This window comes from Rattus norvegicus, chromosome 2, assembly GCF_021556685.1.
Source record: "Rattus norvegicus strain SHRSP/BbbUtx chromosome 2, alternate assembly SHRSP_T2T, whole genome shotgun sequence".
Lineage (NCBI taxonomy): Eukaryota > Metazoa > Chordata > Mammalia > Rodentia > Muridae > Rattus > Rattus norvegicus.
In genome coordinates this window covers 32,829,886-32,901,974 of record NC_141535.1, presented here as the reverse complement: position 1 = coordinate 32,901,974, position 72,089 = coordinate 32,829,886, and the positions used below count along the sequence as shown (strand labels likewise).

At 44.8% G+C, this 72,089-nt stretch overlaps 3 long non-coding RNA genes across 3 annotated transcripts; 2 read left to right on the top strand and 1 right to left on the bottom strand.

Moving 5' to 3' along the window:
• Nucleotides 1-18,358: 18,358 nt before the first annotated feature.
• LOC134485585 (uncharacterized) lies at nucleotides 18,359-36,445 on the top strand. Its single transcript, XR_015670582.1, has 2 exons — nucleotides 18,359-18,840; nucleotides 31,122-36,445. It is a non-coding gene; the product is annotated as an uncharacterized LOC134485585 (long non-coding RNA).
• A 20,418-nt stretch (nucleotides 36,446-56,863) lies between these two features.
• On the bottom strand, nucleotides 56,864-64,214 carry LOC120100686 (uncharacterized). The gene is made up of 2 exons (XR_015670578.1): nucleotides 63,971-64,214; nucleotides 56,864-59,226 (listed from the first exon to the last, which is right to left on the bottom strand). It is a non-coding gene; the product is annotated as an uncharacterized LOC120100686 (long non-coding RNA).
• LOC147996023 (uncharacterized) lies at nucleotides 59,946-63,664 on the top strand. The gene is made up of 2 exons (XR_015670581.1): nucleotides 59,946-60,153; nucleotides 61,398-63,664. It is a non-coding gene; the product is annotated as an uncharacterized LOC147996023 (long non-coding RNA).
• Nucleotides 64,215-72,089: the final 7,875 nt, after the last annotated feature.

The window sequence follows — 72,089 nt, the reverse complement described above, 5'->3', positions numbered from 1 at the left end:
CAAGCTGGACTATCTCAAGAAGTGTTTTTTAATTGTCAAGCTGTGCATGATATTTCTAAGTAGAATTGCTTCGCTATGCCTTCGGGTCCCCTCCCAAAGCAATTCCAACCTCACACTCAGAAACTTTCTCTCCCCGAGACAAATCCAGATGAATACACGTGGAACATAATTTACTTCTTCAAGAACTGAAACTTTCTTCCTCTCCTAATGAGACCACTTGGGTTAAGTCTTGGAAATATGAGGTGATTTTGCAGAGTTAGGATTTCCTGAGGTTTCCATCGGTCTGCAGCACATGGTATGAATTTTGGTCATGGAGTTCTGGAGAGTCTTTCTTTCTTTTACTTTCTTTCTTTCTTTCTTTCTTTCTTTCTTTCTCTCTTCCTTCCTTCCTTCCTTCCTTCCTTTCTTCCTTCCTTCCTTCCTTCCTTCCTTCCTTCCTTTCTTCCTTCCTTCCTTTCTTTCTTTCTTCCTTCCTTTCTTTCTTTCTTTCTTTCTTTCTTTCTTGCTTTCTTCCTTCCTTCCTTCCTTCCTTCCTTCCTTTCTTTCTTTCTTCCTTCCTTCCTTCCTTTCTTTCTTTCTTCCTTTCTTTTCCTCCTCCTCCTCCTCCTCTCTCCTCTTCTTCCTCATCCTTCTTCTCCTTCAGGAAGTTGCTTGGCACTGGTACATTTAACTCACATGGAAATGGGAGATGTTCCAAATCTTAATCACATCTGTACACTTTGGTAGAGTTTTATCAAATCACAGTGGTGAGTCACATTTGGATTGCAGAAGCATAGGACGGAAATAATCATGAATGTTTAGACTTGAAAAGTGACTGATTTATAATTGGACCGAATAAAAAATTACCAGGCTTTCCCTCTCCACGTGCTAGAAAACAGGCTCCCTCCAGGGCAGCATGACGTGGGTCCCCACTTGTTTGGTTCTTTGCTGGAATTCTGGAAGTTGCTCTTTAGAGTTGGTGAACTGATGAAGATGGGAAGCCAGGGAATGCTCTGCAGATCGGGTCTAAATCAGGAGCTCTTAACACTTTCTGGGTAGAAGGGCATTGGGCTGCCAATCTTGTTCAAAAGGGGAGTAGTTAAAGGACTAACTCTGCAGCCGAGCTTGCATAAAAAAACTTAAGAGCTTTATTTTGTACTAGGCATGAGTCATTCGTTCCCCAGAAAAACCCTGTAGTTGTTAGCGATTCTGTAGTCCTCACTAATCTGAATTTCAGCGGAGACACTCTGACTTTGCCCAGGCCATGCAGAAGTAGCGTTGGAACAAACATAGTCTGACTCATAATATGTGTGCTTGACTACTGGGTGTCTCTGCCTTTCAGCTGTAAGCAGACTGTGACTTATATTTGGGGACTCTCTGGGGGAAACTGGTATAGATGTGGGCAGTAAAGTTACTTGTGCTGGCTCGGTTTTTTTAAAATGTCAGTTTGACACAAGCTAGAATTGTTTTGGAAGAGGGAACCTCAAATGAGAAAATGCCTACACTAGATTGCCCTGTGGGCAAGCATATGGTACATTGTCTTGGTTAATGATTGGTGTGGGAGGTCCCAACTCACTGCGGGCAGTGCCACAGGCTTGTGGTCCTGTTTCTATAAAAAAGCAGGCTGAGCAACCCATAACGAGCCAGCTTGTAAACAGCACTCCTCCATGGCCTCTGCATCAGTTCACGCATCCAGGTTCCTTCCTTGTGTTCCTGCCCTGTCTCCCTTGGATGTTGGATTGAAAGGAATAAGCTGAAACAAACTTTTTCCTTCCTAGGTTAACTTGGTTGTGGTGTTTTATCATAGCAATAGAAACTATAATGAAGGTGCTTGGGTAAAGGTTTTAGCCTCCAGTAATATCTGCAGAGAGTTTTGTGTGTAGCTGGAGATGGAATGACTCTAAACAAATCTGCCAAGGCACTGAGAATCTGCTGGAACTGCTGCTGCTGCTAAAGGCATGAAGAAGAGCGAAGTGCCTATGCTCTGGTGTCTAGTGTTTGAACAATAGAACAGACCAGGTTAACCGAAAAAGCGGAAGCTAGCTGCAAGGGAGCCCGTGGTGGAGACAAATACAGCCTGTATAGTCAGACCTATATGGAATTCAGAGGACACAAGAGTTCCTTGCTTAGAAATATTAGAAAGGCCAATTAAGACTATTCCTCCTTGTGCCTCACAGTTTAAGTAGACAAAAGAGACTGTTTGTCTACTGGAAATAGATAATCAGTGGCTGAAAGAAAACCAGCTAATGAGACTTAAGTGTCAGGAAAGCCAGTGGGCATAGCGTTGCAGGTCAACTTTGAGCATGAATGCTGAGTTAGGAGTTACAGGGATTTAGTCCTACTCAAGTTCAAGGAAAGAATTCTTGTCAGATTAACTAGGCTCTCAAAAGAGTTGACTAAAGAGAAAAATGCTCAATCATTTGGAAAAAAAATGTTCTTAACTATTAAAATAATGCATGCTAGTTATGTAAAAACAAATTTACAAGTAAATTCCTTCATTATACCCTGAATCCAATTTAAGTGCTTATTGTGCATGAGATATGGGTAAGGCGGTTAGGATTCAACAAGGACAATGCAGATAATCAGATGCCCTTCAGATGCTTAAGTTTTGGCAGCAAGGGAGTGGTGATATAATGGCTGCAAGAAAGTAGACAACTAGTATGTGAGAATGTAGTAAGGTCTGTAGGGGGGAAAGTGGCACAAGGTAAGGAGAAAAGAAAGCTGAAGCAATATGGAAGGGCTGAGGTCTAACTGGAAAGAGTGGTTGGGTAGATCTCTTCAGAAAGATGGTGCAGAGAGAGGCTTTGGATACAGTTGAGTAGGACGTGTTAGACAGAGTCGGACGGACCAGCACACCAGCTGTGGGTGAGAAAACTCGTCCATATCCAAGGATCAGGTAAGCCAGGGAGACAGCGCACAATGGTGAGGTCAGAGAAGTGATGACTACAAGAGCTTGCAGGAAACAAGGGCCCCCTGCTGGAGGGTTTCAAGCAGGGATACAAGAGAACCTAGCTTTACATTCAAAAAGTCTTATTCTAGCAGCTTAGATTAGATTGTTAGGGGAAAGGGGAAAAGTAGTGAAACCAGACAGGAGGCTCACACAATAAGCCAAGTGAGAAAAGATGGTGGCTTCTGACACTTGGGCCAAGTTGGAAGCAGTGGAGAGAGAAAGTGAGAGGTACTATCATCTCGGTCAGAGATGGCAGGTTCACTGGTAGACTTGTAGGATATAAGGAGGAGAGAAAAAGCTGGACCAAGTCGTCAAGACAGAGCAACTGGGAAAATGGCTTTACCATCAATTGTGATGGGCACGACAGAGCATCACCGAGGGAGGTATCAGTGGTTCAGCTGTGGGCATGTTGAGATCAAGACCTTGAAATGTAGATGTTGAGTAGGCAGTTGGATGTGTGGAGCTGGAGTGTGGGAATGAGGCTGGATCGGGTTGTTGGATTTGGATAGGGGTTATCCAAAAAATAATAAACATCACTAAGTCCTATCACCCAGAGATAGCCAAAGTTAACATTCTAGTAATTTTAACTTCTTCAGATTTCACTCCGTAGTATAGAATTAAGTAACACATGCCTCAGTTTCTGGCACAGTCATGCTTCACAATAAGCCTGCCAATGTTCAGTGGCATAGAACACACAGTTGCCTTTCCTTCTCGTGAGTCTGTGACTTGGCCAAAGTGTCTTTTCTTAGACTGTGGTTTGACCGGCTTGGTTGAAAGTCTCACTGAGTGTCCTTCCATTCCACTTGTCTTACATTCCTCCTGGGTTGGCAGCTTCCAAGGACATATTTTTCTTGTGGTGTTGGCAGGAATGCAAGTGTGGAAGCAGACCCACATAATGCCTCTTAAGGACTTGGTTTGGACCGACAGATTGTCACTTTTGCCTATGCTCCCTTAGCCAAACAGGTCAGATGGCCAAACCCACAGTTGGTGGAGATGGAAAAGATACTCTTCCTACCCGAGGGCACTGCAAGGTCACATGGCAAGGGGACGTGGAAAACTACAGTAGGATCCAATGTAAACAGTGTATCATAAAATTCAAAGCACACATTTTTATCTAGAGTTGGATAATCGTACGATACCATGCTCACCATTTTATACACAAATTTATTCAAAACAAACTGTACATTTTTCTCTCTATATATGTGCATATTCTAATGCCTGCAACAGATTCTATTATTATATGGACATACGATAACTTATTTAATAAATCTCCTACTTACGGACGTTTTGATTATTCATAATTTTGCATCAGTACAAGTGAGGCTGAAATGAACCTTTTTCTATTTATATCTCTGGAAGAGTTTGTGAATTTTGGTTCAGGATCAGTCTCTAAAAGAAGAGTAAAAAGGCACACGCAGTGAACCATTTTAAGTAGATGTTATCCACAGACCTTTGTAAGCATCTGTTTGTACCCACAGAGCACACTTGGACCCACTTCCCACCACACTTTTGCAAATGAGGTGTGTTGGCATCCATTTTTCTCTGTGTCAATCGACAAATGATTGGTTAGGAAAGACAGAGCCTTCTTTGCATGTATAGGGGCTGACTGATATTTCTTTGGCAAATTAGTAGCTATGCTTGTATTCTGCGGTTTACTGTGACCCTACCAAGGCTATTAACATATTTCCACTTTGTTGAAATAGTTAGGTTGTTTTAGAATTGCAGGATGCACTATTTTCCCATTATTATCATAACCAAAGATCATAAACTTGGTGACTTTAAGCAGCACAGATTCATTTTGTATCTGTTCTCAAGACCTGGAGTGCAGAAGTGTATCTACTGGGCTAATGGGAAGGTCTGTTGAGCCAGCTAGTTGTCCTGGGAACTCGAGGTAAGACTCTTCCTCCCTCCTCTTTTGAATTTTACAGGTTGTTTCTGCATTCTCTGGTGTGTCACCCCTTCCTCAGGTGGCACCAAACACCTATCTCTTACTTTGTTCATTGACCTGCTGGCCTCCGTTCTCACCCTTGTGATCAAGGAAAACACAGACCCCTTCAAAGATCATTTTCTATAAAATTAATTTTCATAGAGTATGGCTGATTAGGTAATATTATTTTTGTTACACAATTATTTAGCTTTCTAAAACTATTTTACTGTTTTAAAGTGTGTGTGTGTGTGTGTGTGTGTGTGTGTGTGTGTATGTGTGTGTTCACACACGTGTCTGTTTGTCACAAGCTGATGCCTGAAGAAGTCAGAAGAGTCCCTGGAACTGAAGATATGGGTGCCAGGAATTGAAGTTGGGTCCTCTGGAAGAGCAGCATGCACTCTTAACTGCTAACCCATCTCTCCAGTCCTTCCTCAACAATTCTTTGTTTTTGATACTATAACCAATTAGTTGATATTTTTCTTTATAATCTCGTTTGCCTCCCCACCACAGCTTTCCTACTCCCTTTCTTTATCTAAACTTTATTCTACAATGTTTATAGGTTTTTTAAAATGCATCCATTTGATTATAGCTAAGTCGGTGATTCATTTAGAATTTACTTTGGCCCATTTATTTGTTTTCCAGCCGGTTTTCTTAACACATCATGAATAATCTGATTCTCCCCAGAGATAAATGTTATCTTTATTATGTCTAATTACACTTTGGAGTTCAGTTTTGAGTTTTTATCTGAGTTTTATGTTTGATTGTCTATCTCTTTATTTGTATACAATTAGCAAAACATTTTTACAAGTCATAGATCGTATCTAGGAAGTCAGGTGACTGCTCATTACTCCTTGTCTGACTTCTTTGGCTCCTTTTACATTTTAAAAAGTTGTGAAATGGTACACACACACACACACACACACACACACACACACACACACACATGTATGTATGCACGCACGCACCCACGCAGCATTATTTTTAATATATTTTACTAGCTCAATGTCTATCCTTTAAGCCTGATCTTTCTGTTTCCCTATCATGGCAATTTTGTCTTTTTCCCTCTCATTTCTTGCCTGGGAGTCCTAAAAGTCCCACCTCTTTTACCCTGCTCAACCATTGGCCACTGGCTCTTTATTCTTCAACCCAAACCCAACTGGACACAGATTCCCATGTGATTTTGGGAGCCAAATTAAGACCAAGCATCAGAGCCAGTCCCCAACAAGAACATCCTTCAAAACACAACGAAAATAAACCCAAATCCAAATGTCCCAAATGTTCCAAGCTGTGCCCCCGATAGGTTTTAAAGGTAATACTCTCTCTGGACAAATCTGGGAGAGCGGGCATCCTGATTCCATTAATTCTGTCTAATGCAGCCTTGGTCTCTCCTCTGATTGGTCCTTTTATATGCTTGTATTGACTTTTGTAGCAGGCACAGAACTCATAGATTATTAGAGTACCCCTGCCTTGTGAGACCAGAGTCTGAAGCATTCAGGGGCACTTCACCCCAACACTCCTGTCTCAATTTTCTTCAGTATGGTCCTCCCTCGTCCCTGCCAAGTTGCTGACTGGCATTAAGAACAGCTTAGGAGTCATTGTTGGTTTTTGCCCAAGGACAACTATTTTTGGGAAGTATAAGCAGGAGAGACACTATTTAAAGTTTGGTATATAAGCTCTTTTTAATTAATATATTTATTTTTTATTTTATTTAAAAGCATTTTAATTCCGGCTGGCCCAAATGCAGTCAATGTCTGTAACATTTAAGATATAGGAGTCTCAAGTCCAACCCTGGTCAGTACTTTCCCTGCCTCTCATCAGCATTGATGGATGATATTGTTTTGATGACATCATCTTGACCCAGGCTTGTTTCCACATCTACTAAAAGCAAATGGTTCATCTTGTAAATACATCCAGCAGAAACACTTGTGCAGAGGCAGAGAGTTCTGTACATGCTCATGCCTTGCAGAACCGTCTGTAATCGGGAAAGATTTGAGTAACACAAGTGTTAGTACAGAGATGGCTAAACAGTCGGTCCGATGTATTATACAAATATGAGTTCAAAGGTAATTGATATCCTTCTGGTGGAGATAGGAGGGACTCTGTCTTGTTACCATTGATAGGCTCAAGGAGAAGATGTCTTGAATGAGCCTGTTAGCCATTGTCTGGAATGGCTTCCACCTTCAAGGATACCACAAGCTGAGGAAGAACCACATTTGGCAACAGTCATGGTGGCTTGCTTAACCAGAAGGTATAATGCTGACTCCCGACGCGTTGAATTATTGGCTGCATTTGTTTTGCTGCATTTTGTTTTGCACCCTTTCAGCCCAGGGGTATATTAGGGTGATAAAAATGAAAAACCCCACTTTGAAGTTGAATAGCGTGAACTGATACACGCCAGTGTGTAGGTTGATGCCTATCTGTAGGTGAGGGCTGGCACAAGTTAGGTCAAGGCCATGATTGGACAGTAAAAAAACAAGGTGGGGGACAAAGTTTTTGTAAGGTGGGAGAGAAGGAGAATGAAGAAATCAAGATGGAGGCAGAGAAAGATGATCCCAGATCCAGGCGGTCTTGACTTGTCAAGGTAGTTAGGATGGATTTCTGTAGGCAAATGTATCTTATCTAGGTGGGCAGTTTATATCCTTACCAACTAATTGGTTGTGAGTTTGTTGTGTGGATGTACTGTGGATTGAGAATTTAACATATAAATCTGATTGTTGGGTTACAGTTTGTTGAGTCTTGATTTTACAGGTTGTTGGGAGTTTGTACTGTAACTATTAGGGGGCAGGTGTTGGGAATGTAAACAGAGCAGTGGAAGAGAGAGAGTTAGGAGAGGGCAGCCGCCGCTGGGAGCAGGGGGTGGATGCTGGAAATGTGAACAGAGTCCACAGTAAGAGAGCCTCCAGATAGGCGGTCTCTGTCTGAAACTGGCGCGGCAGCGACCGGCCTTGGTCAGAGAGTACTTTGGGGGCACCGTGGAGCCAACTGAGATAAATAGTTCTAATGGCCCGGAACTAGCGAGAGCGCGACCACAAGGGTAAACTCTCGGGAACTGGTCACGCCCTTTTTTACTTTTTACTGCAACACCAGTGTCAGGGGGTTACTGAGGACACAGAGTTTGTTGGTCCCTTTCCTTAGGTTTTGGCTGGGTCTTCTCAGGATATCTACAGCTATAAAAAGACACGTGGGAACTGCAGAAATAAAACAATGATGTAATTCTAGCCTCTTGGGTCCTTGGCTGTGCCACACGAAGCTCTCCCTGGGAAATGAAGTTGTCCAATGAGTAGGAAGATGAATGTGTGCACGTGTGTGTGCACGTGTGTGTGCACGTGCATGTGTACGTGCATGTGTGTGTGTGCATGTGTGCGGGTGCATGTGTGGTGTGTGTGCATGTGTGTGTGTACATGTGTGTGTGTACATGTGTGTGCATGTGTGTGTATGTGTGTATGGTGTGTGTGTGCATGTATACGTGTGTGTATATGTGTGTGTGATGTGTGTGTATGTGTGTGTGTGGTGTGTGTGTGTGTGGTATTGTTGTAGAGGCTTAATGTCAAGTGTCTTCCTCAATCATCGTTCATCTTATATTTTGAGTCAGGATCTCTCACTGACTCTGGAGCTTGTAAATTATCTAGGCCGCCTAGTCATCAAGCCCCGGGGATCTGCCTGTCCCTTCCTCCCCAGTGCTAAGGACCAGACACATACTGCCACACCGGGGTTTTACATGGGTGCCGGAGATATGAATGCGGGTTTTTATGTCTGTGCAGCAAGCACTTTACCCACTGAGCCATTTCCACAGCCCTAGTTCTAATCTGGGGGTATGTTACATCTCAAAGTGAGTGCCTCATGTCCTACCATTTTAAAATCGCTCTTTGAGAGTGATTCTGCTGTTGATTAAAATACCCATGGGCATTAAGACAGAGAGTGTGCCTTGCTTGGTGGCCATGGGTGGGACCTAGATTGGAGGGTAAGATGAGCCAGGGAGGAAGAGGCTCCCTCACCCCTCATCTGGCGTGGAGCCGGATAAATAACATGATACGGAAAACAGTTTCAGGGCTGGGGAGATCATTCAGGACTTAAGAGCACTTGTTCTTGAAGAGAACCCAGATTCAGTCCCCAGCACCCACACTGCGGCTCACAACCATCTGTAACTCCAACTGCAAAGATTCTGACACTCAAGGTGCCAGCACATATATGATACATACACACAGGGCCAATGGTCATACACATAAAAACAATAAAATAAATACACCTAATGAATAAGAAAGAAAGAAAGGACACATTCTCTGGAAAGGATGGGAGAGAGTTTAAGGCGATTTCACGTGCTTTTTCTCACTTGCTCAGAATTTGTGTAGAAAATTCTGCGTCAAGGGGGAACACGAGAGGTTAATACATGGATTTGTATTTCAGCTTTCATTGCGAACTCTCCCTGGGGCTTTCCTCCTTGTTTACCTGGCTGACACGTATTGTCACCAGTGATCTTTGGATTAGTTAAAAACGTCAGTGTAGGGCCATGTTTATATCTGCAAGGTAGCACCCAGGCTCAGAGATGCTCACTTATTTGAAATGTAACATGGGGAACCTGTCACATCTTGGCAGAGCTCGGGCTGCTCTGTCTCTAGAGATTGTGATGCAGATAGTGCTGGGGAATTGGAAATGTAGCCAATTAACTTTTATGATTTGATATTGCAGTGGTACTCTGCGTGGATAAACACCATGTGTTCGTGTTTGGATCAAAAGCGATCCTTTCCCTCTAACAAAAGGTTCTCTCGCGGCCGTGGTGACAGAGCAGTCACTAGGTGTTGCTAAGGGAGGCGATCTCGGCGTTTGTTCATTGTTTTTACATTCACATCAAGATCAGACAACTGTGCCGAAATGTTTTTGATTAGTATCATAGTAGTGGTCTTCCATGCAACACTGTGGGCTTCACAGAGAAACAGTCCACCATCCATTCATTCAACAGATATTCATGGAGCCTTAAGACGCAGGCGCACTGGCATGCTGGGACTTTAGGATACAGCGATGAACGCGAACAGACCCAATCCCAGCCGGGTCACAGCTCACAGCCCATGGAAGAGACAAATGTTCATCAAACACCACAACAATAAACAAATTGCTTTAAAGCTCAGCCAACGCTCGGAACACAGGCTTGCAATTGTGTGAAAGCCTACAACAGAGGAGAGGACGCATAAACTGTGATCAGAGCGGTACTTGGGGCCAGCGGGCGGCGAGCGGCCTCCAGAGATTAAGAGGGATGGTATGTGGAACGTTTCAAATGTAAAAGACCTGAAGAAACTGAAAAGACCCTCTTCTGCCACAGAATCTTTCTTTCTAACTCAACTTTGCCCATGTCCTTGAACTCAAATATAACTTAAGCTTTTTTATTTGGAAAAAAGGGACCGTTTGGTACTAGCCTCTTATTGTGATGAATAGCAACGTCCCTAATTGATCAAAAGCTGAGCAAACCTTTGAATTGAGAACGAAAGGTCGGTAATGACATAAGCTTTGCCAAAAGCTACTTCTTAAAAAAAAAAATCCTAGCTCAGTCCTGAGCTGAACCTTATCACGTAATAAATGCCTAATTTCCTTTAATCGTGTTTTGTTCTGTGGTGGAATTGTATTTGGACCAGCGCTTAGCTCCTCTGAGGGAGAATTGCACACTTCATTAGCTGCCTCTGGTCCGCCTGGCTCTGATGAGTCATCAGAGCAGCTAAGCTGGGTAAACGCATTGTATTTTAGGGTACAGACAGAGATTTTGCTCTTTAAAAGGTAATTGCTCAGCAAACCAAAACAACCCACCTCCCACTTCCTTTTTCAGGCTGAGGTTTACCTGAATAGCTGTGTCTAGCCATGGGCTAATTTGATTTTGTGAGGAGTCCATTTGAAAAGTAACTGGGAGGTGGACCTGCTTGGGAGTTCTCCTACCCTGGTTTCTGGATCCTTACAGATTTTCCTATACAGTTTAGAGCCTGGTTGTTTTTGGATGCTTTGGATGTCGATGAACAGGAGTCCTTATGTAGACACACATTTTAGTAAAGAAACAAGGCCATCTTTCACCAAGAGGCCTCTGCAGCAGGGAGAGGTTCAGTTCAGGGATTAGAAGCCTTTGTTTGCAACAGGGGCTGGCAAGAGGTCAGGCAGGGCTACCATTCCCTCAGCTGGAAGCAAGCTGTAGCTTCTTAAGTGATTTTATTTGTCCTTGAGAAAGGGAACTCTGAGATGGCCTTTCCTGCTCACTGGAGGGACAGATCCATCCATCACCATTGATCGAGGGCTTGTCACTGTGGGAGAGATGTGGGCGACAGCTACCTCAATCTCCAGCCTCTCAGCCTCCAGACAATTAGCTCCGGAAGTGAAGGGGTGAGAAAATCAGAAGGGCAGGAAATGGGCAAAAATTAGCTGCGGAGGGGGATGAAGCCCAAGCTTCTTTTCCGGTGGTGTTTTGATTGACTTCCTATCAGATAATGCTGATTATGAAGATTTGGAACTTTGGAAGTAATTACCCTTGACTTCTAGGTTGGGAAATGAGAAGCCACCCTTCTGAGGGTTACCAGCTCAGGCTGCTCTTGAAAGGTAAAAGTTTAAAGGTTGCCCCCCCCCCCCCCCCAGACAAAAGTTTAGAGCAGAAGAAAAAACTGGTTAGGCCCTGGAATTGTATGTTCCAGGAAGCTTCTCCTAGGACCATAGAATGGGTAATTACATCAGCCGATTTGGCAACTCTCTCCCAGGAACTAGCTGACCATAAAGTTAGATTAAAATCTTAGAGAACAATCTTGAGAAGCAGGAAGCTTCTCCCAGGAACTAGCGAACCATAAAGTTAAACAATCTTGAGAAACAGGAAGCTTCTTCTTGTGATTTTTCACTGGTATTCTTGACATTTTCCAATGACACTCTCCCTACTCCCTTGGGTTGTGGTTTCTTCCTTTAAATACCTCTTCTCCCAGCCACTCGTGGTCGAACTCCACTGCCCCTGTGTGGGATATGAGTCTCGACCCCAGTGCACTGGTTCCTATCAATAAACCTCATGTTTTTACAGCAAGGACGGTCTTATGTGAGTTCTTGGGGGGTCGAGTCATCCCGAGACTTGAGTGAGAGTCTCCCTGCTCCAGGGCTCTTTCAGTCTGAGTACTAAAATAGGCTTCTGCCACAAATGGAGCCCAATGGTTGTTGTATCAACCATCACTCAGCATGCTTCTTCTCACGCCTGTGTTTATCTCCTCATGACGTATGGGACCGACAAGGACCTCTCATGGAACCACAATCTAATGGATTCTCAGCTTTCAGGGAAAAATAGAACATTTAAATAATATGTTGGGGAGACCTTCTTTTCTTCCAACCGTCCAACGAAAAGCGGCTAGAACTGCAAACTCAAGTCCCCCAGGTGTGCCTTAACTCTTAGCCTCTCCCTGATGAGATTCCTATGTGATCCCCAGTTTCCTTACTTTTAAAATGGGGGCAATCATACCAACCCCATTGTGGGGATGAAGTTGTAGAATAAGTGTACGTTTTCTTGTAATAAACAATACAGGTGAGCATTGGTAGTACTAGCCAGTTCACATGTTTCAAATGTCCATCATACCCCCCCCCCAAATACAAATGTAGTGTGAGAGAAAACTGGAAACATGACATGTGAGTGCATCTCACTCATGCCAGAGGTCACAGACAAAGTATAATTAGAACTCAAAAGAGAGAGCCGATGACAAAGAGTTCAAAGGTCATGAGACGCCTTTAGTCACAAAAAGCTTCCTTGAAAGAAGTGCACATTAGCTGGGATGGGATGATGCAGAACTTAGGATTCCCCTCTTGCCACCGTATCCCCAACCAAACACCCTGGTCACGGAGGCTAGATGGGAGGGGCCCTGGAGAATCATAAGTACAGTCCGTGAGGATAATCTTCTTAGGATGTAATTCTTGGGTTACATTTCTCTTGGCTCAGCTATCTGCTGCCTGTAGGGTGACTCACCTACCTACAAGTGATGCAGCCTTTCTTCATGGCAGCTTTCTTGGCTGAGAGACAACTAACTCTTTGAGACTTAATTCATTCCATTGCGTTACCGATGACCTCATATCCATCCTACTCACCAAGTGCTAGAGACAAAGGGATGAAAAGCTTGAAAACCAGGCTTCATCTTTTTCTGGGTAGCTCAGTGTGGAGTCTTTGGATTGCAGATGAAGACACCAGTGTAAATCTCTGCAGGGCCAGACTTTCATGACCATATCTGCTATACTGATGGCAATGGAGCACTGAGGAGCCTTGGTCTACAGCAGTGAGGACTGGGACCCTGCTACAGTTTAAATAAGAGAAACTATCAAGTGCAATCTAGCTCATTCTCTCCCCGCCCCTTCTCTGCCTTTGTGCTGACCTTTCCCCATGGAATGGTCCATTTTGGCCACTTTCCTTACAGAAGTCATGTGGAGAGTACTTCTGGACTCATCCTCCTTTTATTTAGTCCTCCTGAGCTATTGACCTGACTGGTCAGCACCTGGGACTTTCCTCTAAGCTGTATTTACCAATGGGCAGGGTCAGAGTGCCTTAAGGCATGGTCCCATCCCACACTGGCTTGCTGCCCTCTATACTCAGTGAAGGTCGATCCCCTCCATTCCTGCCCTGTGACATCTCCTGCTGTAGAAGTTGGCCTTCTTCCCAGTTCTTTCTGACGGGCCCTTATCCAAGTGGGTGAGTCAGGCCTGCTGTTCTGTCCATGATGCTGCTTGGGTTGGACCCTTCTGTCTCTCCCAAGATCTAGGATAAAGAAAGAAGGGTCAGGAAGATGGGAGATCATTTCAGCCTGAGGTGTTTTTTCTCTCCAAATCTTATGGAGTCTCATGGCTTGCCTTTTTGCTTGTCTAGTGGCTTTTGTGTAAACCATCCGTCTGTTACATTGCTAGCAGGAGCAGGGTGAACCACACCCTATCTTAGTAAGCACACACTGAAGAAGGATTCCACTTGAGATTCAATTTTAGGGTCGATAGTTGGGAATGTTTCTTTTCATCTGGTACCATTCACTGGCAGAGCAAAGGTGATGTTTCCATAAATGCCATTCCCCTGCAGTCTCCTCTGGGCACATGGGAATCTACATTTCTCAACCCCAATGAAATCTGGTGGCCCATGGCTACTCTTGGGCAGGTAGACTGGAGCATCTTAGCTTGCCTGAAGTGGCGAGGATACCCACTCTGATTCTCTTTGTTTTAGTGACGTGAGGACATCTTCCAGATGATGGACCTCTAGTTGGTCTTGGAAGGGAGTTTCATGGAAAGCTGATTGGCTACAGAGGAGTCTGGGAGTGAAAATCAAACTGTGGCTGGGGTTGTGATTTGAGTGGGACTCATGTGTTTGAACACTTGGTCTTCTATTGATGTCACTGCTTTGGGATATGGAGCCTTGAGGAAGTAGGGCCTTGATGGAGAGAATGGCTCAACGGTGGTGGGTCTTGCAGTTTCATTGCATGGCCCCACTTCCTGTCTGCTATCTGCCTCCTGTCTGCAGGTACAGAATGGCCAGTTTACGGTCTCAAAGTTATGCCTGTCCACCGTGGTGGACTTAATCTCTTTTAAAACAGTACCACCCTCCCTTCCCAATCCCTTCTTTCTGGAAATTGCTTTTGTCATTTATTTGGCCGTAGCAACACGTAAAGTAGCTAGTACAGCCGAGATACTTCATTGGGATTTTTGTTAACGTGCCATCATCTTACATATTCTGACAAATACAGAAATCTTATGTGTAAATATTACCTCCTTCTTTCCAGGGTCATGGCTCTTTTACAACAAAGACTTCTTTTATGTTGTGTGCGTGCATGCATGTGTGTGTGTGCCTACGTGCACTGTGACCTGAATATCATCCATTCTTTCCCTTTTCATGTGGGTCTGGGGATTGCTCAAACTCAAGTCATCAGGCTTGAAAGAACAGGCCTTTACCTGCTGAGCCACCTCACTGGCCCACAGCCAAGATTTCTGCAGCTAAGAGTTAGGATGCCTCAGCCTCTTTCCTCACTGCTTATTGCTCTTTCCTTTCATCCCCAGACTTTTAGAAACCAGTGAAAGGAAGCAAATATTCTGTTGCTGTGCTAGTTAAGGTTTTGCAAACTTGACAAAAGCCAAGTTCATCTGCAAAGACAGAACCTTAATTCAGAAGACGCCTTCATTATACTGGCCTGTAGGCAAGTTTCTGGAGGATATTTTCTTCATGAATGACTGATGTGGGAGGACTAAGCCCACTGTGGGAGGCGCTAATCCTTAGCAGACCGTCCTGTATTGTGAAATTCAAAAAGCAAGCCATGTAGAGCACAGCCTTAAGTAGCATTTTCCATGGTCGATATTTCAGTGTCTGCCTGAGTTCCTGCCCTGACTTTCCTTCATGTTGAACTGGGAGTTGCAAGATGAAATAAACCCTTTCCTTCCTGAGTTGCCTTGGTCATAGTTTTTAATCTCAGAAATAGAAAGCAAACTAAGACAACTGCCTAAAACAACAAAAGTAAATGGTAAATAAAAGGGGACACATTTGTTCCAGACACACCTGTCTAATTCCATGAAAATGGCTGAAGTTTCTCAACTCAGACTCAATATAACAATGTAAGGAGTTCTCCAACAGAGGGGGAATTCAGCTTCTGTGGATTGTGGATAATCTCATGAGAGATTTAAACGACAGAAATCACTATGGCAATCAGTTGATGTCCATACTCCATTCAGATGAAATTCTTAATTCCAGAGGCTAAGCATGTAGCTCTGTGGATGATTTTCCCAGCATGTGGGAAACCCTGGGTTCAATCTTCAACACTGATCATGGTTAGTGCGTGCCTAAAATCCCAACATTCTGGAGGCAGGTGGATCAGGAATTCAAGGTCATCTTCTGCTACAGAGTGAGTTTGAGCCTGGTTTAGTGTATAGGAGACCCTATTTCAAAAGTCGAATAAGGTCAGACCTAAGAAATCGGACTGAAATACTTTCATGTTCCCTCCTACCCTGGAAGTCTTTAAAACATCTTATCTACCACAAGGGATTTATCACTGTAGCTTAACAACACCAACCACCAAGCATCTGCCCATGCCATCTCAAATGAATGATCAGGGAAGTGATTGGACTGAGACCAGTGGTCAGTGTAGACACCGTGAAATGTGCATACCGGTTGACTCATACTGTAAGAAAATGTGAAAGCTTCAAGCACTCTGAGTCTGAGATTAGCAGCTAGCTAATTGACAGTCTGTGGGTAGGTTCACCTACCTCCTGTGGGGAGGCTCTGGCTCTATCCTAAAACACAGTTGGGTGACCACACATTGCAAAGGCCTGTCAAGTTACCGTTAATGGGTCTCCATTCAGGTAAGATTTCTAGGCTTCAGTGGAGGTTTATGTCCACATCTATTGAGTCTTTTCTTGGCCATAAAATATTATTAGCTGAGGTTCTACTGTTCACCTAGTGAAAAGGCAGGTGGTGGTGGCATACACTTCCAATCTCTGTGAGTTCGAGGCCAGCCTGGTCTACAGAGTGAGAAAGAAAGAGAGAGAGAGAGAGAGAGAGAGAGAGAGAGAGAGAGAGAGAGAGAGAGGGGGGAAGGAAGGAAGGGAGGGAATCTCTCAATTATAAGCCTACTGATTCAAAGAATTCAAAGAATTAGCCCTCTTTTAAGTAATACAGATGCCACTGTCTTATGCAACACCAATGGTGTTCCCTTCCATGTTTTTTCATAATGAGAAACAGAAAGGCTTTAAAATAAGGTTTTATACTAAAAGAAAGCATTGATGTGAGAAGGCACATCTCCGAGATTTGCCTTTTGAGATTGACAAGAGGGGAACAAGACCCCTTTCCCCCCATACAGTCTAGTAGCATCTGCTCTATATTCTTCCATCCACATGCCTTCCTTTGGGTTCCAGGGAGGAGGGGTGACAGGAAGATGAAGCCTGCCTGACATTGGTGTCACATGAGCCTCCTTTCAGCGTTCTCTCTGGCTTCAAGAGGATCAGGAAACTGAAAACAGAGTTAAGTTTTCTTAACCACCCACAACTGGACACATCCTACTGCCTCTGAGCTGAGCTGAAGGTGCTCCTCAGGCAGCTTCACATACTGAAGCAAGGCTTGAGGTTGTTGCCTGTGAACACCAGGGTTGTAGCCCTGAACTCCCCAGGGTGCTTTCTTCCTCAGGTTAGCTCAGAATGAGGCTTTGAAGTTAGTTTTCCCCCTGTAGGCTGCTCCTGCAATCCTGGCTCTGCCTGCCTGGGTGTGATCCAAAATAAGGAGCTCAGGCTGGGGTTTGAGATGAGCTCTCTCATGTTAGCACTCACTAAAGCTGGGTGGGAGAAGGATCCATGGGTAAAGTTGCCTGCTTTGCAAATATGAGGGCCTGAGTTGGGATTACCAGCACCCACATAAAGAGTTGGGTGCAGTAAGGGTCAGATTCAGTGAGAGACCGTATCTCATCTGACCTCCACATGCAAGCACACAGAAGTGAGCACTCACACGACATTAACACGCACACACAGAGAATTAAATAAATCATTCCATAGAATTTTTATTGTTGATTATGACATGTTCTCATTGCATTTGTTTGCATGCTTGAGTATGTGTGTGTGTGTGTGTGTGTGTGTGTGTGCGCGCGAGCACACACGCACACGTGCGTGCCCATGCTATGTCACACATATGGAAATGAGAGGGCTACTTTGAAGAAATTTTGTCTCTCCATCATGATGTGAGCCAGAAAACTGAGCTCAAGCCTTTACTGGAGGAGCCATCTTGCTTGCCCAATCATGACGTGTTTGCAAGACATAGTCCCAGACAATATAAAGGGAGGACTCACTGTTAGATATCTGGGAGACCCAAATGTTTCATATTCACATGTGTGCTACACATGATTTGCCTGTCAGGCTCTTTGATCTGAGCCCCTTTTAGGGTGCAGTGCACACTGGTTATGTGCTTGAACCCTTTAACCGGTGTTACAATTAGTGTTCAAACCCACACTGGAGGCTAGGCAGTGCTCCAAGCTCAGCTTGGCTGAGAAATCCCTTGGGCTTTCCAAGACTCGCTCCTTGTTTGTTTTCTTGAGAGGACTAACTTCTCAAATCTCAGCTTTGAAAGACCCCACCCCCACCCCTGTAGCTGCAGGAGACAGCTAATTAGGGGTAGGACGGCTTGGTAGTTCATTAGTGCTTTCTGGATTACAAACTGCAAAGGTCAGAGCAGACTGCCACCGTCCTAGGGTCACAGTGTGAATGGCAGCTGGTCAGGGAAGATACATATGGCAAGAGGGGCCATGCAGTGAGGTTATTATTACAAGAAGTGTCACCCAAATAGATCATAATGGAATTTAACCCCCGAAAAATCACTTAAATCATGACCCAGCTCCAAAGCTTCCTTTGCTCATCCTCCTTTGAAGATCACCCCTGGCCTCCCGGGATTTATTGTGGCACGGTGATTGTTTGGCTATTAAAATGTCACTTGCAGAATGAAATAGTTCGTGATGCTGACTATAAAAGGAAATCATTTTTAAATTCTTCTCAAAGTATTCCAAGCATTATTGAACGGCCAGTTTATTAGGTCTCTGGAGAAATAATTGTGGCTTAAGGCCTCTTTAAGATCTCTCTCTCCTCCTCCTCTTCCTCCCTTTCACCTCTCTATCCTCTTCCCTTCCCTTGATCCGCCCCTGCTCTCCCTTTCCCAGGACTCTTTGGAGCGACTGTATTGATGAGAACTTTCAGCAGTGGAACTCATTACGCCTGCCAGTCACCTCCACTGTGGCTCTCCATGGAGAGACTGCCTCATCCCCAGAAGAGGGCCCCCAGGAACCCCAGCTTCCACTGCTCAAGATGAAATTACTGCAGAGTGCAGATCAAAGCGTCATAAGACTCACAGCCTCCTCCAGACAGCTTCATTCAGCCGTCATTAAAGTAACTCCAGTGACAAGAAAGACACAGACAGAGTCAATGTGGAAGTTTATGATGACACGTGGGAGGAAGACTAACGGATAACAAGTGTGAGAATCCTGGAGGACCCCCTGCTCAAACAGTAAGACACTGATAGAAGGACGGCTTCATGGCTCGCCCAGCTTTAGATGATGAAAGAGTTGTGTGATAATACACCTTCTGATCTTTGCTTTATAGGCAGAGATCAGGGCTTGTACCTGTTGTGACAGAATTGAGGCTTGCGTCTGGACAGACCACACCAGGCCAATGCAGTTCTACATGAGAGAGGTTTATTGTGGAGGAAGGGAACAAAAGCGGGCAACAGAAACAAAGGGAGAAAAGAGAGAGAGGAAGAAGAAGGGACGAAGGTCAGGAAGGGTCTGCCTTTTATTTAGGCTGTGACGTAACCGCTCACAGGTAAAGGTGAAAGGTGAACCAAATGGACGCTGGGACGGTATGGTGATTGCCATGGCAACAGAAGGGCGGGAGTCCCTGTCGCCTATGGGTGACGTCATTGCTGGGTTCGGAGGGCAATCTGCAACCAACCATAAAGCCGGTTGCCTGATAGCAGCAGTACTCACAGAATATAGCACAGTTGCCTTCTTGAAGGGGTTGATCTATAAATAAAGAGGCCAAAGTAATTTGCATGATAGTTTTCCCAGCCCACAGACCCATTTTCCGCAGAAGGGATCAATCCTGGGAAATAGCGGGGAGGAGTTAGGAGGGTTTTGTTAAAGATACACTGCCTATATTTTGATAGGTAGTTTGGGGAAGAAGAGACTGAGAGAAGGAAGAAAACCATTTGTTTAAGGGTCGCAGAAAAAGCGGTGGGGGCATACATGACGCGAAAGGAACGGGCAGAGAGTAAAAGCTCTTCTCAGGGATGTGTCCACTGTAGGTAACCAGGGTTCAGTCTCCTGGGGACTCCATGTAGCAGGCTAGAACACGGGCCTCAGAATTAGCCCAAGCTGGAGGTGGGGAAGTTGGAATGTTTAAATATACCAGTTCCTGTCAGTGGGAAGTCACGGCCGGCTGCTGGGAGCTTGGAGATGTTTTCCTGGTAATGTAAACTGCTGGGCACATTCAAGTTGTTCTGTGGGCCAGAAGGCCAATGCCCGTGCCTTTGCAAATTAATTTAATTGCTGGAAGACAGAGGCTCCAAAGTATTCGGGGTCGGGGTGACTGTGGTGGCAGACATAGGGCCTGCACAGGTTCAAGCCAGGCAGAGTCCCAGAACTAAGAAGGGAAGTGGACATGGTTCTCCATCCCTAACCAAGAAGATATTTGCAATTGATACCCACTAGCAAAGGGGAAATTTGTTTTCTCTAATGAAGTGTCACGGGCATATCAAACCACAATCCAGGGAGACCCCATGCCCAGGAGGAGTTGGCCAACATAAATTCCATGCTTTTTGTTTCATTTGGCAATTTTTTTGTATTATTGGTCATATTAGTCAGGGTTCTCTAGGGGAACAAAATTGATACAATGGATCTATCTATCTATCTATCTATCTATCTATCTATCTATCTATCTATCTACCTATCAAAGGAGGTATAAGAATCCATGAGGCTGGATGTCTTAGTTGGTTTTCAGTACACACCAGAATCCAGCAGAAGACTCTAATGTCAGTAAACCAATACACTTGCCAGTCAGAGCAATCAGGCAGAGCAAGCTCCCATCTCCACATCCTTTATGTAGGCTGCCAGGAGAAGATCTGGCCCAGATTAAAGGTGGATCTTCCCACCTCAATACATTCAGATTAAAAGTGGGTCTTCCCACTTCAAATGATTTAATTGCAAAAAAAAATTCCTTATAGGTGTGCCAGCCATTTTAGTTCAGTCAGTCCAGATGTAGTCATGTTCACAACCGAGAATATCCATCACATTGGTCGTTTGTTTTGATTTTCATTTTTGTGTGTGTTTTGGCTTTATTTTGAGAGAAGGGGGGCATGTGCACGGGTAGAGAAAATCATAAAGTTGAGTGGGGAGGAGAGGATCTGGGAAGAATTATAGGAAGGGTAAAAACATGACCAAAATCATGGTTCTGGGCTCTGCCTGCCTCTCTTCATCCGGGTGTCCAGATGCTCCTGAGACATGGGCTTGGAGAGGACTGGGCTAAGTCTGGAGTGGGTGGGGTCTGAAATCTGCTTTTCCCTCCAGAGCACCAGACATTGCTGCATGCCAGGCCAAGATGGATGGAGTCCAGGAAGAACTGGGTCTGCAGACTCCAGCCTGGCTGGAAATGCTGGAACAGTATTAGAGCCCTTAGAAAAAGGAGTAAAGGGGCTGGGGATTTAGCTCAGTGGTAGAGCGCTTACCTAGGAAGTGTAAGGCCCTGGGTTCGGTCCCCAGCTCCGAAAAAAAGAACTAAAAAAAAAAAAAGAAAAAGAAAAAGGAGTAAAGATGTTTGGGCAGCCAACATGGGAGTCAGGTGACTGAGCTCCCGGGTTCTTCAGTGGCAGCAATGTTGGGGGGGGGGGGCTGTGCTCTGATGCTAGCCTCTGTGAGTTACTGGAACCTGACCAGACAGGTGGGTCCAAAGGTCTAACAATCAGTTCTTCAAGGGAGAGTGCCTTCCCCTAAGGGTTACAGCTCAGCAAAGAGCCAGTCTCAGAGGATCCTCAGTGAAATAGCTCTGTATTCCACATGGACAGGGACTACGTGAATCTTGGGGAGTGGTGTCAGAGCCATTTGCTGCTTCTGAAGTAGAAGAATAAGGAGGAGGAGGGGGGGGGAGGGGGAGGGGGAGGGAGAGGAGGAGAAGGAGAAGAAGAAGAAGAAGAAGAAGAAGAAGAAGAAGAAGAAGAAGAAGAAGAAGAAGAAGAAGAAGAAGAAGAAGAAGAAGAAGAGGGGAGAGAGAGAGAGAGAGAGAGAGAGAGAGAGAGAGAGAGAGAGAGAGAGACTGCCTGCCAGGTAGAGAGTCAAGGCAGACCAGGGTCTGTTGGCTGATATCTCAGCCCGCTAGACATAGAATGATAAGAGGAGATGCACTTGAGGTTCAAGTTGAAGGGGCCAACCATTCTCTTGACCTTAGTGGAAGGAATAAGGAGTTTTTGAGTGAGAACAGATATCTCAACAAAAGGCTATGAGAAATATACTCACGGCTGACATGGTATTGACAAGCAGGCCTCCCATTATCTGTTTCTTGCATCTTTTTTCTATTTTTCTTATAATTATCCTCACTTCCTCCTTCAGAGGACCATTTGACTTTGTACGTCCATATCGGTACAGAGTAGGATAGGATTTTGGGGGTGAACGCATCCTATCGGCCGAGGCTAAGATACTGATGACTCTCTGTTTGCATGAGGGAGAATTCCAGGAGCTGGACTACATAATGACTACCTGTGACCGTCTGGTTGGGGATCATCAGGTCACATGCTCCAAGGCACAGAAATAGAGAGGGAGTTAGTCCCACACCTGCCGGTATCAGGCTGAGATTTAAATATCAAGTTTTGAGATTTCTCGGGTTTTTACATGCTCCACCTACCTTGCCATGCCAGTACCTCAGGTGGCATGACCCATGTGCCCCCCACAAAATATATTGAATAAAAAACAAAGATGAAATGTGTCTCCCTCCCCAATTCATGGATCATCCTGTGCCTGTCTGTCGGTTAAGACTATGGCAGTCAACCACCAAAAATAGAATGATCTAACCATCTTTTCTAAGAGAGAAGCTGGTGACCTGATACTAGCATCGTACACACTACCCTCTGCCCATCTCCTTACGATAATTGATTTGGCTATGACTTCTGCCTTTCTTCCTAATTTCTGATTTTCTGTCATTTTAGTGTCACCTGTATTTTCTACAACATATATGAATGGAGGCAAATGACACACATGTTGTCTTCAGAGACAACTTAACACAAAGAATTGTTAGTTTTTAAACTGGAAGATCAAGGAGAATGCTAAGCTGCCTCAGAGATGGAAAATGAAGACAGTGACTGCTGCTGGTGGGGCTGGAAGACCTAAGGAGACGTTGGAATTCCTGATAGGTAGAAGCTTTGAATAGGAGCCAAATCTCAAACTTTTGAAAGGAGGTCACTCCTTTGCTGTTCTGCTGAGTCTCAGCAGAGCAGGGTGATCATGGGACTGTGGGAACTTTAAGGAGGTCTGGCTAATGGATGCTGATGTTTAAAGAGTTATGGTGAGGTGGGTCTTGCAAGAGCTGGTGCTGTGCTTACAATGAATTGCTTGTTCCCTGGGTGAGAAGTGAGGCTAAGGCAATGCTCACAGGACCGCAGATCAAAGAAGCACAAGTCTCTGTATCCCTCTAGCTGTTCTTGTTAGACTCAAGTCTGGAATCATATGACAAAGCAGTCACTCACCCACTCTCAATGTTTGTCATCATAGGTTCTAGGCAATAAACTTATTGGATGTTCATCCATCTTGTCCTTGGAAGATCTCTAGTATCATGGACAGAGCATCAATGTGGGGCAGTGTGGTGGTGGTGGTGCGGAATCAGAGACAGAACAAACTACAGAGAGAAACAGCAGCTTAATGACCAGCATGGAGCTCTTACCCCAGAAGCCAGACAACTGGTATAGAGTACTATTAGCCTGTATTTCCTCAGATTATACTCAAAGAGCTGGGGAAATGGACACCCAGGTGTCTACAGACACATTACATCTGTTGTAAGACAGACCTGAGTCCAGACTCCACTGGTCACGTGGCTCCCAATGTCCTCTTTATAAGAGGAATGTCTGTGTTGGGGTTCTGTATCTAAGAGTCCTTGAAAACTCCTCGAACAGTCTTTTCGTTGGGGTTCAATTAACTCTGTCACTTTGGGAAGGATTATGGAATTTCCACTTGTGGACAGCTTGTAGGGGTCTTATAGAGTTCTCTGCAATGGGACTCAGTCATTTCTTCACTTGATTGACTTTAGATCTGAGAACTGGCTGAGGTAAGAGCTGGATGGATTATAATTACGCCTGTCCACTGTGGTAACTGATGCCAACATTCTGCTCACCTACTTTTAATGTCTGTGAACATATGTTCATCTGTCTTATCCTGGGGAATACGGTGCCAACCCCAGTGTCCACTGTGTCCTGGTTTCTCCTCATGATAATTATGCCTCTCCCTTTTACCACGAAGGGTTAAATACTGCTACTTGGCTTCTGTTCTTCTGGAGAGTACCATCTCCTTGGACATCGGAGGACTTAGTAGTGGCTGTCATCTGTCACCTAATACCAACAGTATGAGATGCTGGTGATATTACTGAGGCCACTAAACCCTTCAGTCCATACTCTAGCTAGGCCTCTGATCAGAAATGGTCAGTAGGCCACTCACATTGGGTGGATTCAAATCTTGCCTCTGCCAGTTACTTCCAGCCTGGCCTTGTCAAAATTACTCAATGTCTTTGAGTCTTAGTTTCTCTCTACAGAAAAACAGAGAGAATAGTAGTACCTACTTCGGAGAACTCCATGCTGGCCAGCTTGGTGACGCTGTAGATTCATTCAAAGGGTTAAATTCAAATCAGCTAGGGATGGGTACCTCACACATCACAAACCTTTATGACTCTTTGGCATTACCATTTCAATTAAAATGGGCAAGATAGTTAACTATTATTCTTTAACATCATTTTTTAAATGACAAAAAGTAATTGGATGTAAAAAAATAAATGTGACCAAATATTGGGAAAGAGGGGACAAATTATCATTTTCTATGGATTGGCCACTTGGGGGAATGGGTCTAAAAAGAAAATCAACAAAAAATCCTTTTCTAAATCAAAATGAGAATTCAGTCAACTTCTTCCAGCCAACTTTTCTTAACATTTTATAAGAGCCATTCAAAATATGAGATGATTGGGGTTAAGGGGAGGTGAAAGGAGCCAACGTGCTTCCATGGCGGCATGACAACACGTTAAGAACACTATACAGGGACAGTGTGTCTTTTGGCAATAAGTCTTGCTGTTGATGTGATAATAATTCTGCTTAAATTATTTTAAGTTTCATTACACAATTTTAATCAAAACCCAAACACTATTTTTAATTTAAAAATGACCCTCTGGTTTATCTGGGCAAATAAACAATGAGAATAGAGAGAAAAAAAATTGTCGAGGTGATTATAGTAGGCTGGCTGTCACCACTGGATGACAGGACACATTGAGAAAGTTGACACAGCTTAAATATGTCAAGTGGAAAGATAGGCGGTAAAAGAAAAAACCAAAGTAGAAAAGTTTAAGTGTTTATAAATGAACCTTGCATATAAATTTAAAAGTTACTATATAACAAAATTTTTTCTTACAAATCAGAGTGAGAAGGAAAGCTAATTGCATCGGTGAGTTTGGGGAAGGGAAACTGGCTGGTAAACAGTGAGAGAACTTTTCTACTTAGTGTGTTAATCCGAAAGATGGGGAGAGAAAGGCCACCAACCCAAATCATCATGGCCAAATTAACTTAAAAAGCAATTAACCAAAGCAAGCTTTTTTAATGTGTGCACATTGGGTGCTTGCACCTGAGGTGGGGTCTGAGAGACGAGCATTGGATATGAGGAAGACAAGTGTTGATAACTCAGGAGTAGGGAGTGGGCGAAGTAGCTAAGCTACAGGAGCAGAACATAACCATGACAACTTAATCCCAACGACCTCCTGAAACAAAGACTCGCTGTAAGGTGGGCATACCAAAGCAGTCATGACAACAGCTAGTTATAGCAAGGTGGTCATAGAATCCTTTGAAACAAAGGTCGGGTTGTAAGATGGCTATAAAAAACTTTTAGAAACAAGGGCATGACTTGCTTCTTAAAACAGGCAGAATGAAATCATTTGTAGTTCAGGTGACAGGCGAGACATAGCCCAGTTCTTGAGAGACATGTTTAATCACACACAGGAATTCACCTAGTTTGTCTTTACCATAAGATGACTTTTAAGCCTAAGGGAGAGGCAGGCTGGGTCTTCATATGACTCACTCCAAAATTAGTTCTGAGGAGGGCACTCATTAAGTAGAGGCACACAAACCCTCCAATCAGCTTCCCACCTCTGAAAGGGCACCCGAGAAAAACATTAGCTTGGCTCAAGATTGCAAGGTACACAACCTTGCCATTGCCATGGTCGGTTGGCTCTTCTGCTTTAGGCTTTGGGTCAAGGCAGGACATCGTGGTGGGTAGAATGTGACAGAGGAAATTATCCACCTCACGGTTTCCATATAAGAGTGACAAAGGGAAAGAAGAAGGGAGACAGGATAGACAGGATCCCAACATCATTAAGGGCATGCGCCGGGTGACCACGGTTAAGCATGTTCACAGGGACAGACGTTTGTAGGTAGCCATTACAGCGTTCAAACATTTACTCCAGTTTTTAGCAAAAAGGTTCTGCAGTATGACCCTTGACCTGAGGACTCTCACAATTGTTCCTTCAGGTAGTTTTCTGCTGGGGTTTGTCTTTCTAAAATAAAAAGGAAGGGGTTTTACGAGTAGGCAGGATCAGCACACTCAAGTAAAACTTTAATTTACTCTTATATGTAATCCTACAGTTCCTAGGCAAAGATTTATAGGTTATTGTTGGGGTAGAAATCTTGGCTCGAGTCCTGACAGAACACAACAGGCCAACATGATTCCATGTGGAAAGGTTTAGTGAGAGAAGATGAATAGAAGAGAAATAAAGGCCAGCCGTGAGCATGGAGGGAAAGGGGGAGGGGAATAGGGAGAGAAGGGACAATGGGGAAGAGGACAAGAGAGCAGAGAAGAGAGAGAGGAAGGGACAAACAGCCCCCTTTATAGTCAGGCACACCTGGCTGTTGCCAGGTAACTGTTGGGTTGGAGCTTAAACAGAATACCAACATTCCCCATTTTGGTTTAATTAAAAAGAAAAATTAGAGGTGATGTTGGAGCAGGAATAGTGTTGTTGTGACCTCTGACTACTTCCTGCTTGCTTTGGGGCGACATGTCTCTAGGGAATCTAGAAAAGTGGGTATGGGATATTTGTCCAGTTGGATGTTTCCTTGTTGTCCAGGGTCTGTGGAACGATTTGAGGATAGGTCAGAAGGAACAGGTCCAATAAAAGCATCCGTGTCTGTGAGAGGAGATTGGGACATCTGGAGGTGGCTTCTCTGGAGCCGTCCTGGGTGTAGTAAGCACCTGGACTTTGACAAGATGCTGAAACACACATATATATTTATTGTAGGTAGAGAATAAGATTAAGTGCATTTGGAAGAAAAGAAAATTTTTTCTTAGGTGTACATTTGAAACCCAGAGGAATCCCGCCCGTTGGGATAGGTAGTAAGTAGAAACTTTAGGCAGATGTACTTATCTGGGTGGAGTCTATTTGGTATCTGAGTGGGTTTCCTGTAGCTTATAAGTTTACAAAAGAGATAGCAGCATGAGTTAACATGAACATTCTTTAAGATAAGCTTTTTTGTGGAGCAGAAGGAACAAGAATTTGTGATTACAGTTGGATCATATAGGGTTCAGTTTAGCAAGAAAAGGAAATAGGAAGCATTTAGCCAGTCATGGAAAATCAAAGCTCTAAGAATATGTAATATATTGAAACTCTTTAATAAGGACGGAGGAGTTAGAAGTATAAGAACCCAGTCCGCTTTCTATCTGAGAAAGTTCATTAGCTAGATTGAGGGTTGTACTGTCATCTGGTGTGTACCTCATAACTAAGAGAAGTTGAGTTCGAAGACAATGAGTTACCCATGAGGAGAGGTATTGAATTATTCATAGGGGTATCCTGAGAATAATCTCAACACCCAAAATTTCTGCCAGGCTAGGTGTCTAAGTCATCACCAGACCCTCTAGAGGCCATATGGTGAGTCCCAGACTCACCAGAAAATGTCTCCACCCAGGCTTGGGAGTTTCTAATCAGCTGCAAGAGCCCAGAAGGGGGAGGGGATCAAGAGTCACTCTCGAGGTAACACTCGCCCAAGGGTCAAAGTCTATTCCTAGTTCAGGGAAAAGGAGTACCAATGTGTACCTGTGGGCCATAAGGCAGAGAGGAGGCATCAAGGGTTGTGGTTCTATTGCCGTCTAGGGAGTCTAGCATTCCTACAGAACATGTTCCGGAGGTCTTAAAACAGTTTGTCACGCCAAAAAGACAGATCCTATTTGGAAAGACTGTTTAGCAACAGAGGGGTTCTGGACCTCCCCTAGAACAAACAGAGGAGCTGTAGGTGAGAGTGGGTTTAGGCAACTGGGGTCGGGGGGCAAAGGAAATAGACTCCTAACTTAGCTAGAGGATCTCTTCCCAATAAGGGGACAGGGCATGCTGGCACTACCAAAAGGGAACAGCTGAGAGGTACACCCCTAAAATGCAGCTAAACAGTGGGGTTTGGTGAGGAAGGTAACAATAAGGGAATAGGAGAGAGAAGTGGGTCCTCAAAACTCTGTTAGGACGGAGTAAAGTGGCCCCAGTGTCTAAGAGGAAGGAGATGGGCTGCCCACATACCATGATGGTTACCCAGGGTTCCGGCTGGTGATGGCAGTGGTCAGGTCCAGGGAACTCAGGCCCCTTCAGTTGTCCATAGCCAAGCTTAGGAGATCCACTGGAGGGTTACCTGGATGTGATGTCCCCCCGCCCATGTCCTGTGCAACTGAAGGGCAATCAACAGCCCAGTGTCCCTCTTGATGGTACCTACAAGCCCCCTTCCTTGCGGAAGTTAGGGCAAGCCCTCACCCAATGACCTTGTTGATCCCATTTGTAGCAGGAGCCTGGTAGTTTCTTAGCCTTAGAAGACCAGGAGTTCTGGGCAGTGGCTGAGGCTGGTCGGACAGCCTTTGCCATCAGATGGTACTTTAGTCTGAGAGCCTTCTCATCTCTCCCATGATACACTTTAAAGGCCAGAGCCAAAACTTCTGCCTGTGGAGTTAGGGGCTCCCTCTCTAGCTTTTTAAGTTTGTCTTTTAGGTCAGGGTCGCTCTGGGAAAAGAAATAGGATACCAGACTTGTTTACATTCTGAGTCTTCAGGGTCCAAATTAGTGTCTTGCAATAAAGCCTCTGTAAGGCATCCTAAAAATTGAGATGAGTTTTCCTGTTTTTCCTAAATGACCTCTTGTAGTTTTTCAAAATTCACTGGTTTTAAGGCTGCCCTGCCTTAAAGGACCGGCCAGGAGACAGGTTATGAATCTATCTGTGGCTAAGAGACCACCTGTGGAATTGTAATTCCGTTGTGGATCTTGGTCAGGTACTGCCTCAGGTCCAAGTGGGTGTATGTTCCGTCAGTTTGATGGATCTTACCTGCATGTGTTCTCGCCTGCTCCCAAACTCGCTGGTGTTCCTCCAGAAGTAAATTATTAGTAAGGAATGAAAAATCTTAAATAACTTTGACAGGTTTTATAGAGAAAAGGAATAGGGAAACCGTGCCATGTGTGAGACCATGGCGGGGCGGATTTAAGCCTGGGACACTGAGCACAGCAAGGTTTGGGAATGGCTAATCTGCAGAGCAAGGGAGAGGTGCGAGAGCACTGGCACGTGGGTGGTTCTGTGGTGCGCATGGCTAGGACCCAGGAAGGTGAGGCGGACCTTCCTCCTGGAAGCCGGAAGCCCAGACCAGTGATTCAGGCTTCAGGCCGGCACTACCCCACCCCACGGTGGGGGTGTGGGGTGGGAGGAAGAGCCCTAAGTAGCATACTGTATCCTAGTAACGAGTGTGCTGGTGGTGTGAACACACTGGAAAAAATAGTGTGAAAGCTGTTTTTCTTGAGGCTGTGGCAGGCCAGGCACAGGAGCAAAGTCCCGGACAGAAATAGAGAGCTCGCTTCCTTGTGGGTCTTAGCAAGGAGAATCCCTGGTAGGACCCAAAGGGCAGGACCAGACTTGCTTCTCCTGCTGCTGCGAACCAGCGGCTGTAGCACCTGCAGTGGCAGGCAGAGCACAGCAACCCTGCAAGAGAGAGTGTGCCAAGTGTAGGGGTCACACTCGAGTGGGAAAGCAGGTCTCACAGACAGAGTCCCTGGCAGACACAAGGGGCGGGGCCAGACCTGCTTTTCACCGGGCAGCGAACCAGGAGCTGCGGCAGTGAAGCAGCAATGAGGAAGGGAGGAGGGGGAGGCCTATGCTACAGATCGCTAGCAAGAGAGTGTCAGTTTATTGGCCACATAGAGATATTGTTTTCTGCTTAGTGTAAATTAGACCAGAACATCCCAGGAAATAGGGATAGGTGGTGAAGACCGATGGACCTGGGGGTGAGAATAGGGATTATTAATTGTCCCTATCAGGACTGGGGCTACATTCAGAGCCGGTGCTCCTGAGACAGAGAGCAGTTTACCCAGGCCTGGCTTGACAGTTTTCATCAGAGAGAAACTGTCTCAAAAAAGGGAGGAAAAAAATCTCACCCAAGGGAAAAGGACCTAGAATGAGGGTCAGTGAAAGGATCCATCCCTTAGCACAGGTAGCTCCAAGCTCCAGAACGCTCCCCTGAGACCATGTGTACGCCATGGAAAGTCAAGCTCTGAGGTAAAGAAAGTGCACAGAGGTCAAGAAGGTCACCACTCACCAGCATGTGCTTGAAGAGGGCGCTGTCCTTGGCAGGCAGCTGCACGCAGGGTATTACTTCGATGAGGAGGCCTGCTGGGCTTCAGCGGAATGCCATGGGAAGCAGAACACAGAGAGGGGTTAGGGTGAAGGTAGATGAATGCTTGGACATGAAGAACTTTTTTTCCATTTAACAGACTGCTGGCAGTATGCATGAAAATCCCGTAAAATTGAGGAATTTAGCGTGCCGTTATGCGGCCATTTTGAACCATTGTCTAATGAATATTGGGTCCAAACATTATTGTATAGGTGTATCAATTTTGATGTCCTCAGGTGAGGTGTTAGTTTTAAAGTTTTGAAAATTTCCAGAAAACATCCTGATGCGTGTTATGGTTTGCCCTGACCTTATCTGTATTTTGGTGCTAATTCCACTGCCCCAAGGACAGCTGCCTAGTCACTACTCAGGTATCAGGTGACTTCACCAGAACCTTCTCCTCATTGAATTTGTAAAGTACAGGTGAGGGACAGGTACAGGATAGAAGGAGGCCTATCATTGGAGGAGAAGGAAGGATGGGTGGGAGAGAAGTTTGAAGGAAGAGGAGGAGACTGGAACAGAAAGGAGGAAGAGACAGGAGGGAGAGAGAGAAGCCGAGGCAGGACAATGGAGGCTGACATTAAGATTCCGCTCTGTGTCTTTACAGATTATTAATGTTCCTAAGGGATGGATGGTACTGGGCTTTGTATGTTTGGGTGAGCAATTATATGTTAACAATTATTGTGGATTATTGTGTTGTGTGTTCTTTTGTGTGAGGGTTTGAGTGTAGGAAAGAGTGAGGCGGCAGGAGACTCTGGGCCGCCGTGGAGTTGGGATGTGTTTCCACCAAGATATCTAGCAGATATCTTGCGGCACCGCAGTGCAGGACCAAGCAAGGTAAAAGACAACAATATTTTTTTTTTATTTTTATATTTTACAACAACAGATGCGGAATCTGGAGGTATGTTCGAAGACATCGAATTGCCCACTGGGAGAAGTTACCAAGTTATCCGTACCAGCGTCCTGGAGGATCAACTCGACAACAGCAGCATTCTCCCAGACCAGGTGTCTGGCACTAAGGAGTCATCACTTAGTGACTGGTGACTAAGGTGTCATCACTTAGACTCCTGGAGGCCTTTCATGGTGGGTCCCAGACCTGCTAGAAAGCATTCCTACCCAGGCCTGGGATTTTCTGATTGGCTGTGAAAGCCCGGAGGGGAACGGCATTCGAAGGAATCTCTGCCCAACGATCGAAGTCCTATCTCGTATGCCAGCTAGGAGGTCCTTTTATCCTATAAAGGCTGGCCAGGCCCTATCTGGGGAAATCATGGCCCTCCTTGCCAACTGGAGGAATAAACCTATCAATATGCCAGTGTTTGTGCGGGAGTTTTAGCGGTCTGATAGCAGGAAAAGTGAAACTGTGTGGTTGGTGAGGGCTTGTCTAAGTGACTAACGTGGCAAGAGCTGGCACCACGTGGTGAACCACGGAGGTCAGCAGCTCACCAGAAGTCTGCATGTGCGCCAGCTGCAGCCACAACTCACGTGGTCGAAGTCCTGAGTCCCACAGCAGCCAGCAGGTGGTGGTGGTGGTCGTCGGATGGCGCATCTGAGGCCTAGGAGAGGCGGTGATCGGATTCAGGTGGTGCGTGCCGCAGCGCTGCACATCTCCGTCCTCCTCACCACGCCCTGAGCGAGTGAACGGCCCAAGCCGAGCAACAGTGATTGCACCCAAGGGGTCCCAGGGTGGGCTGTGGGCTGCTGCCAGAGCGGCGGGAGTAGGCGGCAGAGGCACACGGTAGGAAGGGCCTTTTTTCCAATCCGATGTCGGCTGCCACTGTTGGCAGTGGGGCGTTGGGCCAGGTAGCCATGGGGAAATCAAATTCCACGTACGGGTCACCAGTGTTGGGGTAGAAATCTTGGCTCGCGTCTGGACAGTACACAACAGGCCAACATGATTCCACGTGGAAAGGTTTAATGAGAGAAGACTAGAAGAGGAGAGTAAAGGCCAGCCATGAGCATGTGGAGGGAAGAGGGTAGGAGGATGGGGAAAGAAAGGATGAAGGGGAAGAGGGGAAGAGGGCAGAGAAGAGAGAGCAAGAGAGAGAGGAGGGGTGTGCAAGCAGCCCCTTTTATAGTCAGGCATACCTGGCTGTTGCTAGGTAACTATGGGGCGGAGCTTACCTGGCTGTTGCCAGGTAACTATGGGGGTGAAGCTTAGATAGAATACCAACAGTTATATCATAAAAACAGCAGTAATTCCATTTTGTTAGGTGTGTATATAAGAATACATAACATGTATTTGTCTCATCTCCTCTGAATCCCTAAAGGGATTTAAGGGCCTCACATTCTTGGTCTCTTTAGCTCTCACTGTCTTCTTGGTTTTTGGTGTTAGCCCAGAGATAGGGCAGCAAGCCTATACTATTTCACCACTGCTGCCACATAATGGAATCTGAGTCCAGCCAGTGGAGCTGACTCATCCATGAGCCATGTCTCTGGGACACAGTCTAGGCTGGCTGCAGTATTTCATTGGGACTGTACTTGATCAGTGAATGGTGACCTTGGTGGATGGGGCATCTATCGTTAATAAAACCATGCATATAGAGAAGAAGAGACACTGTGATCTTGGAATCCATAAATGGCAGAAGAGGAATTTAAAACAAGTCTAGCCCAAGTCCAGGGATTAGATGTTTTCCTAGGATGGGAAAGCCCAGTCGTTCTGCAAACAAAGAATATACAGGGTACTGACTAATTTACTTCACTCAGTGGGGTAAACCAGGGTGACTAATACTGTTTTAATCTATACATCCTTTGAGACCTGGAATATTGATATGTAAAAGCACTTAAACACACACTGTTATGGCCCAGGGCTGTCAAAGGCTGCTTTGAATTAGAAAGAGCTAGAAATATCCACATCGGAAGAGATCTGCCCAAGGCCCAGCACTATAAATAGTTCAGAGCCAGCCCTCTGGTTGCTGGGTTGGCCGGGGCCTGTGATCTTTGGGGAGGGCAAAGTTGGGCGGATATACAGGATAGGATCTGGGCATCTGTCTGCTGGTTTCCTGGTCACCCTGCCTTCCTTAGAAAAACCCATTCGCTGTTTGTGAATTTTTCATCTCTCCTTTTCCTTTCTCCTTCCCTATGAAACAACAACACACGGAAAAAATTCCCAGTAAGTAAGTAAGGCAAAGGGTTTCTGGTCCCTTTCTTATGACAGGCACGAGAGACTAGGAATACACAGCCTACTTACTGGCTTCTGAAATGCTTGTTTCGGGGATCTGTGCTAGGCCATGGAGATAAAGCAATGATGTTTCCATGGTATGTGGAAACATGGAATGCCCATGTTTCTCTTAGATTTTACCAGGCCCTCATGGTACTCCTGGGAAGGTATTGGGATGACCTTGTGACAGATCTGCAGGGCTGTGGGAGGGCCCACAGTTACAGACCCCAGTCATGTGACCTACCATTCCAGCAATCTGTCAGTTATATGGACACAAAACACAGCCTTCACCTCCAGTGCAAGTAGAGATGGTTTATTCTGGAGCCAAATAGGAACGATAGTGACCTGGGGACATGGATTCAGGCTCACCCAAATCTCATATTACCTTGTGATGACTGTTTCATGAAATTTATAGTTACAGAACAAAGGAAGTCATACATCAAGGCCCCTTTCTGTTTGTTGGAAATACCAGGTAGGTGGTTTACAGCAAAGCAGCATTCTCTGCTCCGGGTCTCAGAGGTCCTGATGAGAGCCCTAGCTTGTGGATGCTTGTGGTCTGTTGAGCCAATGCATCCTAAAAGACTTTACATGATGGTCCGGCAGTGTTAGGTCAGACAAAGAGATGGGCAATGAATGACTGCCAAGAGGGCTAAAGATAACCCAAGAAGATTTGGCACTGGCCCCAAAACATTCCAACTCTCTGTAATCACTAAATTTTAATCAGTCAATTGACCTTGTAGAATCATGTGGCTTTTTTTTTCTAGAAATTTCGGTTCACAGTAATATGCTGATGATGACCTTCTTCCCATACTCTGTACCCACGCACCGTAGATTCCAAATTGTTTACAGAGAAATAGTCTCCGTTCCTTTAGATCACAGTGATTTTTCAAACTTTCTCCTATTCATATTGTGACTTCATATTCAAGTGACTGCATGGCCCACTGGGCCACTGTGAGAGTGTTGACTTTGAGGTCCTAGTCATGTACGTTGAGAGATGTTGGGCTGTGCCACTCTGAATATGCCACGTTAGCATAAGAAGACTTTTGAGGTGAAGGTTTCTCAAGAAGGGTCAGACACAGGAAGAGTCCTCTTGCTTGCCTGGGCATGAATTTCCCTTCGGGAGGTGATAACAATTTGTTGAGGTTGGGCTGAAGCCTGATATAAAGCCACTGCATATAGTGTAAAGCAAGCAGCTTTTGACTCCCTTTTAAGGATGGAGGGTAGACGTACAGATGGCAGCATCTGTCTGGAGCCAGCTGTGTAGCACGGACATTTCAAGAAATGACTTATTATTGGGAGCTGAAAGGGCACCACTCTATAAATTTAATTGAGACTGTAAAGGGATAAAGCATATTAAAGTCATATAAAATCTCTCATGTGGCACCCATAAAGAGGTGGACACATAGCATGGAGGGTGAAGGCCTCCAATTGACTTGCCATCTGACCACCCAGAGTATGCATTAAGGGCTTACAGGCAGGGAGCTCCTGACACAGTCTAGTTGAATCTCCGATTGCCTGTCCTGTTTGCCTGCCTGGACCTGCCATCCATCTGCCCACATTCCTTCACGTAGATCTGGTCCTACACTTTCACCTCTGTAGCTGGACTCAGTTCTTCAGCTTCACGTGAAAACCTTGCAGCCTCCCTGGCTTCCCCCGCTGCATCTCAGTTTGGTTATCACTGGGTCCATACAACCCCTAATGACATGTCTACCAACCTACTTCCAAAGCCTCGTGATGTCTTCTATGGCCTCTTGAGTTTTGATTACTATTGGGTAGTCTGAACATGAATAGGCATATGGAAATGTTTACCACATAATGTATAACTGTCTGAGTGTCAATACTAATAGCTAACTTTAGAGGCAAACAGCCTACGCTTGCCTCAGACAGGGCAACCAGGGAAAGCAGAAGTGTCTGGCAAACTGCTACGGTTGAACCTGCCATGTCGTGAATGTGTTATCTTTCAATAATTTCTGACACTGCAGAGAGACACAGATATGACCGTCCATATCTCGGACACACAGTGCTTATTGACTCTTCTGAACCAGGTGAGGTTCATCACTGGGGACACAACTGAGAGGGGTCTGCACTGGACAAACTTTGCTGATAACACTTGACTTGGATGCTATGTCAGCATTTCCACACAATTGATCCAAACTATCTCTCCATTGTTGAACCCTATAGGATGCGCGCGCATAACACACACACACACACACACACACACACACACACACACACACACACACGTGATATCATTAAATGTATAAAAGTGCACGCTCCTTTGGAACTCAGGCCGCTTTGTGTAGCTCAGAGACTCATGCAGACTCATCTTCAGGGACCCACGTAGTGTAAATACATGCTCAGCCAGGTAAAATGCACAGCAACACTAACATATTTGTGTCCCCTCTCTCCTGCTAATATGTCTTTTGGCACTTGATTTTGCAGACTTCCGTTTACAAAAGCTGGGGGCTTAGAGAAGGGTTTTCCTCTTCAATTAAGTAGTTTGGACATACCTCTTTCTGCCCTTGGTCACAGTGAAGAAGCAAAAAAATCTTTCTACTTCTTAGATTCCCGGGGAAGCGGATATTTTATCCCCTTTGGAGAAATAAGGAAACTGACACTGCCTGGGGTTATATTATCCCCACATCTTCAAAGAGGCAGAGTCCAAATCCCTAGCCGGTGGTTCCATAGCTTCGACAACTACATAACACTTCCTGACCACATTGGTCAGTTTCATGCCCCACCTCTCCACCCCCCACCACACACACACTGCAACCTGCTCTAGTATAAGTAGTTTGATCACCAAACCTGGTTGGTTCATCAAAATCAACCGAGTGGAAGGAGGGTGTGGATTTTAAAGCCTGTAACTTCTCATGCCTTAGGCAGCTATCCAGGGACTTCCAGGCGCTGTGGCCACCTGGACTGGTGAATATGGGCAACCAGAGGGGGTGAGAGGTCCTGCGAGCTGAATGGCTCCCTGAAGATGAAAGGCCATCTCCTGCATGGAGTCTCTGGGTTGTAGAAAACATCAGGCATTCGAAGGGTCAACTTTAGTGCCCAGATGGGAAAAACATCCACTGCCCTGCACCTGAGAGCTTGCAACCAACACACTTCTATGTGTGAAGCCTTCTCAGTGTGTGGAAGGAAGACTGGAGCCAGTGGTTTGCTGCTGCTAACGATTCAGAACTGTTAGAAGTCATAAATGATCGGTTAGCTAGTCCTTCTAGGGCCCCTATCAAAATACACAGCTAACCAAATCATTAAACACTTTTAAAAGATCACAGCCGTCTCAGAACGAATGCGCTCTGTACCCTTTGTACTGCATAGTGTCTATAGTTAGCGATGACGCACCCTGTATTTGAAAGCGACTAAGACTGTAGACTTTAAATGTTCACACTTCAAGAAATAATCTGGCTTGGCTTAATAAAGTCACAATGCAGTCATACACCAACATATCTTACTGCACACTGTAAGTATGTGCCACTTAAAATATGTCAATAAAAAAAATCTAGAATCTGGGGGTGGTGAGCAGACCTTCACACAATTGAATGGCAGGTGCCCTGGAGGGTGTGTGCACGCACACACACGACTCCGCACAAATTAAATAATAAATAGTAAACAAAACACAATAGCACCCCCCCATCAGTCAAAGCATGTCTTCTTCTTTTAAAAGTCTGACTTTAAAGCAGGAGTTAAGAAATGAGTCCTTTACCCAAAGACTATACATGGACTGACCCTGGGCTCTGACCTCATAGGTAGCAATGAATATCCTAGTAAGAGCACCAGTGGAAGGGGAAGCCCTTGGTCCTGCTAAGACTGAACCCCCAGTGAACGTGATTGTTAGGAGGAGGGCGGTAATGGGGGGAGGATGGGGAGGGGAACACCCATATAGAAGGGGAGAGGGAGAGGTTAGGGGGATGTTGGCCCGGAAACTGGGAAAGGGAATAACAATCGAAATGTAAATAAGAAATACTCAAGTTAATAAAAAAAAAGAAATGAGTCCTTTATTTAGGAATAACGCATTTGCCCTCAAATTCATATTTTGGCTGCCTCTGGTGAAGTCAATTCAGGTAATTCCTGGAAGACTTTTTTTTTTTTTAAATTTCGGAGACAAATGGTTCTCTGAGGTTCCCTTACGTCTTCATTACTCACTGATCGGATGTTATGCTAAGGTTCTCTACTTCCATCAGTCTGGCTGTGAATCACAGGCCACAAGGAGTAGAGAGTGTTATTCAGAAGGCAAGACGTGTCGTCGGCACCGTGTGAAGGCATAAATGTCATTCGAAGTCTTCCAGTTTTGCCTGTGACACTTCACGCACCCCGAGCATGTAGGGAAGCTGACAGACCTGAGAACTGTGGATGGGAAGATAAACTTTCTTTCTGTGCTTAGAAACCTCACTCTGTCTCTCTGTCTTCCTGTCCTCTCTGTCCATCTGCCCTCCTGTCTCACAGAGTCAGTCAGTGATCTTCAAATACATTAAAAACAACAACAACAGTAACAACAACAAAACCCAAAGTATCTGTTCATCTTTCCTTGGAGACCAAATGAATGAGAGTGGACAAACCTTGCACTGAGAGGCATCAAAATTAGACCTCTGAGGAAGAACTTCCTCATAGAAGGGGTCGGCAAAACCAAGGATAAGTGACAAAGAGAACGGGCGGTATCTAACTGATAGAAAGAAATGGGATAGAGAGAGAGGGGGAGGAGGGGAGAGGGGAGGGGGGAGACGGAGGAGGGGGAGAGTGTGTTTAGTGTTTAAAGTACATTTATTCAGCAGCAGTGTTAGGCTTTAGAATTATATGGTGAAAAACCAAGCTTCTCACTGTTTTCAAATTCTTGGCAAGTTGCCTTTCTTGGAGATTCAGAGACAATACATTAGTATTCCCAGGAATTCTCAGAGAGCTCGAAATTCTTACTTTAAACAAACTTCTAAAAATCCTCACACTCAATTATTATTTGGACCTCTAAATCCCCCATTAACATTTAGAAAGGAGAACTTGGTACAAGTCCTTGGAATGGTTCCTTATAGTGTACCACGTTATCAGGACAAAGTAAGTCCTTGACTGGGCAGTGTCCACTTGGGATTCCAGGTGAGGCCATTATGCTATGGGGAGACCTGGATTTAAAAGTTTGGTTTTTTAATCATTTGAATATTCCTGGAGGCTGTAGTTCTTTGTAAGTACCACTTCAGGATGTATGGTTTACAGGCACTCAAAATATTTGGTGTGTTTCAAGAAACACAGCATGGGGTCATGTGGACAGAACAGTGTGGATGTGCTTCTTGGGTATGGCGGTACACACATGTAATCCAAGCACTCAGGAGGACGGCAAGCTCAGGGCCAGCCTGGGCTACATAGTAAATTGGAGACTAGCCTGAGCTACATAGAGAGACTCTGTCTAAAGAAACAACAAATAAAAAACTAACACCCCAGCCCCATGATTTTCTTTAAGTCATTGAGACCCTCTAGGAACAACAATGTTTGGTTAAATCTCATCTTTGCCACTTATTTGGGTAAGTTTTACCAACTTCTCTGACCTTGATTTATCCTTCTGTGAGTTGGGGGTAATACTTCCTCCTTAGCAGCTTATCAGCTCATATAGCACTTACGGCACCACAGCCCGGTTCCATCATCTGTTTGTTTTACTCCCCACAGTGGTGGGTGTGCAGGCAGCTAAGACCGCCATCCTAAATGGCTTGCATTCGCCTGTGTGTAGAGTCAGAATGAGCCGGCTGATGTCTTGAGGTGCCTTTGTGCCTTCTGATTCCTCACCACTGTGAAGATTCTGAGACAATCATTCAGCGTTCTGTAACAGCAAAAGCCAGGCTGTCTCCTGGGTTGTCCGGAAGGAGGCCGAGAGAGGAGATGGCTGCAAACAGCTCCTAATCATATTAGATCGCTTGACAGTTTTGCATGAGCCATAAGTTGATAAATGAGGAAGGCCGGTCACTGTCGCAGTTATTAATGAGAAAAGCTGCCATCTTCCTGGTAATGCATTTTGATGAGGGAGAAGAAATCACCTCTGGCAGAACCCACAGATGTGCAGTTGCTGCCTGGTTACTGCCTCTGCCCTTTTCTGGGCTTGTGTCAGAGAGGAGACGCAGGGACAGAAATACCAAAATGAGCCCTGAAGCCATACCTTCTGAGAGGCAGGCTAAGGGCAGACCGTGTCAGACATTGAACTCAAGGCTACTCTGCCTTTCTCAGCCAGGCCTCCAGAGACAGGATGAAGTGGGTTTTAAAATAAAAGAGCATGCTATTGGCCTTGCAAGACTCCAGTAGAGAAATTCAGCGTCTAATAGCCTTACCTCTGACAGTCGTTTGACATGGAGTTATATCATTGGAAGAGGCAGTGAGGTTTTCTGCTGTGATATGAATGCCTTTGACTGCGAGGGACGTGGGAGGGAGTGCTGGCCAGTATACAGCTGCTAAAGGCAAAAGAGAAATGATTATTATTACCTAACATATGTCCTAGTTATCATGGAAGGAGCCATGGGTCAGTAGTTTGATTGCCCTACCACTGCTAAGCAGGTTTGCCTTTGGACCAGGCCAAACTGACAGCATGTAGTTCTGCTTCTCTCTGACGGCCAAATCAAAATGGCTCTAGTTTAGACTCTGACGGCAGCTGCTCTTGGTGATTCTGAAATTCACTTTCTCGGAGAAATGTTGCTAATATCGAAATGAACAAACAGACTATTGGTTCCAGCTGAGGACCCTGGGTTTCTTTAGCACCAGGATTTTAAAATCCCTAGTACTTTGGCCGGGGCCATACATAGCTCAGTGCTAGAAGTTACTCTACAAGCATCAGACCGTTTCCCTCTAATTCTCAGGTACAGTAAAGCTCACAGTACTTGTAAGTTTCTACCACCACTGTACCTCATACATCCTTCCACCTTTTGCCTACTTGCCCACTCCTAAGCCTTTCTGTTGGATTTTAGGAACCCAGCGTAAGAAAAGGATTACCCTCGAAGCAAAAACCAGGCCCACACATTATGGGTAGGAGCTGTCTGAGTGGACCAAAATAGCTCGCAGACCCACAACTGGCAGCAAAGAAGGGGAAGAAGATGCAGGCTCTTCTTCTCCCCATCAACGATCCAAGAACACCATGAACTTGGTAATTGGATATGCCTTTAGGAGGCAGCCCTGCTATTTTAGAAATGGGTTTTGTAGGTGCTATGTCAAATCAGCATAGCTATTCAATGAAGAAATACCATGTGCCAATTTGTGCTGGAGAGGCCCTTAGCTCCTCAAGCAGTTACCAAGGCTAGCAAGATCGCACACTTTCCATCCACCCCTGGGTGAGTCCAGGTAGTTGCGTCTGGCTTGGGCAATGGCTGTGCTGGAAGAGTTTTCATCCTGGGCTGACTGACCTGTGCATATGAAACCACCTTTCTTGTTACATGTAGAAGAAACCCATAACCCATAGTTCTCTGTCTCTTCATTTTCCTACTCTCTGTTCTGAAACACACTCTTCTTTGCAACGGCAGCTAACCAGGGCAGGAGGCGACCAAAGATCAATGCGTGCGCGCCTGTGTGTATGCGTGTTTGTGCATGGATGTGGCGGCTGTGCAGCAGTTTCCCAGGCCTATTATGACAATCCACTGTAGACTGGTGGCTTAAAACAACTGACAGTTATGGTTTCACGGTTCTGGAGGCTGCAGATCTGAAGAAAAAAAAAAGGTGTCAGCAGGGCTGTGTTCCCTCTGAAGGCTCTAGAAGAGAGAATGCTTCCTCGATTTTCCAGTTTCCCGTGTTTGCTTCTGATCTTTAGCATTTGGGGCCTTGTAGGTGAGTCACCCCACTCTTGCCTGTGTCAGCACTTACCATTTTTTTCTGGATCTGTGCTTGGATTCTTTCTTCTTTCATATAACAGCACCAATTGCCAGCTCCGAGTCTACCCCAAATCATTTAAACTCGATTATATCTTCAAAATGCTTAATTCCGAATAAGATTGGATTCACAGTGCTTAGGAAGTTGAACATGTCCTCCGGGAGGATATAATTTGACTCGAAATAGGAATTATTGTTTTTTTCACCTCAAGTTCCATATGGTTTCCTCCTGCACTACAGAGACTGGGGACCTTGGAATTGCGTTCCCCAGAATCCCTCAGCATCGGAGCTCTGCTTTATGGTCTTCCAATAAAAGAAACTCATGCAACAAAGGAAGAAGAGAATAGAAGTTCTTGCCCCTGTGGGAGCATCACCAAGTGTACATGGTTTGATCAATGGCAGATGTGGGATCACTGCAGTAACTTCTATGTGCCCTCCTGCAAATTACCTCTTTTGTTGTCGAAGGAAGCTGAGATCATCAATGGTCATTGTGCAATTCCAGACTTCTTGCTTTCTCTCCTTGGCCTTTGCTGCCTCGGTCCTTCTAACAATTTGAACAGCTTCCGGTACAAATCCTCCTTTAAACACCCTTGAGTGGTGCCTTCTTTTCCGAGTAGGGACTGCTATGTCTTCCTAGAGTGGTATCTGAGAATTCAAAGGTATGCATTTTAAAATCCAGCCTGCCTGAGACCTCTCTCAGGTTACTGAGCAGTTGGGAAACGCCTTACCCCTCAGTGACAGGTGAGGCCTGAGGAGTGACTTGTGGCGATCATAATGTGCCCAAAGAAAGGGTCAAGAAGAGGTTTCTCTGGAAAAGTTCAGTCATCAGTGGTCAACACACATGAGGCTAGGTTACAGTAGAGTTGCTCTTAGGTTGCCATGGAAACTGCAAAGGCAAGCATATACATCAGTTCTTTGGTTCAAAACCTTCTCTGGCTCCCTGTTGCCTGATGAATTAAGTACCCATACCTCAGCTAGTATTCAGGACGCCTGTGGTAGATGCCCAGGAAGATGAGGTCCGTGCTGGCGAGGCGTTCATTGCCCCACGTTGGTTACTGTACCTCTGGCAAGTTTTAATACATATCAGCAAATGAATGAGTGTCTGTCTCTACACTTTGGTGAAGCTGGCTGCTTGTCCATCCCAGAAACCTGTCCCTGGCTTTCTCTGCACATTTGTCTGTGCTGCCTCTCTATGAACTGATTTCCTCTCTTGGCTCTTTCTCGTGACAAATCCTGTCTTTTAAGGCTTACTTTATGAACCGTTCTCTCCACAAATCATCTTCTGGCTTTCATTCTCTAAGGGGTGGTCTCTCTCCTTGAGTTGGTCTCATAGTGAAATCGAGTGGCCCAGTCCAGAGAGACCCCCTGTATTCTCTCTTCCCGACATCCCCTTCGCTTCCCCTCACACCACACTGCCTTCCTGTTCTCCTCCTCTGCTCTTTCGGCATCAAGGACATATGAAGAACTACTGTGTTGTTGTTGTTGTTGTCGTTGTCTTAAGGAGTTATTTATAAATATGAGTGCACTATTTGCATGTATGCTTGCATGACAGAAGAGGGTATCAGATCCCATTACAGATGGTTGTGAGCCACCATGTGGGTGCTGGGAATTGAACTCGGGACCTCTGGAAGAACAGTCAGTGCTCTTAACCGCTGAGCCATCTGTCCAGCCCAGCTTTTTTCTTTTTTAATAATTTACTTGCTTTTATTTTATGCATATTGGTGTCTTGCTGCATGCATGTCTATGTGAGGGTGTCAGAACTTGGAATTACAGATAGTTGTGAGCTGCCATGCGGGTGCTGGGAATTGAACTCAGGTCCTCTAGAAGAGCAGACAGTGCTCTTAACCACTGAGCCATCTCTCCAGACCCCGGTTTTGTTATGTTTTAAGAGACGAATCTTGCTCCATCTCCCAAGCAGAAGTTCCTCTCCCACATGCAGTTCTCCTTGCGGCATCTTCCCAGGAAACACGGACCATAGCCACGAACTGTCTATCATACATGATTCAAGCAATCAAGTATCAAATACTCAAGTATCAGGTCCCCCGGTAGTCAAGAGGCTCCACAATAGACAGAGAGAACAGGTAAAGGTTTCCAGGCTTTTGCAAAAGGCACTGGCCACAAGGGGCCATCATGTATTCTACTGGGAGAAGGCTAGGGGTCAGGTGACGGTGGAAACCAGACACAAGTAGAGATCGAGGGTGTGGCCAAGATTAGCTGGAACTGGAAGTAAGAATGTCGAAGAGGCCTTCCCTAGGCCTGCATGTGAAGGAAATAGGATCCTGTCAGGCCCAAGACCCTCTGTAGACATCAGGTTTCTCCCTGTTTGAGATAAAAGGGGATATTAGGACACAGTTTTCTCATTCCTGACACTGTGTTTTTACAGACAGTCCTGGTTTTAGTGTGTGTGTGTGTGTGTGTGTGTGTGTGTGTGTGTGTGTGTGTGTGTGTGTGCGTGCGCGCGCACGCTTATTTTAATTCAGCAGAATCCTGAAATGTAAAAGAAATCAAAGCAAGGCTGCCTCTATTGTAACGGAAGCGGAAATCAGAATGCCCCTCCTTGGCCTCCCGCCTCTCAGATTTTCCCCCAACACATCTTCTCAGAACGCAGCTCATAAACCACAGCATCGAGATGTGTTACATCTCCTAGCCATACCTTGAACTTGTTACTATAAATAAAACAGGACGTTACCATGGCAACCTGACAGTCTGTTGAAATTGCCCCTTATGGACCAAATTAGCCTGGATCGATAGTGCTTCCTGAATGCGGAATTACTTTCCTTTTGTAAAAAAAAAAGTTTGAACAAATTATAGAATAAAGCACCAGGGGAAATGAGGTCTGAGTTGATGCAGTAATGGTGTTAGCTGCAGCTCTCGGCAACGCCCATACAGGGTGTTCACGGGTCGCCTAACTGGTGCTCTCCAGGCCGCCTGCTTTATTCACTGCTCTCTTCCGTGGCCTCCCCCCTAAAGGCAAACCTTCCCTGCTGCTCTGCGTGTGTCAGGAGAAAGGACACTTCTGTCTTTAACGTCCTGCTTCCCCAGGCTCAGCTGTCCAGCGAGGAAAAGCTGTCTTCAGAGATGGACAGATTTTAAATGGCACTCCCCAAGTGGGGCGGGCAGAGTGGACCTCAGAGCAGATGTGGGGCCAGACCTCACTCCAGGGAGGATTCGAGCTAGGGAAGCCATTAGTGTGCCCTGGAGCCGGAGCCCTTCTGCAATTGTTCCTATGAATTCTTACCCCAGGCAAAAGCCAGGGAAGCTAGAGCTGAGCCTGTCTGAGTTTTGGGTGTGTATATTTGAGGGTCTACACAAAGCACTGTGTCTCAGTCTTCCAATTGACCTGTACCTACAGTTCTGTGCCTTTTATTTAAAATGCAGAAGGGGCTTACTCCTGGGGAGGGCAGGAATTTACATAAATTCCTACGAATTTGTGAGAATAGATCATTTAAGGCCAGCATGGGTATTGGTAAACAAAGGGGACTCACCTACCTTTTACAACATCCCTTGTCTTTTTGAAACATTCATGTTACAGTGTTGCAAGGGTTTATCTGTGTCTTTGTGTTTTTTTTTCTCATGCCTTCTTCCCACTTCTCCAACATCTTCTTCTGCCTTCCTCAGTGGTACTGATCCAGCATTTGCAGCTGGGAAGGTCCCAGGGTATGAAGGGTAGGCTCCAAATTAGGTAGTCTCTTAGCTTTATTTAAACACGTTAGTCCTCTCTCTGAACTACATCATGGCAAAAATGTACATTTTATGATATTTTGTGTGTGGTTTTGAGGGTTCAAGAATTTCACACGGTTAGGGTGGTTTTTGAGGGTTCAGTTAGGGACTCCCAGTTCACAGCAGCTCTGGAAATCAGAGTGGAGAATAGATGTGTATGGGGGGTTCTGGAGAAGCGAAGCAACTAGCTTATAGGAATCACATGCTATTCATATCTGGTCTGAGTACATCTATAACACTGTCAAAATTAGTTTTTAAATGTCATACTTCCTAGCGAGTAACAACAGACTTATACCAGCCACTCACTACTTTAAAATAATGCTTGAATTTCTAATTGTGACAAGCTGCGTGTAACACAAAGTTTACCACTGTGGACATTTCTAAGTGCAGCTAGCTAGTGTTTCGTATGACCGGAACAGGAGTGGAGTAAGTAACAGAGGCTCTGCCTTGCAGCCACACCCGTGGGGACCTGCGTACTCCTTGACTGCAGGGAGAGAGGAGTGAGAGTAGAGCACCTGTCTTCATTTCTTTCAGTCAGACTGAGCACTGCTTTCTTCAGTTCCCCTTTCATTGAGCAGACTCAATCTTAGCACCCATGAGTTCAAGGAGATCAAACAATGCCTTTCCCTGTTTCTAGGACCAAGAGAGGGGAAGCAGCTATTGGAAATCTGTTGGGTTTATTCCCAGCGAGTGTGTTATCTCTTCCTATTTGGGACTTACTCTCTATTGGTACCCAAATCGCCACCCTCCCGTGTCTAAACTTGGACACTATTTATACATAGCCTACGTGAATCTTCCTGGATCTTTAAAACCATTGCTGGATGACTTCTCATAGTCATTCCAGTGTAAATACTCTGTAACTAGTTACAGACCCATGTTGTTTAGTGAACAGTGCAAGGAAAACCCTGTGTGTTCAGCACCGATACACTTTTTCAAAGGGTTTTTTCCCTCCAACACTTGGACACAGAATCCGTGAGCACTGAGGTCAGGTCTACGGGTTTCTTTGTCCACATGTTGTTCAAGAAAGCATGCCAAATCATGATGAGATGGAAAGGATAATTTTGAGTCCATCCCACTTCAGCCTTTAAGGCGAACCATCCACAAAGTACAAAACTTTAAGAATTAGTTGCTTGAAATTATTTGCACAATTGATCAAGACAATGTATTACTTTCATAGTTTTTTTTTTTTAAGTGCCACTCTAAATCTTGGTTAAGAGGAAAAGGAATTCCCTGGAGTTGATGATTTTGAAAATAATGCTTAAAAAAAAAGAAGAAGAATTTAGGATGCAGTTGGGAATTGCATTGGTTTTGGAAAGTGGCAATAGTAGATTTCCCTTCTGAGTTCATGATCTCACCATTTACTGCACGACCCCAAACCCGAGGCCCAGGGAACACAGTTGGAGATGGGGTGGGTAGATAAGAGCTAGAGAACCAGGAGGTCTGCTGGGAGTTGCACTGTGAAATTTCAACAATATGGCTGCCTGAACAATACCTGCACAATGGCAACACCAACTGACAGGCCAGTGTGGTTTGGACAGTTTCACAAGGCCCCACACCTAGATGAAGAGCCATAGGTAATTAGTGGCTACTAAGAGAAGGAGAATCAGTCTTTCCCAGAGAGGAGCCCTGGGTAGGATATGTAATCCCCAAACACACACATGTGAGCAACACTAAATAGACATAGCAAGTTTACATGTAATATGTATTGACATGGAATTTATATACAGGTCGTATTTATATACATATCACACACACATTCACACAGACACAGACATACTCACACACACAGAAACACACACTCATACACATACAGACACACACACAGAGACACACACTCATACACATACAGACACACACACACACACACACACACACACACACACATTGTGAAAGAAGAGGTCATATTAACCTTAGAAGGGCTAGTGGAGGCAGGAGAAGAGCTGGACATTGGAGAGGGTAGGGTGGGTAGGGTGGGTAGAGGTAGGTAGTGGTGTGACATAAATATAGTATATATACTACAGAACAAGATTTTTAAAAGTTAAAAAAAATACCAATTAATTGTTTTGAAAAAGAGAAAAGAATTTCTGACACCCATTAGAATAATAAAGAAGACTGTATTCGGGATCCTTGTAAAGTTTCCCTGACTGTGGAAAAGGGGGTGAGAGACGGCTAATCGAATCCTAGACAGCTGGGATTTTATATCCAGTGGGCAGGGTGAGGCTATCGACAGTTGCGAACTATGTAAGCAGAAGCATCATACAGAGGGGAAGTGTTCCTATACTGATTTCATGGTCGATGAGGCCAGATTTAGCATCACCTAGGAGATCGTGAGGGATACCTTTGGGAGTGTCTGTGAGGGTGTTTGCAGAGAGGAGTAACTGAGTAGGCAGCACCATTCCATGGACTGTGAGGTCCAGATGCAGTGACAGGATACCAGGAAATGGGCTACCGTTGTGTGGACTGCTCTGCCTCACCACATCCTACCTGGCACAGTGGACCGACCCCTCGAAAGCTATGATACAAAATAACCCCCACAGCAATCAGTCTCTGCCAGGTGTATGGACACAGAGGTGAGAAGCTAGTTCTTGGCAGCCCTACTGCGTATCTTCCTTGCTTTGCTGCAGACCCCAGGCAGGGACTTAGCTCTTAGCTCAGGGGCTGGATGGCGTTTAGTACATGACTAGCCATATTTCAGAGTCATTGTTGAACAGCAAAGGACTCCCATCCAGAAGATTAAACCCTGTGCCTGTGGTAGGGTCTGTTTCTTACTAGTTAACTGAATTTAAGATGCCAGGAGTACAACAGAGAAAGGAGCTTGTTTGTTTGGGTATAACTTGTCAATTTTAGAAAGCTCAAACTAAAGGCTATCCTGTATTGTCACGGTGCTAACATGTTACTTTCCTGGGTGGTGCCCAGAAATGACTATTCCCCTTCCCCCAGATAAGGCAGCAACACAGCAAAGAATGGATTCTGTTCAAGGCCCAAAGGAGTTTGTTGGGGTTACTTACAAGAGCATGGATGAGTCTCTGGCAGCTGAATCACACCAAAAATGCTTCACCTCAGCATGGTAACAACTCACAAGAGCCAAATCACTGTAGTCCCCTACCTATGGACTCCAGCATCCACAGGAGCTGTGACAGGAGCAAGATTGTACACAACTTGAGGAGCAGTGTTAGGAGTGAGTGAGTGGTTAGAACCCTAGAGGGGGGCATGGTGGTCCTCTTCCACATCTGGGAGAGAGTGGCTAAAGGCCTGATCTCATTAGGGTGGTAGGTGGGTGGTCATAGGTGCTCTGAGGGCGATGAGATGTCATACCTGTAGGAAGATAGCCAAGAGGTGTGTTTAGGGGTCAGAACATGAACAAAGACGCAAAGCAGAGTTTTATTTATTGTTATTCTATGGGTTTGGGTGTTTAGCCTATGTGTATGTATGTGCACCATGTGTGTACATGATACCTACAAAGGTCAGAAGAGGCCATTAGATCCCCTAGGACTGGAGTTACAGATGTTTGTGAGCTGTTTGTGTGGATGGGTTGATGCTTGGAGCATCCATCCATCCATCCATCCATCCATCCATCCATCCATCCATCCATCCATCCATCCATAGTCTAGAACTTGCTATGTAGCCAAGGGTGACTTGAAGGTTTGGTCTTCATTCCCCAGTGCTGGAATTACAGGAGTATGCACCCATGCCCTGTTCTTCTAAGGGATGCTTTCTGTGCATAGCCATACTAGTTTGGACTTCTTTTGATGCAATTATCTGCTTCATTTTTAAATTCAGTTAATTAAAGGAAGACTCCAGAACTTCCCTTTCAGTGATCTAGATCCTGCTTTAGGAATGTTAACCTGAGGAGATGTTTCTCAAAGAGTGTTTTGTTGGGGTGTGGAAGAAGGGCTCCCAATCAGAAACCGAGACATATTTGTTGTGTTTTTTTTTTTAACTTTTATTTTTGTTGACATTTTCCTTTTATTGGATTTTTTTTTAAATTTCAAATGTTATCCCCTTTCTAAGTTTCCCCTCCAGAAACATGCTATCTCCCCCTACTTCTATGAGGGTACTCCCCCACTCACCCACCCACTCCTTCCTACCTCCTGCCCTGACATTCCCCTGCATTGGGGCATCGAGTCTTATAGGAGTCTTAGGCTCCCAGATCTACAGCTAAACTACTAGGTGCACTTACTTGATGAAGCACCTTCTGATTTTAAACTTGAGAGAAGCAGATATTAGCTCCTTTGAGTTTGGAGTTTGCTGTTCTCCGTGTAGCACCCCGATTTCTAGGTTCTTAAGTCTTGATAATTTCAATTTGTCAAAATTTTGAAGCCTGGCATCATAATTATAGACATTTCCTCCAGTGTTTTAGGGTAAGAGCTGGATGGAAGTGGTATATTATTTTGGGAACATGGATAGCATTACACAGAGAGGCAGATGACAAAGCTGTCAAGAGAGGGAATACATAGCAAAGAGGAAGTGCCCCCACAGAGCGAGGAAGCAAGGCACAGAGGAGATGGTTGCCGTGTTGGAAGGGTTTCCTGCTTTGCTTCATCTGACAACAGATGAAATGCTAGTAAGTTTGATCTTACCACAGATGGTGCCAATGGTAATAGAAAGATTGCTACTATAGAGCAAAGGTCAGGGGCATTTAGACACTGGATTTGCTACATGGTGGGGTGTGTGAGTTTGTGTGTGTATGTGCGTGCACACGATGCATGTATGTTGTACACCCATGTGGTCAACCTTGCATGCCATTCCTTGATAGTTGTCCAAGTTGGTGTTGTTCATATTTTTTATTAACTGGGACCTGGAGCTCACTGATTAGGGGAGGCTGACTGATCAGCAAGTCCAAGGATCTGCCTGTCTTTGTCTTCAAAGCACTGGGCTAACTTGTGTGGGCCATCGTTAATGGCTCACTAGATGACACCCAGGTGCTTTAGTCATATACGTGTAGCTTTATATTTTAATTAATTGACTGATTGATTTTCTGAGACCGGTCTCATCACATAACTCTGGCTGGCCTGGAACTTGCTGTGGGGGCCTCCAATTAATGGAGACTTGCCTGCCTCTGCCTCCCGATGCTGGGATTAAAAGTGTGTAGCACCACGCCCAGCTCACTTACCTCTTAAAATTCCCTCTATATTAGAGGAAATCTCACACGAGACTGTCTTCAAGCGGAGTCTGAAGTTCTTCAGTCTGTAACTTTTCATTTCTGTAGCAGCAACTTTTTCTATAATGCGTTCTTAGAATGTGTGGTTACCCAAGAATTATAGTCCTAGCAATCATTTTATCACTACAATTTCTCAGGGCCAGCTACATAATGTGTGGGACCCAGAGCGAAATAAAACATGAGACTCCTTGTTCAAAGAGCAGAGGAATCATATCCTCAAGGGTAGACACTAAAAGATCAAGTTTTCTCCTTTGTTCAGCAGCCTGTCCCTTGACTTGTCACGGGGCTTTGAGAAAACAGTTTAATGTCATTCTAAGTAAAGATTTAAGGCTTTCAGTTGTCGGCATGAGTTGTACAGCTCATCTTTATGTAGCACGGTGCTAGTTACAAATGCAAATACAAGAGCACTTGTTTCACATGCAGAGGCAGCAAAATCACACATATTCTGTTTCATACTTCATCTAAATTTATGAGTATTTTGTTCGCTCTGGAACAATGGAGCTACACCACAAAATAAAACCCGCCATGTTCTTTTCTTGGCATGTGCACATCCTGCCTCCACACTCCTCAGACTGACCAGTGAGCAAGGAAAGTTTGGAAGGAATATAACATGTTTATCATCTTTGGTTTCTTTTCTCTCTTTCTTTCTTGCTTGCTTGCTTCCTTCCTTCCTTCCCTCTCTCTCTCCTTCCCTCTCTCCCTCCACAGGATCTGTGGCCTTGGTTTGCCTGGAACTTTCAACATAGAAAAAGTCAACATCACTCTCACAGAGATCCACCTGCCTCTGCCTCTCAGTGCTGGTTTGAATGATGTATGGATCAGATCACCGGAAAATTTATCTTTGAAATGTTCCCATATGTACTCACAACATAACAAATTGACTAATACAAGGAAGTAACCCTAGGTAAGTGTGGTGGTTTGAATATACCTATTGAATATACCGATTATGGTCACCGTAAACTCATGTGTTTGAATGCTTGGCGCTTAGAGCGTGGGAATGGTGCTGTTAATAGGTGTAGCCTTATTGGAGTAGGTGTGGCCTTGTTGGAGGAAGTGTGTCACGGTGGGGGTGGACTTTGGGGACTCCCATATACCTGTGTGACACATGGTCTCCTTCTGCTGCTTTCAAATTAAGCTCCTTCTCCAGCACACGGCTACCTACACTCTGTCATGCTTTCCACCATCATGATAATGGACTAAACCTCTGAGACTGTAAGCTAAACCCAGAGTTTTTCTTTGTAAGAGTTGCCATGGTCATGGTGTCTTGTCACAACAATAACTAATAACTAATAACAATAACAATAACTAATAACCTAACTAAGATAGTAAGGACAGGAGTGAGAGAGGGTTGTCCGGAAATGTGCGTTCTTCAGAACGCCAGCCAGCACTGGCTTTCTACATTTACAGATTGTGAAAGAAAGGATGACCCCTGGGGCCATCAGTGCCCTCCTGCATTGTGTGGTACAGATAACACACTCATGGAGAACTCACCTTAAGGCTTGCTGAATGTACCTGTCTTGGACTCCACTAAGGTTTCCTCATTAAAAGGGTGTCAACCATGACGTCTGTGAATGGGGCGACAAGGAGTGGTGGCAGAGGTGCATGACAGAATCATTAGAGTAAATTAATGTACAGGACAGCAGCCCAGGACACTGGCTCTGGTGTCTGAAGTACAGTGATAATTGTGTTAGGATCACACATAGCATTTATTTGCTAGAAATCAGGAACGGCAACATTGACTCCTGCATTTGTTTCTCTTTAATGTACCCACTGTTTGGTATCAGGAGGAAGCGACTTGTCCCCAGAGTGAGAAGCTACCCTCTGGATTTACACCCAGGCAGTCTTATCACACAATGGTCTGGTAGAAAGGAGTTAGTGAACATTACCTCCCACCTCCAAAAAAAAAAGAATCCAATTTTAATTATATGAGGGAATCAGTCAGGAAACACTGAGGGACAATTACTTCAGAGTTTTTCTCCTTCTATTTCCCCACTTATTCATTTGTTTCTTTAGCATGTTTTAGTCTATGTGCTAGAAATTTATGCAGTGTAAATTATTAGAGTAGTTAGAGTAGTAGTGATTTTTGCTGGAGTTATCTATTATAATATCACAAACCGTCACCCCAGATCTCAATGGTTTAAAACAGTAACATTGTTGGGTTGGGGATTTAGCTCAGTGGTAGAGCGCTTGCCTAGCAAGCGCAAGGCCCTGGGTTCGGTCCCCAGCTCTGAAAAAAAAAAAACAAACCAGTAACATTGTGACTCTGCACTGAGGGGGGGAGCATAGTAGGTGTCTTAGGGTGTCTATTGCCATGATAAAACATCATGACCAAAGTCGGCGAAAGGGTTTATTTTGTTTACATTTCTGCGTCACGGTTCATCATCAAAGGAAGTCAATCAAGGCAGGAACTCAACTGGCAGGAATGAGGAGCTGATGCGGAGGCCACAAAGAGTGCTGCTCACTGGTTCATTCCTCCTCACTATCTCAGTTTGCTTTCTTATAGCACGTAGGACCAGCAGCCCAGGGGTGGCACCGCCCACAGTGAAGTGGGCCACATCAATCCCTAGTCAAGAAAATGCAGCACAGGTCAATCTAGCAGGGGCATTCTCTCCACTGAGACTCCCTCTTCCCAAATGACTACCCGGGGACATAACGCAGTTGTTTGATAGAGATGGTATATTTATGCCACACTCAGTGTCAGGTGCTCCACTGGCCAAGGACTGGTCTTGTTCATTTTTGTGTGCCACAGAGGACAATGGCTGCAGGCTGGAACCTCAGTGGAACGGGCCACACCACCTCCATTTGGTCTTCAAGAGTCACCTTTCCTTTCCTTTCTAACTAGACTCATTGCAAACAGTCCAGTCCCTCCTTTTTTGGCCTCTAAGTGATCCCCAAATATAGTGATCTTTATTTTGAAAAAAAATCTCCCCAAACAAAAACCAAAACTACTCTTTCTGTCTGAGCCTTATCCTCTCCGAAAGGCTGCTCACCCCAAATTACTTTGATGATAAAATAGTGTAAAGGTCCGTGTTTTGCCAAAGAATGATACCCCAGACTCAAATAGTGTGCAAAAGCAAAGAGGGTTTTATTTTGCAGAAGTTCCAGCACGCTGGGGTCTCCCATCTTCCAAGATGGAGGTGCCTCAGTGAGCTCACGGGCCCGATTTAAAGCACATTTCCAGGGAGGGTAGGTGACCTCTATCTTAATCTGTTGGCTTTATCTCCAGGGACATTCCAGAACCATTGCCCGTGTGTAGGGAGCTGGAAACTGCTGCTGCTGGGGAAGTCTGGAAACTGCTGGTGACCCATTGTCCTTGCCTCAGGCTAGGTGGCTGGACCTGCCCAGCTCTTAGAAACAGATTTTTGACTAGTCTCCTGAACTGCCAGTTTGAAGACCGTCGTGGAGTCAGCCTAGCCTTCTCACTAGCAGCTCTGGTTTTCCTGTTCTTCTTGAGCATAGATGCATTAACAGCATTTATAGCTTACTTTTTATTTACAGTGGATTTCTGTGTCTCTTTCCCCATTTCCTTCTTTCCTTCCTTTTGTCCCCTTCCTGCTTTCTTCCTTCTTTCCTTCTCCAACCAGCAAACCCTGACCTTTTTAATTAGTGTATTTGCATCGTTTATATGTAATGGAGTTATTTATATAGTTGGCTTTAAATCTTTCATTTGTTTGTTGATTTCTTGCTTATTTGAAATTAAAATTTTTTTCTTCTCCTTTACCTCCCCCCTTTGCCTTCCCTTTTCTACTCTACCTTCTTTTTCTCTCCCTCCCTCCCCTCTTTCTGTCCCTCCATCCCTCCCTCCCCCTCCCATGTTTTTGATACAGGGTCTCACTATGTAGCCCAGGTTACCCTTACACCTGCGATGCTCCTGCCTCTGCCTCAGGATGATACTAAGTGTGCACCACCACTCAGATCTTACTTTTATTTACTTTACCTTTTATAGGTCTCTTCTTTTTCCTGCCTCATTTTGATGCAGTTTTAAAAATTCCCTTCTACTTGCTTTGTTGACTTATTTTAAAATAAAATCTGCCCACCCTGTGTGTGTACATGTGAATGTGTATATGCAATTATTTTAGTTTTTAGAGTACTCGTGGTCCCTCAGCTGAGCACTGCCTTCCAGAGGCAGTGTAACACTTCACCACACCTGTAGACCTTACCGCAGCATACTTCAGCTTCTCTCCCTCCGGACTCCGTGGTGTTATGGGAATATTTTTGTAAACCCCACAAATTTGCCTTTTGCTCTGTTGTTAAGTAGTAGACTGGTGGGATGGCTCAGTGGGTAAAAGCACTTGTCACCAAATTCATCAACTTTGATCTGTGGGACCCACATACTGGAAGGCAAGAACCAGCTCCTGCTGTCCTCTAATCCTTATGCCCGTGCTGTGTGGCTCCTTTACCTCCTCCTTTTTGCCCTCCCTTTTCTACTCCACCTTCTTTTTCTCTTCCTCCCTCCTCCCCTTTTTGCCTCCCTCCTTCCCTCCCCTCTTTCTGTCCCTTCCTCCCTCCTCCTCCCCCTCCCATGTTTTTGATACAGGGTCTCACTATGTAAGAGTATTGAGGCCACAGTATAACATGAATCTCAGAAGCAGATAAGCTAGAGAAGCCATTTATAAAAGATCACATTGGAAAAAAAAACATTGTCTTCTGCAATTCTATTTATAGAAAACTCCCAGAACCAGAAAAACCCCTTCCAACTGTCCTCACCTTTCTCTCTCTCTCTCTCTCTCTCTCTCTCTCTCTCTCTCTCTCTCTCACTCTTTCAATAAGTAAGTATAAGAAATACACTGAATCGTCCTTTGAAATGGCCAAGGTAATAAGTAAAAAAACCTGACCGTTACCCATTGTTACATTTCCGGGGATGTCCATTCCATTCCATAGATGGAGATTTACACTTTTTTTCCTCAAGAACGCCCTTTGGCAGTTACCATGCTGATCTACTGCTGACCCTCTGCACAGCTCTGTTAGACCTGAAGCATTGTGGGTTTTCCTGCTTCACAACTTCGGTGAAGTACATTTCATCTGCTCTGTAACTCACTTGCGTTCTCTCTTCCTTTTGCTCCTCCTCGCCTTTTAAAAACATACAGTTCTGTGGGTTTCAGATATTCACCGTGGTTTATGACCCCTGCAATTGCATCTAAAGCATTTTCACCATCTCCAAAGAAACTCTTTACCCGTTAGCACCCCATCTCTTATTCGCTGAAAGCTTTCCAAGACTCACCACATTGTCATGTACATTAGCACTTCGTCTCTCTCTCTGGGACTGGACAGTGTTTCATGGTAGAAATATATTGGGTTTTGTTTGTTACTCAGTGTGGAAATCTTGGGTGTGCTCCTATTTTGTCAGCAGTGGTGATGCTGCTAAGAACATCTATGTCCAAAATTAGGGTTAAGTGTGTGGTTTTTGTTCTTTTTGATATGGTTCTAAGAAGAATCCAAGAAATCTAAGAAATTCCTGAGTTGCATTATAACTAGCCTCATTCACCATCATTGGAAGAGTGTTTTGCTGGGTATAAAATAGTAAGTTGAGTTTTTCTTTCTTTCAGTATTCTGTTTCTTGCTCGGGTTCTCCTCTTGACTAGAATATGGCTGTCCTTGCCTCCTTTCTGCCTTTTTTCCCTCTAGACCTTCTTAGGACTTTTATCCTTTTCGCTGGTTTGATTTAATTGCATGTGTCTTTTGTGAAGTTTCTTGTGCTTGGAATTCATTGAACTCCTTGAGTGGATCTTTAATTTTCATCCATTTTGAAAAACTTTTGTTAATTTTTTTCTTGTTTTATCTTCTGTTTATTTCTCCCTCTCTTCAGCTTTATAGCAAGTTGCTTAAAGGAGTTTCATTGATTGTTTAAAAACTGCCTCTGGATATTTTTAGCCCTTTTCTGGACACTGTCCACTAACCTTTTATTCTGTATACATTCTGTGCCATCTAAAGTTCTATGACCTCCTTTGAGGGCATTGTTTTTCACTTTGTTCCGAGCTATGCACATTTGGAAACACCTTGGTTCCTCAGGTTTTATGACTAAGAGTATTTTTTTAAATGGGCCTTGGACAATGTTTAGTGAGAGCTAATTTTGCTCTACAGTGGAAACAAATCCATTTCAAGCATTCTATAGTGTGTGAACTACGACATTATACCACGTCTGATTGTTGGAAACAGGAACTATTCCTAGTCTTGTGTGGATTCTCCCTCTGGAAACGCTCTCCTGTTTCTGTTGCACGCAGGCCCCATCAAAATGCAGTTCGAAACTCCAGAGAGACTGGGTCCATCCCCCCTCTCTTTAAACCTGTCGTGTATGGAAGTGTCTGACTTGGTAACTCTGGGCACATTGGACTGATTGGACTCACGGCTTCAGCTCTTCATTGCAGATGATTCCTGGTCTCTGGATGCCCCTCCCTCCACTTTATTTCTCAGGTGCCAGGGATCAGTTTGCTCCATTATCTGATAACCAGGATCTTGTTTTGTACACTATTGTTGTTGTAAAATTATATAAAAAATGTTGTGTTTGTCCTCCACTAGACCCGGCACCACAGTGCTCCAAGATATCTGGTAGGTTTCTTCATCTCAGTCAGCAAAGCCTCTCATCCTCTTTGCTCCATCCCATAACACACTGCTGATGGCCTCTCTCTGAGCCTGGCAACAATCTCTCTACCCATCCAGTTCCCAGAAATACCCATCTCAATTCCGTGGCGGCTTAGTGTCCCAGCTGCCACACACTCTCTTAAACTTAATTCGCCACAAGAAAGAACACACAACACAATAACCTCTTATCCAGTTGATGATATAATTGCCCACCTAGACACACAAAGCCCTATACGCATCCATCCCTTAAGAACATTCATAACAACCTGTAAATACGCAGAGTGTAATCTTAACATCAGCCTCTATGTTCTCTTGGCGGCTTCCTCTCTCCTTCCAGTCTCCTCCTCTTCCCTCAAACTTTTCTCCCACTCATCCTTCCTTCTTATCCAATGACAGGCCTCGTTCTATCTTGTGCCTGACTCACTTGCGTAATGACATCATCCCACATACCATGTCTGTTGTTTGGGTCATTCCAAGAGGTATAGTAGAAGCAGAATCCCCTTCCTCCATCTCCTCAGATGTAAACGTAGTATTCACTTAAGAAGGTAAACTTTTCTATATGTCCAATGCACAGGTAACTTACAGATATCTACATCATACAAAAGTAGTGAGTGATTCTGGGACGAAGGGGTGGTGATCTGGGAGAATAGTTTACACTCTGTAGAGCATATTTCTGTTTTGCCTTTTGTGACATTTCCCCTATAACCTATGACATATGGTGTTAATGTGTAATACACTCTCTTATGAATGAATTTAGCTTTAAAGGACCTACTGAACACTGGGTGATAGGGATTGTATTGGTACATTTTCTTCTCAGCGACTGGGCTGACAGATAACCTAGTTTCAATCGTCTTTCATCCTTTTTTTTAAGTCTAAGGCAGTGCAGAGAGGCAGCTTTCCCTGTTGACTCCATCTTCTGGGAAGTATGGTGCTAGATGCTTGCTTAGAGCCAGAGTGTGACACTGGTCTTCACAAGTCTTTTAGGACAACATATAAAACATGTGCCAGGGTGCCAAACCCTTCAGCTTTTCTGGAGTCTTTTTAGCAATTAACTCCCAGATTCTACTTCTGTGTAATGATCCTAAAGAATGACAAGAGAAAGTGGGCAAAGATTTACAATTTAGGATGTGTATGGCAACTTTCTGTATGACAGTGGGATGTTGAAAAGCCACAAATGTCTAATACTAAACTGCCAAACTGAATTTGGACCATAATGAAATGGAAGGTCTGAATATTGAAATAGTAAGCACTAATAAACATTCAAGTGTTATTTCTGTTAAGTGAAAAACCAGCTGTTTGCTTAAGGTATATACAGGAAGATTTTAAATTAAGAAATACATATAGAAAGGATATATATTAACTGGTTATATTATCAATTTTATTATTATCATACATAAATGGATAATATATGCATGGTCTAAAGGCTATATATTAAAATGATAATCATGTTTACTCCTCAGTGGCAGGGTAATGAAGTCATGGTTCCAGCTCATATGTGTAAAATATTTATAGGAATCTTATTATTTGCATAATAAAAATTTTGGCTGACTTCACAGAATATATTATCTCGACTGGAGAGCCACCTCTTGGATCATGTGCCTCCTTTTATTCCACTTCCCTTGGTTACTTGTAGACAAAGAATAGAGGACTCCCCAGATCTGTTTGGTTTTCCTCGTAATTGGTGTTGGGCTGATCTGGGGTTACTACACTGCATTGTAAACCTTTCTCTTTCATGCGATATTTTTGGCTATTTCTTTTCATGTCTAGCCCTTACCCTCCATTTTTAATTGCAGTCTAATGTATCAGCTCCCACTTTCTTCACTCCACCCCTCTTTCTTCTCTTTCTGAGCCCATGACTCTATTGTCACTTTGCCAAAAGCCCAGCAGCTCTGCTTTTGCTAAGCCACAGTCAAGACTTTGTGCCTTTGAGATGTGTCCAAACTCCTGCTCTACCCCATGCTCTGTTTGTTGCCGACTTCCAAGTCTCTGCTACTTCAGTGTGTAGACTTGCACATCCACACTTCATGTGTGTAACCCTGTGTCCCCCACTCCCACTCCCCGCCGATTGGGCAGCGTCAGTGTATTCTCTGTCATACTGAAGCTGGAATTCCGATAACTTTGGTCAAAGGAGGGTTAGGAGACATGACAAGAGGATCTGTGCATGTGGTTCATTGTTGGACTTGTCTCCTTGGGCTTCTGCGATCATCCATGTAAGGAACGTTGTAGAAACTCTTCAGAGCTGTGGAGAGGTTGAGACCCAGAGAGTAGACCTGAAATCAGCCTATGGCTTAAGGCTCAGGCAGCTGGCCCACACCCGTGGGGTGGGGGACCAAGGCACCTATGGTGCACTATGGAGATCTTGAAGTTACCAGCTACACTCCTGAATTTGCAGCTGTCGGTTGAGGAATAAATGCTGATACAGGTATAACAATATCACTGTCCCTGAATCATGGTCACAGCATTGTGGGCACCAGTGATTAGAAGCTTCTCCATTAGATATAAAATATTTCACAGCACCCTCATCTTTCTTCGATCTTCTAAAAGGATTCTGAAAGACAAATTATATATATATATATATATATATATGTAACAAAATGATTAAAAATACTTTAAAAACACGAACAGAACATGCAGCCTTTGTCACCATGTCACAAATCTTAAAGGTCAAGTTTTCCCTTGTCAACATTTAATGTGACAAGGGAATGTTTTGGGACCAGGTTGCCTCTCCTCTCCCTATCCTGTTCTGCTGACCTCTGTGCTAGTAAACACCCAAGAGCCCAGGGCCAGGGTAAGGAGTGGAGGCCTGTTGCTCGAACTGGCCCAGCCTAGGGAACACTAATGTCAGTGTTAAAGTCCCCTGTGTGGTGGGACTGATCCGGCACGTGTTACAGGGAGTTTTGAGAGCATTCAGCAAGCCCGTGTCCTCAGGGTTTAAGATGAGATGTGTTACTAAGGTCCTGGGTAAGCCCTTGCCTCCGTGTCCTTGTGTGTAAGAGAATGACGATAAGAGACTCTTTCTCAAAGGCTTGATATGAGGGTCGGATGAACTCCTCGTGTTTAGTGCTCATAGCTCGGGGCAGGATGGGGGGCAAATAGTCACTTCAAGTATACTGTTGTTTTTGGTGAGGCAGGGACTCAATTGCTAAATTTTCTTCTTGAAGAATTTTACACATGCATATAATGAGGTTTGGAAGAAAGGGAGGAAACAGAATTAACAGCATCACAGACTGTGTTCTGCAAAACAGTAATTCTCGGCAGATGGCATCGGAGATGAAAAGGAATGGGGGCTTTCCCTGTGCTAGGTAAGGCTCCTTCCAGCTTCGAGAGCAAAATTTTACCGGAAGGCCGAGCCTGGCGATCAGCGCGGCTGGGTGGCGGTATCTCTGTGGGGCAGAAATGGGACTCGTGGATCTGAAGGACACATTGAAGCTAAGGGGTGTGGTTTTTGCAGACGGGACTGGTCGGCAGAGCCCAGGTTAGTTTCCCGATTCCTTCTCTTGCTCAGATGTCTTCTTCTAGCCTACTGCTGAAGACCTGGTGGTGGGTGACTTTCTCCTCCCCTCGCTGATCTGAGGAGCCTTTAAACAGGGCTTGACTTTACACAGCACTCTCCAGAGGATAGGTAGGCTGAGATGGAGTTTAGGGAGTAAAGCGGGGTGTACGTCCCATGGACACTGTGCTAGTTACAAAGTGGATGGATGAAACGGACAGGGGGACCACTAGGAAAACAAACTTCCTTTAGCTCTCAAATCCCTACTGCATTAGTGTTTCCTCTGTGAGGTCCCGTGAACAAGACATCCGGCCGAACCCAGACAGGGTCTGCCTTTCCCAAGCTTTGCACTTTTGAAGTGGAGTGCAGGTCCCTGCTGGGTACTCAAGTCATCTGGAGGATAAGTTCATTCATCATCATGATTTTACAAGATGGAAGGATCGTGGGCCCTTGCCGGGGTGGGGTTGGTGGTTGCTCAAAGCTCTGTTGACTACAAAATGTGTTTCCTCGTGGATGGTGGATCATCTGTGGTCACCTCTGCTCTCCCAGCTGTCTATTTATTCCCTTGCAACCTGGGCTGGAACCAGAGCTTGCTAGAAGGTGTTGGAGGCTGGGTGGGAGGGTGAGGCCAGTGGCTCTGTGTGGTACACATGAGAGGACTTCAGAACTGGAGGACGATGACATTTGGGTGAACCCTTAAGTACTGGCTTCACTCTTTTTCCTGTTTATGAGGAATAAAAATGAATGGTGTAATCTTACTCCACAGTGGAGAGTGAGGGGTTTGCTTTTGGGATGCTCTCTGGAATGAAGGAGAAGTGACTCAAAAGGGGAAGGAAAAGAGGAGAGAGGAGGCATCCAAAGCCCAGGGCTCCTCTCCTATGTAGAAGTGAGAGCAACATTAGAGCCTGGCCCTCTCCTGCACCACCTGGGCCTCCCAAGTGGCACTTGGCAACCAGCTTGACTCATTAGCATTTTCACAGCCAAGGGGCAGTGCACAGGATGTTCTCTACAGATATTTAAATTGCTGGACTAAAAATGGTCCCAGGGCATTCCCAGTCCCTATTCGTCCATATGGCCAGACAGAAGCCTCACACTTCTTCATTCTGAAGAGAATTTTGTCGGGGTCAGTGCCTATGGGATCAGGGGCAACAACACCGGAAACATTTTCTTCATACCTCTCCCTCCCCGCCTTTTCTGCCTCTTTTCCCTTTCTTCCTCTTTCCCTACAGGCTTTGCTTCTGTTGTACTTTTCAAATATACTGATTGCTAGCAGAGAGACAGAGCCCGGTGACCAGAAACCGTGCACATCCGCAGGCCAGATTGCCATTCTGAGGCCAGATGCAAGAAATGTCCCCAAACGATGAGCTTCTCGTGCTGATGGAATGTGGTTGTCAGGGACATCTGTGCATCTCTTGCTGCTCTAGCAAATTAATCACCACAAATTTAGTGATTTAAACCAGCTCCAAGTAATTTCCTCCCTGTTCTGTAAGTCAGAAGTCTGGCCACAGCACCATAGCCGGATCTTCTGAGGCATCTCTCTGATGTGGGCAAGCAATGTTTTCTTTCAGGGAGCTCTGGAACGGCTCTGTTTCTCAGAGAATCCAGGCTCTTGGCTGAGTTTATTTTTTTGTGATTCTAAGAGTCCCTAGTTCTTTGGTGGCTGCAGACTCCCGGTTGCTGCTTGGTTGTCAAGTCTGCCCCTTTCCAGCTCACACTTTCTGTGTAGCCTCTGCAGCGAAAACAATGCCCTCTCTTGGCATATTCACAGTTCTGTGGATTCAGGTGTGGAAAGCCCAGAGGTGACACATTGCTGCAGCCTCTGTTGGGGGAACCTTCTATTTCCACTCATGGATGGGCAAGGCCAGTTAGAGAACGAAGGATTCTGAAGTCATAGGCAAGGGGGAGCCAGAGAGAATTTTGACCCTCAGAGAATCAATGTCTTCTTCTGAAACCCAGGACTTCTGGATCGTCCTCTCACTCAAGATGGCCACAGGGACCTGGAGAGGTGACCTGAGTTGGCCAGTGTTGGTAAGCACCAGAGATAGATGTGAAATCTGAAGGGGGCTTTTCAGAATGTGAAAACGCTTGTCCTTGTTTGCACTGAAGAAATAAATAACTGTGGTTTACTTGGTTCCGGAAACGCCAGCCAGTGGCATTGCGTGTTGACAATGACAATGGCCTTTCTATAGAAATTTACAAGTGATGGCCAGCAAGAAACACTCCACCTAATTCTTACAGTGTCTGGCTGTCATCATAATCAGAATTCATTGTCTTTCCCTTGGCATGACCACATTTCCTGCCTCGGGGTCATAAGAAAATGTGGAGCTCATGAACCAACCGTTTTGGAGCTCCAAGGGAAGAAACCTGGCAAAGAATTCCACAGCCCTGTGCCTCCTCCGCTCCGAGCTCTAAGGCAGGCATTCTCTGTGGTTCTATTCGGATGTGCAAGCAGTGAGCCTAGTCTACTGGGAGACTGGCTCACTATTCAGGGGGCCTCCTTCTCCTGCCAACTCTTCTCACCCTGGTCTCCTCTTTGTCACAGTCTGGAGACACCTACCTCCCTGGGATTTACAGAAGCCTTAGCAAGTGCTCCAGCTAAGACTATATCCACCCCCATCCCTGGGCTATGTGCCTGGGAGATGAGAAAACTGACTCACTGCCTCTGACTCAATGAAAAGACAAATGGATGGAGAAACCACTGGATTGATGTTGTGGGGAGAACCCAGTATTTTTGCCCATGAAGAAAGACGAGATGGCTGTTAGGAAGTCAGTCCTAGAGGGGAGAAGCTTTTATTTAAGCTCTTTCTTTTTTTTTCCTCTGGAATGCTTCACAGTTTTAACAGTGGAGGTTTTCAAGTCGCAAGGGAGGCACAGAGAGGATGGGAGGCTGAAATAGGAAATGGCCAACATAATCTCAGCAGCAGCAGTGCACACTAACCGTGGTGTTTGTCTGTGCAACTGGTTTTCTCACACACCAGAAACTCCCTCTAATTGCCAGAGCGTGAAATGCTAAGACCTGTACTCTAGGACCTTTCCTTCCTGGGCAGGAAGCCATCGCTTACAGTAGAACCGTGGTATGTGCAGCCCCTGTGAGCAGCGTGGGCTCTTCCAGACCTCTAGCTTCCTGTTGTAGTGTTGCTCCTGGAAGGAAGCATGTCCATTTCTTGGCCCTCATGGCAATGTCCCCTGATAAGTATGGTCAGTACCGTTGGTACTGTCTAAGCTCCACCCCCACAGGTATGGTCAGTACCGTTGGTATTCTGTCTAAGCTCCACCCCCCAGCTCCGCCCCACAGTTGCCTGGCAACAGCCAGCTGTTCCTGACACTATATAAGGGGCTACTTGCCCCTCTCCTCATTCTCTTTGCTCTTCTCTTCCCTGCTCTCTTGCCCTTTTCCCTATCCCCCCCCCACCCCTTCCCTCCACGTACCCATGGCCGGCCTCCTTTGTTCCTCCCCTCTTTTACTCTTCTGTCATTAAAACCTTTCCATGTGGAACCCTGTTGGCTTGGTGTGCTTTGTCCGGACGCGGGCCAAGATTTAAACCCCCAACAAGCACCAGTTTAGCTCTCTCTAGGTGGAGCTTCTCCTTCCCTTGCTTGCAGAAAGGTCTCAGACATTGGTCAGGTTTTCTCACATCCAACAACGGAGGCACAGGTCTACCGAGGTCATGGAGAAGTGTGTACACATGGCCAGTGCCCATCAGCGACGGTTTGCTCTGTGTTAGTGGATAGCTGCAGCTTGGACCATTGACTCCTAAGTGAGACACTTCCGGGTACACACCCAACAGCCAATTTTACTGACCTTAGCTTTCTGGTTGCCGTGATGAACACCATCATCAAAAACAACTGGGGAGGGGGCAGGGGGTTATTTGGTTTACATCCAGGTCGTAGTCCATCCCCGAGGGAAAAAGTCAGGACTCGAACTCCAGCAAGAAGTGAAAAAAACGTTGCTTACTGGCCCTCTCCCTCTGACTCTTGTCAGTCATTTTTATTATACAACCCAAGGCCGCCTGGGACTCTGGCACTGCTCAGAGTATGGGTAGTATACCGTTTCTATAACAACCAACTGTTATGACAGTTCCCCACAGATGTGGTCACAGGCCATTCTGATCCGGGCAATCTTACAACTGATACTATCCAGGTGGTTTTCGCTTATGACAGAGAATAAAAATAGCCAGCATATTTCCTTCTTCCTTGCCGAAGGACCCAACCTCCTGCCAGCATTAAAGTGGGGTTGTAAAAGCCATACATGCTTTGGGACCACTGACTTTGTGAATCTCAGCTCCAGGTCTTACCATCTGTGACCTCTGGCAAAGTCATTCTCTGGATCTCACTTCCTCACCTCTGATTGGATTTAACACTTCCTTATGACTGCGCTCTGCTCCAGATTACTCAGCAGGCGGAGTTTCTGTTCTACGGCAATCACGTGCCAGTTCCTACTCCATCAGCTCAGGTACTGACATGACATGCATTACTATCCTTTGGATTGGGGAGAATATCTGTTGGGGAGCTTCTGTCCATCTCCAGCACCCACAGTCTGTCTCTTTGTGAGATAAGAAATGGCAGAGGCCATTCCAGTCCAGAACCATTTGATTTGGGGAGGCTGTGTTTATGGGATAATAAGCTGTAAGTCTTTGAGCAGTCCTGGTAAAAACCGTTCTATGTGGTGTACCTAATAATGACATAGAAAAACAGTGCATTTAAGCCACACATGGCTTCACATGTATTTAATAATCGTATTTTTGCATGATATTTTGCTTTAAAATTTCATAAAACTCAAATGGTGTTAAATTTGCAAATATATATTATATATATACACATGCACATACACATATACACATACACATACACATACACATACACATACACATACACATATACATATACATATACATATACATATACATATACATATACATATACATATACATATACATATACATATATTACAGAAAAACTTACAGTGAAAACAGGGTATATTCATGTCCCTAGTTCTCAGGCCCCCAACAGCTAGCTAACCACTACTTTTGGTCTTTTCTTTGCCTTCCCAGAGATTTCTGAAAATAAACACAAAACAAATGTAAGCGAGATACAAAATATATTGCTTTCCCTCATGGTAATATAAATATTACAAAGCTATACATCATCCTAGCCCTCGCTTTATTCTCTTAAGATATTTTGGTAATAATCAGATATTCCTGATTAACACAGAAAGAATCACTGTCTTCTGTGGATGGGGAAATGGCTCTGCAGTTAAGAGCGTTGGTGGCCCTTGCAGGGGAAAGAGGTTTGTTGCCAGATCCCGTACATAGCAGCTCACAACTGGCTGTAAATCCAGCTCCAGGATCCAATTGGACTTCTTGGGTATCAGCACACACACACACACACACACACACACACACACACACACACGCACGCACGCACGCACGCACACGCACAAAATAATAAAATAAATCTTTAATAACTTTAAAAGGGTATTATTACAAAATGCTGCACCGAATTAAACCAGTTCCTCCTGATGAGTATCCAGGCTCCTTCCCACCTCGATTGCACTGTTGCAATTAATAGACGGTATACTTACTGTTTTGTAGATATGCAAATATGCCTGTAGGGAGAATTCCCTGAAGTGGAATTACTGTATCCAAGCGCACACACATCTGCAGCTTTGGTTACTATTGCTAAATTACCATCCATATGGGCCATGCAAATTTCTACTCCCACCAGCAAGGTCCGCGAGTGTCTGGTTCCCACAGCCCTGCAACAGGACATCAAATTTGGGAATGTTGCCAATTTTATGGTGAAAAATGGCTTTTAGAGTAGTTTAATTTGCATGCATCTCATTATGAGTGCAAAAGAGCATTTTAAACATATTAAGAACGATTTATTTGTTCTCTGCATTGTCTTTATAACATTTGTCTGCTTTGCTAGTGAGTTACTGGTCTTTCTCTTACCTACTTTGGGGCTTTTTACATACTAATAAGGTTATTATTACTGTCTATGATGAGTTATATTTTCCAGTTTATCATTTGTGGTTTATTTTAATTATATGAGGACTTAGGTTTTAAAATTTCCTTTTATATAGAGTTGGATTTATTAGCTTTATCTTTCGAACTTCATGTTCTGTGAAACTATGAAATATTTCCAGCCTCTTCACCTATTATCTTTGATTGACTGGTTGACTTTTATTAAAGATTTCATCTATTTGGAAATTACAGAGAGGTATGGGGTGATATTAGAGTTTATAATTAATATTTCTGAGATAGCTACCAGTTGGCCACCATTACTCAGGCTTGTCATCCTCACTAGGGCACTTCTGTCCTCTTTCTCTCTCCTTCTCTCCATGTTATTGCTGCACTACTACTAAACCAGTGTTGTGTGCCTTGATTTACCTTTGAAGACTTGTTTGTTTTGTAATCAGTGTGAACTTTGAAATTCCTTTAACCTAAAAAAACAAACAAACAAAAAAATACAAACAGGTTTGTTGGCATTATGCTAAATTTAAAAGTTGAAAGGTGAGCATCTCTCTCTCTTTCTCTCTCTCTCTGTCTCTGTGTGTGTGCATGTGTGTATGTGTGTGCATGCGTGTATGTGTGTGTATATATGTGTGTGTTTGTGTGTGTATATGTGTGTATGTGCGTGTGGGTGTGCATGTATGTGTTTGTGTGTTTTGTGTGTGTGTATGTGTGTGTGTATGTGTTTGTGTGTGTATGTGTGTGTTTTTTGTGTGTGTGTGTGTGTGTGTGTGTGTGTGTGTGTGTGCACATGTGTGTGGAGGCCAGAGGCCAGCTTCATGTGCCTTCTTTGGTTGCTTCCCGCTTTATTTTTGAGACAAGGTCTCTCAGTAAACCTGGAGCTTGCTGACTAGCTACACTTGTTGGCCAGTGAGCTCCAGAAATAATCTGGTCTGGCCCTGCAGTACATCCTGATTGTAAGCACAGAATACCATGCTATGCTTTTTCATGAGTCTGGGGAACCCTGGCTCATGTCTTCACGCTTGCGGGGCACTTTACCCACCAAGCTCCAAGATGAGCACACTTTGATACAAGAGAGGAAAATGACACTGTGGAGTCTTGTCAAAAAGTCTGGCATTCTTTCCCGTGTTTGTTTGTTTGTTTATTTTAACACTTTTATGCTACTATTTATTTAATGTGTGAATTTTTCATAACATATTTATTTATTCACTTTAGATTTCAGTCACAGTCCCTCCCCACTCATTACTCCCTCCTATTTTCCTCAGGGAAGAGGAAGCTGAGAATCCCCCATTGGGTACACCTGACCCTGGGACATCAAGTCACAGAAAGACTAAGTGCATCCTCTCCCACTGAGGTCCAACCAGACAGTCGAGTTAGAGGAAGGGGATTCAATGGCAGGCGACCGAGTCAGAGACAGCCCCCTCTCCAATTGTTAGGGGACCCACATGAAGACTAAGCTGTGCATCTGCTACAGATGTGCAGGGCGCTGAGGTCCAGCCCCTGCAAGCTCTTTGGTTGATGGTTCAGTCTCTGTGAGCCCCCGTGGAGCTAGGTTAGTTGACTTGTAAGTCTTTTTGGGGTGTCCTTGACCCCTCTGGTTCACTCAATCATGTCCCTGCTCGTCCACAAGACTCCTCTGAATGATGTTTGGCTGTGGGTTTCTGCGTCTGCTTCCATCCACCGCTGGGTGAAACCTCTCAGGAGACAGCTATGCTAGGCTCCTGGCTGCAATCATAGCAGGGTATCATTTATAATGTCAGGGGTTGGCTCTCTCCCATGGGATTGGTTGGCTATTCCCTTAGTCTCTGCTCCATCTCTATCCCTGTGCATCTTGTAGGCAGGGCAAGGTTTGGGACGAAGGTTTCATGTGGGGGTTGACATCTTCCTCCCTCCACTAGAAGTCCTGACTGCTTGAATCTCACTCAGAACGGGAACTACATAGTCATCGTAGGCGGAGGGAGAGAGGGAACTGGGTAGCAGGGGAGGTGAGGAGGGGAACAGGGATGGGGATCAGGTGTGGGGAGGGGGCAGGTGAGGGCTGGGAGAGAGGACAGAAATCAGTGGGGGCCATTCCTATTTTTTAAGCATGTTCTGTTGCATTCTGGAATATTTTAAAGATTGTTTTCAAGGTATCTTTATTGCTAAATTTATTCCTGAGAAAGTTATCTTTTTAACTTGTTCTTGCTAATGTAAAGGAAATCTCACTACACTCATAGCTTTAACTGTTGACTTCTACCCATTAGTTTTCTAACCTCCAATACTGCTGATAACAAACTTGGCAGCTTGGCTTTTAACTGACGTTAAAAACATTGATTTCCTTGGGGTTTCTAGGTAAATAATATCACCAGCATATAATTAGCAAACGTGTTTGTCTCTCCCTCTGTATTTTTATACCTGCAAACTTTATTGGCTAGATAAAAATTAGCAAAAATAGTGGTAGAGGGGGTGCATATGTTGCTCAGTGGTAAAGGACTTGCCTGGCATGCACAAAACCTTGGATTTGATTCCAGTTCCATAATAAACTAGATGATAGTGGTGTTGGTGATGGTGGTGGTGGTGATGATGGTGATGGTGGTGGTGGTGTTGTTGTTGATGATGATGGTGGTGGTGGTGATGATGATGGTGTTGGTGGTGGTGATGATATATCAGATAAATTCACACTGGGCAATTTTTACTGTCTTTCTCACTGATAAACAGAACAAGCATACAAAAATTAGTGAACCGTGCGAGGTGTGAAATTGAATTCACTGGTGTTCGTAAGAACTGAGGAACCCCAGGATGAAACCACAAAGACATCTGCAGATAAACTAGTGACATTAGTAAGTGAATTTGGTAAGATCACGAGTTATAGGAACAATATGTAAAAACAAATATGGTCACTACTTCAGGACTACAAAATTAAAAAGTTAACTTTAAGAAGTCATTTCATGGAGCTGGAGAGATGGCTCAGAGGTTAAGAGCACTGACTGCTCTTCCAGAGGTCGCGAGTTCAATTCCCAGCAACCACATGGTGGCTCACAACCATCTGTAATGAGATCCGATGCCCTCTTCTGGTGTGTCTGCAGACAGCGACAGTGTATTTATATAAATAATAAATAAATCTAAAAAAAAAAAGTCATTTCACTTACTGTAATGTCAAGGTGCACAAAACAGCCAGCGAAGACTTAATAAAAGATATCTAAGACTTCCACATTGAAAACTATCAATATTGTTGAGAGATTAATTAAAACCTAAGGAAGGATTCTTATGGAGCAAATAACCCAGTTTAGCGAAGATGTCAGTTATCTGTAAACTGATCTGTTCAATATACTCTTGTGCAAAACCCCGGCAGCTGTCTAGCAGAAACGGAGGAGCTGGGCATAAAATTTATATGGAATTATAATTGGTCATGAGTAAATAGCACAATCTTGAACAAAAAAGTCGGAGGACTTATTTTACTGGCTCTCAAGTCCTAGTCTTGGCAGTAAAAAAAAAAGTATGTTTGTGCAAGGATGACATTCTTTTGCTTTAAAAAGTGGAGGTGGTTAGAATAAAGCACAGAAACAGATCTTCATGTCCACAAGCATGCAGATAATTTGCAGCAAAGGTGGCACTCTGGACCAACAGGAATAAAGGCTGTGTCGAATAAATGGTGCTGGGCCAATTACATCGGCATTTAGAAACAAAACAAAATAAAGCAAAAGAAGTCTTATCCTCTACATACCCTAAATGAGTTCCAAGTGCTGGCGGTGGTAGGGTTAGCCTAAATATGGAAAGGAAAAGAATCTTCTAGATGTTCTACAACAACTTTTTGTTTTGTGATGGCTTTGGGTGAGCAAAGATAGGCGGGACACTGAACAGTGCACACGTTAGCAAAGGCTGGGAAGTTGCACTGTGTGGACATGAGCATGTTATGTTCATCTGAAGGACGCATTAAGGATCGGGAAGGCGCAGCACAGAGCGAGAGGGTTCTCTCAGCACACACGGCAAAGGGCTCGTTCCAGAAACTAAGAAGAAAAGGAATTTTTGTTGTTGTTGGTTTTTTGCTGTTGTCTGTTTGTTTTGTTTTTTTGAGACAGGGTTTCTCTGTGCAGACCTGGGTGCCCCAGAGCTTGCCATGTAGAGCAGGTCGCCATGGAGTTCACATTGATCCACTGTGTCTGCCTCCCAGATGCTGAGTTAAAGATGTGTGCTACCACACCCAGCCCCCACCCCCCCAAAAAGGCTTGTACAAAATGAATAAGAGGGACCTAGAAAGATAGTTCCATAGGTAAGAGCACTGTCTGATCTTCCAGAGGACCCAGGTTCCATTCTCAGCACCCACATGGTGGCTTACAACAGACTAACTCTATTCTCAGTTGACCCAACACCCTTTTCTGGCCTCATCAGATACCAGGCACACACATAATGCACAAGCATACATTCAAGCAAAACACTCATACACATACAAATGAACGAATGAGGTAATAAAAAATGAATAAAACAGGGGTTGGGGATTTAGCTCAGTGGTAGAGTGCTTGCCTAGGAAGCGCAAGGCCCTGGGTTCGATCCCCAGCTCCGAAAAAAAGAACCAAAAAAAAAAAAAATGAATAAAACAACTGGACATCCAACACGCACACAGAAATTGTAAAGAGCTGTTCTAGCTGTTTACTGGTCTGGGATGCTTAAAAACACCAAGAAATGAAACCCATACTGCCAGAAAGATGATAAGAAGATATCTCCCATTCCAGTTTGGGGAAAGTCTGACAACTTCTAATAAACTAAAAGACACATTTGACTTAGAAGCTAACAATTCATTCCTACAAAACTAACAAAGGCACAAACACCAACAGATGTTAAAAAAAAAAAAGTTCACCTCTGCATTGCTAAAATAGATCAGAGCTGGAGAGACCCCAAGTAGCTTTCAAAAGAAGCACGATATATGTGTACGATCAAATACAGGAGTTAAAAAACGAATCCATTCGGATCCTGCTTCATCACAGATAACACATGTACCATACTATTCTATATAAATACAGTTCAAAATGAGGCAGTGAGGGGGTTGGAGAGATGGCTCAGAGGTTAAGAGCATTGTTTGCTCTTCCAGAGGTCCTGAGTTCAATTCCCAGCAACCACACGGTGGCTCATAATCATCTCTAATGAGATCTGGCGCCCCCTTCTGGTATGTAGGTGTACATGCAGGCAGAATGCTGTATACATAATAAGTCTTTAAAAAAAAAAAAACCAAAAAACTGAGGCTAAATGTGTTGTCTCCCTTTTGTGAGGTGCTCTATTATGTGTTAGAACTTAGGGTAGTGCTTATGTAAGGGAGAGGGAGGCTCCTGGGTTGCTGACAGTGCTGTTGATCCGGGATTTTGTTGTTGTTGTTTTGTTTTGTTTTGTTTTGTTTTTTCTCCAGAGCTGGGGACCGAACCCAGGGCCTTGCACTTGCTAGGCAAGCGCTCTACCACTGAGCTAAATCCCCAGCCCCTGGGATGCTCTTTATTTGAGACAATTTATTAAGTTTATTGTGTTCTGCGAGTAGCTGGAGCAGTCACTGTTTATTAATCATCGTGTGTGTGTGTGTGTGTGTGTGTGTGTGTGTGTGTGTGTGTGTGTGTGTGTGTGTGTAAGATGTGGCGGGCACTACAAGCTCGCTTCTTCTCACCCCTTTGTGAATGTTGCCTGTGTTGGATTGATCTCATTGTTACTAACTCAAGGGTCGGCACAGCCCACGCACGCATGCGCACTTTGCAAGCGCATCTGTAGAGCGCAGAGTAGAGCTCAGTTGTGCCAAAGCCAGATGTCCTTCCGGTTGATTGACAAGTTCACTTTAGGGCTTCCCAGTCCACCGCAGCTCCGCTGTGCCCACTTACATTCTGCAGAGAAGGGCACTGGCCAGAGGGGTGGGTCTCAGCGCTAAAGCTGGAGAGCCTGTCCTTATTCCCCTAACTGATGCCACCGTCTGTATGTGCCAGCTGGCAGAGAGCT